Genomic DNA, 71,537 nt, shown 5'->3' with positions numbered 1-71,537 from the left:
GTCAGCGAACACTTGTCATGTACTTTGAGATCCTTTGATGGAAGGCACTATAGAAATGCACTAGCCCAGTCTCTGGTTTCCAACAAGGCCGCAGATGATGTTTCAGAGGATGGTGCAAGAAATGCTTTCATGGACAATTAGGGACAAAAGGTTCATTGGACAAGACTCCTTCTAGCCCCAGTCACTTAGGCCCTGATCTGCAACCTCCTCCGACCAGCAGATCCCTCGGTCCTCTCAGCTCACAGACGCCAGGCTTTCGTGACTGATGGATGTCCTGAAACAGGCGGTGCAACCCTGTAAGATTGCTGGCCTGTCTCCCCAGTCCTGGAAGGAATAACTCCACACCCAGAACCTGCTCAGGCCCTTCTTCAGGGCACAGTATCATTCTTTAGACGTAAGACTCACAGTGTAACACCAGATCACAGCTCATTCCCCTGACCAGCGCAGGCGGCTGGGCTCCAGAGACCTTTCCCCGCTGGACCCTGGGGTCTGCCACAGGAACCAGCTTCCTCCCTGTGGCTCTTCAGCAGAGCGCTAACTGCCCTTTACAGGAATCACCTGACCCCTTCCCAGCTGGGTTGGGTGATGTCTTCTGCCAGGCCCAAACACCTGATCGTAAAGGAGCTCTGTGTCTGAGCAGGCCTGTCTAGCGCCAGGTCCTGAAAGCGGCAAACTACGCTGTTACAATATGCCTTGCCCTTTTAATCCTACTTAGTGGGACTTTCAGTTTATTTTCCCCTGCATGACAGGGCTCAGATTCAGTGACAAACAAAAGTTTAGGTTCCCGGGAAAGAAGCTTCTTGCTTTCCTAGGTGGTTTCAATCACCTGTCTGAGGCCCCGCCCAGGTCTACTATATTAAATAGTGTCTCCGTTTTGATCTGATCTGACCCACCTGGGATCTCCTAGCCCTTAGGTACAAGGAGAGGCCCGTTCTTTCATACTGATTCGAGATGTCTTCTCAAACAGCTACTGATGAGCACATCCCTTTTCCTCACGGGAAAAGCCATCTTGGGACTTCAGAACGCTCACTGGCTCAGAGAGAGGCAGAGCCCATTGAAGTCGATGGAAGTACGACAAGTTACAGCGGTCGAGGACCTGCTCCGATGGACTTATGGGGGAAATCCAGGGCCCAGTTCATGCAGCCAAAACTACAGAGGAAACCTGTTGCAAGCAGCAGGTCCTAGGCAGCAGAAGGCTGTCTCACCCACAACGGTAAGGCGATGTGAACAGGCAGAGGAGACCCGAGCCGGAGAAGTGGAAGTGCTGGGGAGGGTCCTGGCAGAAGAGGGAAGGTCCATGAGGCAGGCTGGCTCATGCCCATCAATGGCTCTGAAAACGAGGAAGTGGTTTTGAACTAGATCCTGCAAGGCGGAGGAGTCAAGGGAGTTCTCTGGGAATGAGGAGCACCGTCATTCTTTGTGCACAAAGTGGTGGGCGGAAGCTGTCTGCACATGGTGCACAGCTGGGTCTTGGGAGAGCCCTGGGTGAGACAGCTGCAATGGGAAATGGCCGCGTGGGTGAGGATCGCTCCAGAACGGATATCTAGGCACCGGTGCCCTGGGGGGAGGTTGAGGAGCTGGCGACGGGCAGGTTGGCAGAGGTGAGCTATGCGGGAATGGAAGGCGGCTAGGGATCCAGGATGAAGCCAAGGTTACAGAGGGTGGATGCAAACGGGAGAGCCAAGCTGGTGGCAGTGCAAGAGATGGAGGCATCTCTGGCAAAGCTGTTCCTGTACAAGCACTTCCAGTTTAGAAACGTAGCTGAGAGAAGCAGCGGTGGAGCTGCAAATGTACTTGGTCAGGATAGGCAGGGAGAGTGGGCGTTGAATAAAGGTAATGAGCTCGACAGCTGAGTGTCATCAAGGGTGGTGAAGCACTGGAATGGGTTACCTAGCGAGGTGGTGGAATCTCCATCCTTAGAGGTTTTTTAGGCCTGGCTTGACAAAGCCCTGGCTGGGATGATTTAGCTGAGGTTAGTCCTGCTTTGAGCAGGGGGTTGGACTAGATGACCTCCTGAAGTCCCTTTCAACCCTCATTTTCTATGATGCTATGAATGGAAAATACAACTGCCTGGCAAGATTATTGGTGTCAATAGAAATATTTAATCCACCCATTCGAATGAGTACGCTGGGGGCTGCTGGGTGCCACAATCTGGCAATCTTTCCACCAGGATTGCTTGTGAGTCCCACTGTGAAACTCACCAGATCCCGTGTGCCCTGTGGAATGGCCCGGTTTCTGACTGAGCAGCATCAGAGAGGGAAAAGGACCAGAACATGGAGGAAGAGCTTCCAGATTAAATGCATTAACCCTAGATGAGACATTCCAGCAGAAGCACAATGTCCTCTCTGTTTGCAACCCAGAGGGTGCCAGCAACAGGAACAAAACTGAAAAAGACGAGAGATGCATGGCAAGGAAAGGACATAGGCAGCCTGGTTGTGAAATGCTGGGAGAGAGGCTGGGCGATAAACTGCTCACAATGTGACAGAGCAGCTGACACCAGATGGAAAGCTTTAGAAAATCCGTTTATAAATAGCTCTTCTTTGTGCCACACACGTCTGTATTTTCTTTCCTTTTCCAGTCAGAGTGCTGGGATTGATCTAGAAATAGGAGCTTGGGCCCGAGTCTCCTCTCACACGTTGCCTGATTTGGGGTGTTTAGTAATTGAGTGGGGTTATAGGCTCGCCCGTGGATCTGATCAGAAGAGAATGAGGTTCTAGTCCTGGAATCGGGCTACACAGGATTCTACAAGGAACCCCCGGGGTGCACGACAGGAATGTTCACACTGATCGTCGAATATGTGTCGTTTTACAGACTTTTATGGAGATAGCAGAGAATGATAGACAAATGAATAATGATTAAAATTACAGTCTTCTCCTAAAGACACTTGTGAGATATATAGATAGATATATACTGTACACTTTGGATTAATATACTGACACCCTTCCTTGGTGACCTGGTAGAAAGATGTCCAGGCTCCTCAATTCTCAAGTGAGAGGTGGAGAGCTAGACAGTGCTAGAGAGAGAGCTACGAGCCATAAGGCTAAGATTAATACTACGAATAGTACTAAGTATCAACTAAGAACAAAGGATCCTAACACAGTAAAGAGATCTGTCCTACTGGTAAATGTTCTCTTAGACCTAGTCTTACTAGAAGAAAGCACGAGGCCAAACCACCAAAGAAGCATAGCCAGGGCACAAGCACCTTTTATACTCTGAACAATATGGGTCCTCCTTCTGAGTCCAACCAAATCGTTAGGGTACACTTATTCTATAGGCTGGCAGGTTCGTGTGTACTAATGATGTATCTAGCTCCTTTCCAGACAGTTCGCTCATCTCATCTTTGTTACTTCTGGCCATGTCTGTGGTTTTTGTGATGTACCTGTGAACTTTACTTGGGGCATAGACTGAGGCAGCCCTCCCTTGTTTTGATGCCTCCTGACTTCTCTAGGGTAAAGGTTGTGACCATATATGTACCTTATCCTTTAACTCATCATTACTTATCTGGGCCAAAGGTCCCGAACATATGTATGCTAAGGGCCTTAGCTTTTCATACAGGATGTGGTCTGTCGGTATCTTGCATTACCGCTATAATACTTTAACATGAATCTATGACCCTAGTCTAATAAAACAAATACTTAGCTTTATAAAGAAAAGTATGTATGTGCAAGCAAGCCGGCTAGTCCCACAAGCTACACACACTGGTGTAAAGCAGAAGTCACCCAACAAACTCAAGGCTACAAATGAAAAGAGAATTGGGCCCTCTGTTTCTTAGTGGTGTGTCTGATCCCTTCTGCTGAGCCCCTGGTTAATCATTGCGTAGTTCTTCCCTAGCAAACAACAGAGATGTCGCAAACAGAAGATTAGCACTTCAGATGGGACTAAGTGGCAGGGACAGGTGAAGTCTTAGAAACAGACACTTCTTTTCAGTGTCTCCTTAATGACAAGCATGTGCCAGCAACAGGAATGCAGCAGGGACTCATTTGAAAAGGGGACAGGTCGGTCACTATCCATGAGCTAAGAGGGGCGAGGTCAGTATTCAGTGCTAGAACTGGTTGGCCACTTTCGATCTGTGTTCTTTCCACTGCAAGTGCAGTTCGTGCAAAATTGAAATGATCTGTGGGGAACTTTCAGTTTCGCTCTCATTTATTGACCTTCCATCAGGAAAATCACAACCGAATATTTCATGACGGGGCAGGCCGCCACTAATCTGTGTTTGCCTGAGCTGCCACCATATCTCATGGGAGTAGTAGTTTGGGCGCTTCATGTCCCCCTTTTTCTCTATGGTAGTGGTGCTCAAACTGGGACTGGGGGGAGAGCAAACTTCAGCCTTTGTCCCTTTAAAAAACTAAACATACAAATAAAAGGACAGGCTGGCTTATTTTCAGCAATTTGGTACGTTACATTAATACAGTAGGCGTAATATGCCATTAAAATTAATGTTGCTGATCATTAATTTTAAAACTCATTTGATGATCAATAATTGATATTAATAGACATAAATTGGCAACGTACATAGTAATAGTTGAGCGCCCAGGACCTCTCGAGCAAGTCAGATGCTCTAACACTCAACCGAATGAATGAATCCTCTCATCTCTGTGTTTCCCCTCCACCTTCCGGCGTGAAAACCAGTTTCAGATTACAAGTACTAAGCGGGGGGGGGGGAGGTGTGACAAATTCTATGAATGGTAATGGGGGGCGCAGCTGCAAAAGTCTGCACACCGCTGTTCTATGGGCTGAGTTCCAGGGCTGGACGACATTTCCCACGATGCACTGCTGTCTCCCTTCTGGTTGAACTAAACATGGTGTGTCCTGTGATCATCCTCCTGCCACCCAGTTCAGTAACCTGTTCACTGGACCACGTGTGTCCCCCATGCCGAAGCTCTGGCCTGCCCATGACAGCGGTGTGTGGATATTAAACGCGCACTTATCCAGCGCAAACTGAAATTCACGCACCATCAGCCTCTGGATCTGGACCAGACTGGGTGGCCAGTCAAGGAACCTGATTTCCCCTCTCCCTCCTAAAGAGGTCCATTTGTCACTCGGAACAAACGGTTATGCTCCCATGTTATTTAATCAAGTCAAAATTCATAGGCAGCATCTGCAGGAAAGATCAAATGTTTCTGGACAGCTTAGTCCTATCTTAGCCGTGTGATTAGAGTTACATAAAGACTTTTCCTTCACACATGGCATTTCATAAGCAATGAACCAACATAGGTCAAATGAAGTACTTCATCAGCTTCTCTTGATTACAGGACATTAGTACAATTAATCTGGAGGTATTAGGGACCTGAGGGGTTTTGCCCTGCAGATATAATATATATTTATTATTTCATATCTGATTTCCCACAGCAGCCAGAAGATTTAATGATGTTATTTTTTTGGCAAATGGTTACAGATTTTGAAAGTCACTGCTAGGTTCCTGATTAGAGGAAGGTGCATGGCTAATACAGGGGAAACAAAAGCTTTGCTAACCTCTCGCTTTAATTAAAGATGAAATTGAGAACAACCTATTGCAAGAACAGAACAAAAATTCTGGGGCCTGAGCTGACCTTGCCCTGAAGTCCGTGCAAGCACTCCCGTGGATTTCAGTGGTCACCAGATCAAGCCCATCCTGCTGTTGCCAGCTGTAGATCTCCAAGCGCTTTATAAAGGTGTCATTCTCCCCTTTCCATAGATGAGGAAACAGGCACAGAGAGATGAAGTGACTAGCCCATGAGAAGACCAGGACTAGAAGCTGGGCTGCCTGACTCCCAGCTGAATGGCCATGCCCCTGGACCATGCTTCCTCCAGCTCTGATAAGATGCTTGCCCCACCCCGCTTTGGTCTCTCCTATGTTGTATAACTTAGTTTTGCTTCCTGCTCCAGCTGCCTGCCCAATGCCACCAGGAGGAAACAGAAGCTACCGTGAGACTTACTTTCATATATGAGGATTCGCCCGTTTCTTCTGGCATGACCCAGTGGGCAGCACCCACATAGGCAGCCCCGTCAGCACTCGGGCACGGTGGTGACAAGGTCCCAGCCTCCAGGGAGTTCGGTGGGTAACAGCGCACCCATGGGTGGGGCTCATGGGCCGAGGGGAGTGAAGTGGGCATCTTAAAGCGGGAGCTTCTACTGTCCGAGCGAAGAGACCCAGCTCTAGTGGCCAAGGCGGTAGCTGGCTCATGGACCACGAGAGGGGAACACAGCATCACACTGAGCGGGTGGGCAAGCAGGAGGCAGTACGGTCTGGCCGAATTGTTCAGCCTGACCCAGAGCTGAACTGGGCCACCCGGCCTGACCCCGTCCCTACCCCTGGACCTCCCAGCCGTGGCATCAGCACGGCAGCAGCTGCATGTACTTGCCCCGACCCTGCCGGCCACCAGCCCCTGCTGCACCGTGCACGCTGCGGGACGAGAGGCGCTGCGTCCCCGCCGCATGCTCGCTCAGCAGCACAAGCCAGGCAGCGGCGGCCAGCGGGAGCAGGGCCCGTAGCTCCAGTGCGTGCAGCCACCGTGCCGACCCCCCCAGGTGCAGCGGATCATCAGCGGAGCAGCCTCCCAGCTCCACAGTGACAGGGGCCTGGCGCCTTTATTGCTCGAGGTGAACGGCCCAGGGGGCTCTTGGCACATCCCTGCGGGGCTATGACATGGTCCCATCGGGCGAAGCCTGCGGGCACCCAGCAGGGAAACGGCTGGAGGGAGACAGAGGAAACAGGGGGTAGGGAACCTGGGCTCATCCGCTGTGCTGGCCATGCACCTACAGGCAGGGCGCCCTGCGCCGGCCCAGCTGTGCACCCGAGGAGACAGCAGCAGGTTACGCTGCTGTCTATGCCTTGTGTAGGCAGCAGCAGGTGGCATCAGCGCTCATCCAGCTCATGCCATTTGGAGTGCGGGGCAGGGCTGCCAACATCTCATATTATAAGCAGGGCCCTACCAAATTCACGGTCCCTTCTGGTCAATTGTACGGTCATAGAATCATAGAATATTAGAGTTGGAAGGGACCTCAGGAGGTCATCTAGTCCAACCCCCTGCTCAAAGCAGGACTAACCTCAGCTATATCATGCCAGCCAGGGCTTTGTCAAGCCTCAGCTTAAAAACCTCTAAGGATGGAGATTCTACCACCTCCCTAGGTAACCCATTCCAGTGCTTCACCACCCTCCTAGTAAAAAACTTTTTCCTAATGTTCAACCTAGACCTCCCCCACTGCAACTTGAGACCATTGCTCCTTGTTCTGTCATCTGCCACCACCGAGAACAGCCTAGCCCCATCCTCCCTGGAACCCCCTTTCAGGTAGTTGAAGGCTGCTATCAAATCCCCCCTCATTCTTCTCTTCTACAGGCTAAACAAGCCCAGTTCCCTTAGCCTCTCCTCATAAGTCCTGTGCTCCAGCCCCCTAATCATTTTGGTTGCCCTCCGCTGGACTCTCTCCAACTTGTTCACATCCTTTTTGTAGTGGGGGGCCCAAAACTGGACACAATATTCTAAATGCGGCCTCACCAATGCCGAATAGAGGGGAATGATCACTTCCCGCGACCTGCTGGCAATGCCCCTCCTAATGCAGCCCAATATGCCATTAGCCTTCTTGACAACCAGGGCACACTGCTGACTCATATCCAGCTTTTTATCCACAGGTCCTTTTCTGCAGAACTGCTGCCTAGCTCGTCGGTCCCCAGTCTATAGCTGTGCATGGGATTCTTCCTTCCTAAGTGGAGGATTCTGCACTTTTCTTTGTTGAACCTCATCAGATTTCTTTTGGCCCAATCCTCCAGTTTGTTTAGGTCCTTCTGTATCCTATCCCTACCTTCCAGGGTATCTACCACTCCCCCCAGCTTAGTGTCATCCGCAAACTTGCTGTCCGCAAACTTGCGGTCGTAAGAGCTTTAAATTATTTAATACATTTAAATGAATTAAAACTGAAAAAACCTGAAATAAGTTTTCGGCTACTTCAAGCTGGCGTTTTCATGGTGCTGTAACCGTGTTGACTCTTCCCCCAACAAATTATGTTCATCCGTGTGTCTGCTAATTCTGTTCTTTTCTATAGTTTCAACCAATTGGCCTGGTAGTGAAGTTAGGTTTACCAGCCTGCAATTGCCAGGATCGCCTCTGGAGGCTTTTTAAAAATTGGCATCACATTAGCTGTCCTCCAGACAGCTAGTCCAGAAGCTGATTTAAATGCTAGGTTACAAACCACAGTTAGTAGTTCTGCCATTTCACATTACGTTCCTTCAGCATTCTTGGGTGGAGACCATCTGGTCCTGGTGACTTATTACTGTTTAATTTATCCATTTGTTCCAAAACTTCCTCTAGTGCCACCTCAGGCTGGGGCAGTTCCTCAGATTTGTCACCTAAAGAGAATGGCTCCGGTTTGGGAATCTCCCGCTGCGAGCTGTGAAGACTGATGCAAAGAATTCCTTTAGTTTCTCCAAAATAGCCTTGTCTTCCTGGGGCGCTCCTTTAGCATCTCGGTCATCCAGGGGCCCCCTGCTTGTTTCGCAGGCTTCCTGCTTCTGATGTGCTTTAAAAACATGTGCTTTTTGAGTCTTTGGCTAGCTGGGAGGAGAAGGGACTCGTCCCCAGAGGTGCCTGTCAGGACTTGGGGCGTGTGAGGTCTGGCCCGTATTTCTGAAACACAGGGTTGGAAACCCTACGAGTGGGGGAGAGGTCGGGGGGCAGAGAGAAGGGGCTACAGACACCCCCCAGCCCCAAACTCAGAGCTACTTTGCTCTTTACTCTCCAGCTACTCATTAACCTGTTGCCCACCTCTTGCCATCTGGCCCCAGATGATCACAGTCCTCGCCCCCCAGAACACCCCTCCCTTCCCAGCCCCGCTGGGAATCACCCCCCACCGCCCCCTGCACACACATGCCTGGGCTCCTTCTGCTTCCAGCCAACATTGGCAGAGGTTAAGCTAAAAACCCAGCTTTTAAAAGTCCCTGCTTTCCCGCCCCATCTCCCCTCCCCATCTGGGTCTCTGCTTTCCCCTCCCCATCTCCACCCCATACACTCCCCTCTGGGTCCCTGCATCAGCACCACCCTATCCTCTGGGTCTATGTTTCCCCCCATCTCCCTGGCTCTCCCCCCAACTCCAGGTCCCTGCTTCCCCACCCATCACCACTCACACCCACTCCTCTCTGGGTCCCTGCCTCTCCCCTGCCACACCCTCCTTCGCAGGGCCGGGCCTAGACTAAATGGCGCCTCAGGGGAGGGGCACCTTCGATGCCCCCTTCCATTGGTTAACCTTTGAATACCTTATTGTCTATTGCATTGCTAGCCCATTTCACGACTTTGATGCAGGATTTGCATGCATGATTTATCCCTGTCATATAAGACAAGACATTTGCATGCCGGGAGCTGTAGATCTGTATTGATTCATCCCCTATATAAGCAAATAAAAAAAAAAATCATTTCCTCTAAGCTTGTAGAAACGTTTTAATTTTACGCCTCACTGCAATGTACGAAGATCAGGAAACGGACCTGCGCCCCAGCTTCAGGCTGCCCACCTCCTAGGAGGGTCGAGGAAAATGTAGGTCTCAGAAAGTCTGGAAGGTTCCACGAGATTCTACAAAGGGCCAGAACAATCTAGGAGGCTGGTGGAAAACAAATCCACAGACGGCAAACCAGACACATTGTACTTCAAATGTTCGATTTTCCCTTTTGTCGCTAGCAACAAAACAGCACCAGGTGCCCTGCAAGCCTGGCACCCCTAAATCTGGCCCTGCCCCTCTGGCTCCAAAGTACCTTCCTTCCCTCTGGATTGGAAGGAACTGGCAGATGGCTGGTGCCCCTCCAGTCCCCACCCTGGAGGGTTTGGGGAAGCAGCCTGCTAGCCAGCGCGGAAGAAGGAATGAAGCCTCCCTCTATCCCCTCCCTCCCCATTACTTTTCATCCTGTCACTCAAGGGTCCAACATGTTACAGGCCGTGGGGCTGGGGCAGAGCTGGGATGGGGGTGTTGTTATGCTGGAAGGTGTTAATGGCAGCCCTCAACCAGTTCTTTCATCTATAGACAGACACAGAGCTGGTTACAGCTGCAAAACAGATGTGAGGGGCTGTGTGTGTCCCCCATTTTCCATTTCTCCCTCCCCCCCAGATCAACGGGGCTGTGCCCACTGCAGCCTAGAACCCGCCTTGGGGATGAGGAATTGATCGGCTGCGGCGGTCCAAAGCGAGCGGATTATGTACAGCCCCGAACAGCGAAATGCCATCTTACTGAGTGCAAGTAACCACACGCGTTGGCTGGTGCTTCCGAGTGAATGTTCCAGGGGCATAAACCCCTCTCACACGCAGCCCTTCAGCCAGTCCTCATCGCTAACCCACGAAGGCTGCGCTCTTTTATTCAGAAAGCAAAGGTGAGACGCCCCTTCATAAAAGCCAACATCTGCTAAGAGTATTGGCCCGAAAGCCTTTTTCTGAGCTCGTGAGAGCAGCTCTCTGCATTCCAGCCGGGCAGTGTTTTGAAGAGTCACCGTCCTCGCTTGTGGCTAGAGAGGATGTTGAAAGGCCTTTCATACATGAGCTACAAAGAAAGGCTGTTTTCCATCTCCATAAAGCCACCTCTTCCCTGGAACCTATTCTCAGCGCTGACCCCCTTCCTACTTGGCTTTCTGCCCCCTACTCCTGTATAAAGGCAGAAAGTCCCCACCTCGTGCGCTTTCCGCTCCCTCCTGCAAAGTCATCTCTGCTGTGACACCTGCATTCATTCGCCAGTCGCTGCTGGATGTGCTGGGCCTTCTACCTATGAAGCTAATCGGGCCCTTTTCCCTGCCACCCTGCCCCAGCTCAATAGTTAGTTGGAAAACAGGTGCAAAATGGGATGAACGTGTTTCCTCCTCTTTTCCATCAAAGTTCAAGGTTTCATCCAACTTTTGAGCGGCTCTTCTTCATTCAGGGGCTGACAACGCTAGGAAGGCTGCGGTGCTATAGCGTAGAGACGTATTACAGCGACAGAAGGGCTCTTCCCTCAGTACAGTTAATCTACCACTCCAAGAGGTGGTAGCTAGATCTACGGAAGAATTCCTCTGTCGACCTAGCGATGTCTACACTGGGGCTTAGGTCAGGTTAACGACATCACCCACAACATGAAATTTTTCGCCCTAACTTTGGCTATGCTCCACTACTGCCTCTGTTGGCAAAATTTATATCGCTCGGGGGTGTGAATATTCCACCCCCAAGCGACAATAAGTTACACCTATATAAGAGCTCGTGTGCACAGCACTATGTCAGCGGGCGAGCGTCTCCTGCAGACATAGCTTCTGCCACTCACAGAGGTGGGTTTGTTATGCCGATGGGAGAGAGCTCTCCCTCATCCGCATAGCGCATCTTCAGCACACGCACTGCAGCAGCACAGCTGTATCGGTACAGCTCCAGCGCTGTACACAGAGACATGCTGTTTGTAGCAGAGCCCAGCAATCATAGAATCATAGAAAATGAGGGTTGGAAGGGACACAGGTCGTCATCTAGTCCAACCCCCTGCTCAAAGCAGGACCAACCCCAACTAAATCATCCCAGCCAGGGCTTTGTCAAGCCACAGCTTAAAAACCTCCAAGGATGGAGATTCCACCACCTCCCTAGATAACCCATTGCAATGCTTCACCACCCTCCTACTCACCCTCTCATTCATTAAAGCATCACCACTCCCTGAGAAGTAATTAAGTATTTTCCTCGTTTCACGGCAGTGGAGATCAAGGCCGAGTCTAAGCACAGAAGCTACATCCATTTCACTAAAATGAGTTTAAAAACCCATTTACTCAGGCCTGGTGTACACGAGGAAATTAGATCACTGTAACTACATCACTCAGGGATGTGAGAAACCCACACACCTGAGCGATGCTAATCTAATCGCTGGTGTAGGTCAATGGGACGGGAGAATTCTCCCATCCATCTAGCTACCACCTCTTGGGGAAGTGGATTATCTCGAGCGATCAGAGAACCCCTCCTGTTGGCGTAGGTAGCATCTTCACTGAGGGGCTGCAATGTTTACTCCAATGTGATGTGGCCATGACAAAGGCTAATGCAGTCCTTGGATGCATCAGACGAGGTATTTCCAGTAGAGATAGGGAGGTGTTAGTACTGTTATACAAGGCGCTGGTGAGACCTCATCTGGAACACTGTGTGCAGTTCTGGTCCCCCATATTTGAGAAAGATGAATTCAAACTGGAATAGGTGCAGTGAAGGGCTACTAGGATGATCCAAGGAACGGAAAACTTGCCTTATGAGAGGAGACTCGAAGAGCTTGGCTTGTTTAGCCTAACCAAAAGAAGGTTAAGGAGAGAGATGATTGCTCTCTATAAATACATCAGAGGGATAAATACCAGGGAGCGAGAGGAATTATTTAAGTTCAGCGCCAATGTGGACACAAGAACTAATGGATATAAACTGGCCATCAGGAATTTTAGACTTGAAATTAGACACAAGTTTCTAATCATCAGAGAAGTGAAGTTCTGGAACAGCCTTCCAAGGGGAGCAGTGGGGCAAATAACCTCGCTGGCTTCAAAACTGAGCTTGATGAATGTATGGAGGGGATGGTATGATGGGACAGCCTAGTTTGGCAATTGACTGATCTCTGACTACTGGTGGTAGATATGCCAATGGCCTGTGAAGGGATGTTAGCTGGGGTGGGTTCTGAGTTACTACAGAGAATTCTTTCTTGGGTGTCTGGCTGGTGAGTCTTGCCCACATGCTCAGGGTTTAACTGATCACCATATTTGGGGTCAGGAAGGAATTTTCCCCCAGGGCAGATTGGCAAAGGCTCTGGGGGGTTTTCACCTTCCTCTGTAGCATGAGGCACAGCTCACTTGCTGGTGGATTCTCTGTATCTTAGAGTCTTTAAACCATGATGTGAGGACTTTAATCACTCAGTCAGAGGTCAGAGGTCTATCACAGGAGTGGGTGGGTGAGGTTCTGTGTCCTGCATTGTGCAGGAGGTCACACTAGATGATCATATTGGTTCCTTCTGAATGTAGAGTCTATGAGTCTATAGCAGTTGAAAGTTGGTTTATATGGGCTTAGCCAGGGCAGGTAAATCTGCATATTGGGGGTCTGGGCTCTTTAGACACTCTGTAAGTGTCACACTGGGAGGCACCAAGTGCTTCATACAGAGGATACATTTACACTGCAATAAGAGACCCACAGCTGGCCCAGCTCCGCTGACTCTGGCCATGTCTGCCCAACAGAATGAAGTGGACGTAAGTTATGTTGCCATACATCCACTGCGGTAATTACATCACTTGCGCGCGTCTACACTTTGCTCTTTGTGTCGGCGGCGGGCAGCCTCGGCAGGAGTGCTTGTATTGTGCTGGCAGTGTGGGGCCTTGTGGGACGGCTCCTTCAAGCCAGTACCAGTCAATGTCAGCAATGCAGCGTCCACACTGACACCACGTCAACCGTACTACATCGACAGACACTACGCCACTGGTGGAGGTGGAGTTACTAAACCAGCATAGTGGGGCAGTGACAGTGTAGACCCTTCCCTGGTTAGGTTGACGTAAGCTGCCTTGCGTCCATCGAACTCTGTGGTGTGGTTCAGGCCTCACGCTCACTGGGTTATAAAGCTGCAGTGTAGACATTCCGGCTCAGGCTGGAGCCCGGGCTCTGATACCCCGCAAGGGCAGAACATCTACCCTGCAATTTTATAGCCTCGCAGCTGAGTCAAATGGCCCATGCCAGTTGCGCATCTTTTACTGCCGTGTAGACAAACTCTTAGGAAAATCTGGCCCTTCTTTAGGTGCCTAACGGGGAGCTGAGCTCTTCTGAAAGAAGACTTTCAGTGGGACTTGGCCACTTACAAATCTGGTCTGGAGTTGGAAACCCTTGTCTCACTGCCCCAGACTGCCTCTGTTTTCAGAACATGCACATTGGGAACAGACTAAGAACCATCCAGCTCATTTAGTAGACTGTCTCCAGCAGTGACCAATGCCGGATGCTGCAGGAGAAGTGATACACTCCCCAGAGGCACATTTAGCTTTGTAGTGCTGGACCACGGCTGCAACTCCGATCATTTTACAGTTACAATGCCTTTGAGCCGTGCAGTTGATCATGTCTCCTAAACCTCTCTGACATTCTCTACATAGATCCTAAAAATGGGGATTACATCCAGTTTCAAATAACTCACTCCCTTAGAGGCAGACGCCATGGGGCTACGCATGGCCTGGATATCTCGTTAGAAAGCAGCTACTGGGTTTGCCATCCGACTTGATTTCTCTTTTCGTAGCTTTAGCCAAATTAAAATGGAACGAATGAACAATATTTCCCCACGCACTTGAAGGGGAGAAGTCAGCAGATTAAAGCAGACAACAGCGCGTTACATGATCAGCTAGGACATGAACATGGAAATGAGTGTGGCAGAAGGATGAATTAGAAGCATATTCTGTAGCCTTTGCCTATAAATATTTAAGCATCGTTATCTCCTTTGAAAGGTGAATTGTAGGTCACAGCAAAGATGAGTCCAAAGGGATTAAGCTGAATTTCCAAAGTACATCTGTCCATTTTACCCTAGTTCTTCATATATCCCTTATGAATCACCACCTGTTTTTCAGCATCGAGCGTTGCTCATTTCTGCAGGAAAGCAATCCTTGCACGAGGCAGACCATGTCATCGCTACATTTTTCCTATTCACTCTGGTACTCTTTGAAGGTAGGGGGCATTTTACACCTACCTGCCACGTTCGTTTCACTCGGCCCATCCTGATCCAGCGCACTGAAGCCATCACAAACACCCTCACTGATTTCTGTAGCAGATGGTTTGGACCGTTCGCGTGCAATCTTTGAGGCCAGATCTCGCAAGGCAATGGCCACTTCCCTGGGGGGGAGGGAGGGGTACAGAACACCATGGATTCCCCCTAAAATCAGCAGGAGTGGGGAGAACTCATCTCAGTGCAGGATCCGGCCCTTTGTGAAAAAAATCATCATCGGCCCCTTTTTTCTTGCTCTCTCTCTCTCTCTCTCTCTGACTGCTAGACGTTGCCTGTCACCTACCACAGTGATTGATGGTCTGAGCCCCGTGGGGCCCACATGCCACTGCTTGGGGAACGGGAGCCCATTCTAGACACATATCTCTGCATCCAGACATAGGGCTTGCATTGGGCATCTGACAGTCACCGGGCCAAAGCCCTGCCCCTGAACCACGGGCTTATTCCAGATTTACACCGCGGCACCACTAAGAGCAGAATTGGCCCTGACGGGTTTCCCCTTCAGCCCTACACATTGTCAGCCTCACCCTTCCTCCCGCCCCAGTTCTCAGCGAGAGTCTCAGCTGTTGTTGAAACTGTGTTAGTCAGAGAAGCCCTGTTATTCAATCCCCGCCAGCCAGCCTGCGATTCAGCTCTGTGGGCTATCCGGGAACCCCGGGGACTGGGCTACATGGTGGTGGGGTGGGAAGAAGGGAAACAACCCTCCAGTAGGGCAGCGCCATGGTTTGACATCACACTCAGGACCCTGCCTCTTTAGAAATGATCATATACGTAACAGGTCTACCCCAGCCCTGCGTTCTTGTCGGTGACCAGGACAAAGGCAGTCAGGCCTTGTGGTCAGAGCTGACAGCAGGAGCCAGGAACCGGACGTCAGGGCCAGAGTCAGGAATCAAAACCAGTCATCACAGCCAGCATCAGCAGCCAGGGGTGAGGTGTAGAAACAGGAAGCTGGAAAAAGACAGGAGGGCAGAAACCAGGAGCAGGACGGGAACGAGGCAGGGCTCAGGAGTCAGAGAAGAAGCCAGTGTCGCTGTTAACCAAGGGACTGCCCTGGTTACTCAGGTAACGTCCTGTGCCAGCTTCTGGCTCAAAGAGGGAGTCTGATCCCACTGGAAAAGCTGGATGTCTCTGCCAGTTGGGAGTTTTGTGGGCCGTGCCGACGGAGGGCTCGGTCCCACGCCAGCTCGCAGCCCCTGCTGGTACTAGCCAGCTGTTGGGTGGTGGCTGCAGTCTGAAGCCTGCCTTCAGGCCGGACAGAGTTCATGACCCCGACCAGTGCCCCAGGGCAGCTGACCCAGACCCCGGGGTAAGGGCCATCCATTTGGGATTACTCTGGAAACGCTCCGGCGGCTTAGATGAAATTCACAGAGGAAAGTCATTAATGAATGAAATGGCATTCAGAACACTGCTGTTCTGCAACTAATAGGTAGGGGGCGCTACGGGCAGGCAGCCAGCCACCTAGAGTAAAGGGAAGGCATTAAAATGATGATTTATGTATCAAAGGATTTCTGCCCTCCCATAATGCTACCTCAGTTGGGCTTGCTATTTTCTTGCTCACAGCTCCCTCTTGTGGTAAAGCGCTGAAGTACAGCGTGAACTCCCCCCTAGTTCAAAATTAAAGGCTTGGAGCCAGATCAATTGGTATCTTATGGCTGCTCCAGTGACTCAAAACAGCTGTGAACCCAGCTCGGTTGGCACTTTAAGCCTGGTTCGTGGCTGCTTTGCATTCCTGGAGCTGCACAAAGCAGCTGGAGCATTCTAATGAAGATGACCCGTAGAGTCAGACAGAATACACCTTAGGTCATGATCAGGCTTTTTGCCCCCTTTAACTCTCTTAATAAATCTTTGAGGCCCCGACTTTGTGTGAGTGGCTTTGATTTTACAGGCATAGATGTAAATCAAGGAAAGAATATGCATGATTAGCTATTTTTCCCTTGGTGACTGAGGTGTCCAGAATAATGAAATCTATAGAGATGATCATTATTCATTGCAGAGATTCTTAGGCTTCTGAGATGTCTTGCAGGACACAGGAAGGGTCTATGCAACCTTTACATTTGCACAGAGCAGCTATTCCCTTATCTTCAATCATGTACTTTCCAGCTATTGTCCTGCAGCAGCCTAGCGTCTCATGTCTGGCAATAACGCTTTCAGTTGCTTGGCTATGCAAAGTGTCAGGAATGCCCTGGACAGGACAGCTTTGTCAGGGTCCCACCCAAACTAGCATACTGGTGTAGTTGAATCCAGTTTTTGAAGAAACACCCTATAAATCAATGCAAAAAAAAATTGGGCTTATTTAAAGCTCATGTCACTTGCCCTTCCAAAAAATTTTTGGAGACATCAAGAAACAACCGGTAGCCTAATTAGTTCTGCAGCAAGGGATTCCCAAAAGTGGTTCCAAATTTGTAGCAATGCCTACCTCCAAGTAACTTACAAACATGTTTACTTGTAATATATTATTCCACCACTAGATGGTGCTGTATAGCATATAGCATTGCAGACTGTGTGGTTGCTGGCAAACAAGAAAAACCAAGCTGGAACTTGAGCTGTGTGGAAGGATGTTTGTGTCTGTAGCCAGGAGGGGTGGTCCCCCTTAGAGAACAACCCAGAGGGGGAGCTAGACCCACCCTAGATGGTAGAGCCCCAAAGGAAAACCCCTGACTGGAAGCAGGTGGGTGGGTCCAGGCCTTTACAAGCCCCAGGTACACCACCTGACTGGAAGTAGGGGGCGGAGCCAGGCCTTTAAAACCCCAGTCTGCAAGCCCAGTCAGGGGAAGATGGCTGAGGGAGAAGGATGCCTCTTCCCTGAGGCTCCTAGCTAAGACCAGGCCAGAGTCCCCTGTGCTGCCTGGGAGCCAGTAGAGGGCCCACTGGAGTCCCCCACTGCCTGGGAGCTGGTGGAGGGCCTGGAAGAGTTGCCCTCTGTGGAGGAACCCATGGAGTTGCCAGAGCTGCCACCTGTTGATGAGGAGGGCCTTGTAGGACTACCACACCCCGGTGACCCGAGGGAGGTAGGTACCAGGGGTTTCAGGGAGGAAGAAGCCCAGGGACAGCCATAAGACCGTGGCTGAGTTGGGGGCAACCCGGGTGGCGTGTTGCGGCAGGAGCCCTGCCAACCCCATGGCAAACACCTTTTGCCACTGCTAGGGCCCTGGGCTGAGATGGGCCTGTGTCCTCCTCCTCCCCTCCCCCCTTCCCTAGCAGCCTTGAGAGTACCTCACCCTCCATACCGCTCCAGAGAGCGAGATTGCTTATTGGCCAGCCCTGCCTAAGGGCCAGGTGAAAGAGTGCTTGCCCGGGAAAACGGCTTGAGACTGATCCCGGCAGGAAATAGCCGGGAGGGGTGGTCCCTCTCTGCAAAGGACCCAGAGGGAGAACCCTGGATGCTGCCCCTCTCACAGGGGCCTGTCCACAGTGTTTATCTATAGTGGTCGCTGTTTTCTTTGAGAAATGCTTCCTGTTTAAGACTGTGATTGCTTCACTGTGCTGGTATTATGGACTCTGGGTTAACGTTTGGATATTGACTTAACTGGTAGCAGGATTCCTCAGTCTGGAGAAGCTAATCAGCTCTGGACATGCCTTTTCTTCCCTTCACCTATTCAGAGTACAGGATGGATGAGATACATCGGCTCTAAACAGGACAACCAGCAGTCTCTTGGACGCCACAGCTCACCCAGGGTTGTGCAGCTATTTCTGCACCTCTAGAGACAAGACAAAGTGACTAGAAATGTCAAGGGGAAAAAACCGGCATCCCTGGGCTAGAAGCAGGTAGCTCGCATGGCAGTGGGGGTCGGAAGCAGGAAAACATAAGAACCTTCAAACTCCTTTTACATTAAAATAAAACAAACTTTGAAAAGCCCCTGTTCTTTGTAACCGTCAATCTGGGCTGTAGTAGCAAGGTTGTTATTATTGTTATGGTATTGAAAAGAAAGCTGAGAAGTGACAGTGACTGAGTGGAGCCTCTCCTCTTCCTGGCTTTAGAGAGCTTCGAATGAGCTGAAGTGGCAGATGAGGAGGGAACAATAAAAAAATTGTAATTGCGGAATTTTTTTTTTTTTGTCAGCCAAGCCGCAAGGATGAAAAGAATCCGCCTCCTGATGGAAGCGTAAAGCACCTGGAGAAGGCAAACGGGGCAGAGAAGGCAGAACGGCACAAAGAGCAGGAACTAAATTCTGAACTTGCGCCAGCGGCCTGAAAGGAAAGGTTTGGGTCAAGAGCTTCCAGAAGTGACTAGTGATTTTTGGGTGCCCGACTTGAGGTGCCTTAAAGGGACCTGGTTTTCAGAGAGCGGGTGCTCAGCACTTTCTAACACTCACATCCCTTTAAGGGTCCCCAGTTGGCCCTCCAAAAAATCGGAAGCACCCAAATTACTAGTGTGTGTAGCTGGGAGGGGTGGTGCCCCTCTGAGAAGGACCCAGAGGGGGAGCCAGACCCACCCTGGCTGGTAGAGCCCCAAAGGAAAACCCCTGACCGGAAGCAGGTGGGCGGGTCCAGGCCTTTAGAAGCCCGAGGGACACCACCTGACCGGAAGCAGGGGGCGGAGCCAGGCCTTTAAAACCCAGGCCTGCAGGCCCACTCAGAAGAGGACGGCTGAGGGAGAAGGACGCCTCTCCCCCTGATCTCCCAGCTAAGGCCAGGCCAGAGACCCACACTGACAGGGAGTGGCCGGTCTTACCCCTAGCCTGGGAACCGGTGGGGGGCCCACCTGAGCAGTACAGAGCCTGGGACCGGAGAACCTACCGGCCCTGCCCGCAGCCTGGGGGCCGGAGGACCTGGAAGAGCTGCCCTCCGAGGATGAACCCATGGAGCTGCCAGAGCTGCCGCCCGTGGATGCAGAGGACCTCGTAGGATTACCACGCCCCAGCAACCCGAAGGAGGCAGGTACTGGGGGTTTCGGGGAGGAAGAAGCCCAGGGGCAGCCGTAAGACCGTGGCTGAGTCGGGGGCAACCCGGGTGGTGTGTTGCGGCAGGAGCCCTGCCGACCCCGTGGCAAACACCTTTTGCCACTGCTAGGGTCCTGGGCTGGGACGCGGTGGAGACGGGTGGGCCTGCGTCCCCCTCCCCCCCTTCCCTAACAGCCCTGAGAGAGAGAGCCTCCCCCTCCATACCGCTCCAGAGAGCGGGACTGCTCCTTTGCCAGCCCGGCCTGAGAGCCCAGCGCGAGACTGTTCATTGGCCGGCCCGGCCTGAGGGCCTGGCGAAAGATTGCTTGCCTGGGAAAAGGGCTTGAGACTGCTCCCGGCAGGAGATAGCAGGGGGGGTGGTCCCCCTCTGAGAAGGACCCAGAGGGAGAAGCCCGGACGCTGCCCCCTTCTTCCAGGGGCTCGTCCACAGCGTGTTTTTTAAAAACCTTGCCCTTGGTTACTCCTTCTACTGTGTTTGTGCAGCACCTAGCACCATGGAGTCCTGGCCCATGACTGTGGCTGCTAAGCACTTCCACAATACACATAATAAATACTTAGATCCATAGCACTTGTCCTCCATAGAGCTCAAAGCGCTTTGTAAAGGAAGGCAAAGATTATCACCAGATGGGGAAAGTGAGGCACAGAACGTGGAGTGACTCAGCCAAAGTCACCCAGCAAATCACCACTGATTATTTATAGTACAGGAGCTGCTAAAGGTGCTAGGCAGACAGTAAAACACACAGTCCCTGCCCTTGAGCTCATGGGCTACAGACTGTGAAAAGTCACATTCTCGTGACTGAGTAAGGAATCTCAGCGGATCAATCTATACAAGCAAGGAGCACCAGTTTAACTATCCAGGTAGCTATCCAGTCCCCATCAGCCTAGGATCTGAGCACCTCACCGCCTGTAATGGCTTTTTCCCTCCCAGCAACCCCATTTGATGGGTGGGGAATTGAGGCCCAGCTCCTCAAAGGCTCCTGCTGCTTGCAGTGGAAGTTAGGAGCCAGAATACCTGTGCAGATGTAGGCCAGAAGGACTGAGAGTTTTCCTTACCTCTCAGCTGACTTGGGTTAAAAGAGCAGTGAAGACATGACAATTTAGCTTCTAAACTGGGTTAACAGCTCCAGTGAAAGTCTGAGGGGGGAGCTGGGCTTTGTGAGGTGCTGAGTCATCCCTGAGTTAGGGCCTGACTAAGCCACATGCGGTGCTGAGTCGTTCCTGTGCCAGGCTCCGGCCAAGCCAGGGGCTGGGCTGGTGATGCTCAGGCAGGTATATGAGTCTCACAGGCCACCCAGCAGCTCAGCCCCCTTGAGATCATTTCATGGCTAGGAACTGGCCCCTGCCTCGTAGCGGTGATAGACGCCACAGGCCTTAGCTTGCCTTGTTCTGACTCTGCTCTTGATTCCTGGTTTAGCTCTGATCTCTGGCCCCTGTTCCCAGCCTGGTGGCTGCTGTAGTCACCACGAGGCTTGACTGCCCACATCTCAGTTTCGGACAGGATTGCTGCTTTGTTTTTCTGTTCAGTGAAGACACCCACATGGCCCGATCCACAAAGGCATTTGGGTGTTTCAGACCTGTGGTGGATCTGGCCCTACGTGACTTGCCCAAGGAAGTCTGAGGGAGAGCAGAAAATTGAAGCCAGCTTTTTGCAGCCCCCGGTTGACTCCCTCACCACTGGATCATCCTTCCTGCAAGCGTGATTTTAAATGGATTTAGCTAACCCAGTGTAAAAACAAGTGGACGCACTTCTTTGGGTTTAAGCTGAAATATCCCCCCAACCATAGCCTGGGTTTATGTAGATTCTTAGCCCAGGGAACAAGGTTTGTCCCTTGTCCCCAAGATAAATGGACCAGGGACCAGAGTAATGAGATGCCATCTGCGCTCACAGTTTTCAGAGGGTGGGCTTAAATGGACGTGGAGGTGGACGTGGCTCTTGAGAAGGGATTAGGAGGAGGAGAGGGTAGTGGCTGGGCGCACTGATTTGGAGAGATGGCTCTGTGGGCACAGGGCAGCATGGAGGATGGTTCAAAGTTTCTTGCAGGGGAAGTGGCAGGAAGCTGAATCTAGACAAGCTCTGGTGCCCATTTTTAGTGGTAAGGGTAATTAACTATTGGAACAATTTACCATGGTTGGTGGGGGATTCTCCATCGCAGGCAATTTTTAAATCAAGACTCAATTCTTTTCTAGAAGCTATGCTCTAGTTCAAACAGGAATTAATTCAGAGACGTCCTCTGGCCTGTGGTATAGAGGAGGTCAGACTAGATGTTCACAATGGTCTTTTCTTCTGGCCTTAGACTCTATGAATGACTCTACGAACAAGTGGAGAGATGAGCAAAAGAGGCTGCGTCCGTGGCAAAGCAAAAACTAATGCACGATACAAGCCTCCCCTTATCAAGGGGGTTGAATAGCCTCTTCTTGTTTAGTCCAATGCCGTCTCCCCAAAGGCCTGCTCCAAACCCCATCCCAAAGTTAAAGGAAAGATGCCCGTTGCCATCGATGGATTTTGGCTCAGACTTTCCAATGCTAAACAAGTATGTTATAATACAACTGTTCTGAAGAGCTGATTGATTTCAGCTGCACCACGTGAGAAGAGAGGAAGAGATCATTTTGTACTTTGGCGCTTTTGCTAATTTGCCACTAAAGGCTTTGGCAAACGCGCAGACCCAGGTGCTGTGACTAAACAGGCGATCAGCAGACCGTTGTGTGACAGACAGGGCAATTTCCTGCAATAACCTGGGTAAACCTTATTGAATACGACGAATACCTTTTGGGGGTCCATTGTGTCCAAAGGCAACTTTTCATGTGTGATTGCAGGATTGTGCAATCCCATGTAACTATCCTAGGAGACAGATTGACGTAAACCTTGGAGAAATGTTAGGCACGTCAAAGAACTGTTTGGGATGATGTGTGCAAAATGGGTTTCCCAGGAGGCACTTTTGAAGGTAGGGTCTAGGGAGAGAAACCTAATGTCTACTGATCACCCAGTCCTGGAAACTCCAGCTCAAAGACCCCTGAGCTGTATAAAGGAGGGATGACGTTTTTCATGCATGCGTGAGTTCTGAGCTGAGGTTGTTATTAACTTGTGACCACGGACGAGACCCCTTTGTGGGATATGAAGGAGTGATCGCCTATTGGTGTCAGGATGATCTGTGGTATTTATTAGCATGCGGGCAGCTTTTATTATTGGTTTTAGTAGGTTTTCTCAGAACAAGGCTCTTGCTGTGTAGTAACTGTGTCGCTGCACTGTTATTAGACAGACTTTTCCCTGAGAATAATGCAGTGAAGGCTGGGAACTGTGACTGGAAAGAGAGACACATGTCTCCACCCTAGAGAAGTGACAGCCAGGAGACCCGGGACTCTGAGCGTGGGTGCCTTTGCTGGAGCCCTGGGGGGAAGATACAGGTGCCGTTACCCTGAGCTGTGACCTGCAGCATCTTCTTGGGCAATCATCCCCGTAAGACTCCAGTGCCAAAGAGACAGTGTCTCGAAGCTGGCTAAAACAGCCCAGCCATTACATTAAGCACCCCTCTAATAACTGAGCAGATGGTGCTGTTTACCTGCCTTGTTTGGACCAAAGACAAGACAACGTGTACAAGCAATTACAATTCAGTTTTAGGCTAGGAGGGATGCTATTAAAGCTGAGTTAACTGAAGTCAGGGCATTCACCTGTGACTCCCTGTCCAAACCCATCTGACCGCCTCTTGTCATCCCTCACATGGCTTCATGCAAATTATCCCCCACCCAAAAGAAATAACTAGGGGCTGGTTTTGTTCAACATCTTCATTAATGATCTGGAGGATGGGGTAGATTGCACCCTCAGCAAGTTTGCGGATGACACTAAGCTGGGGGGAGTGGTAGATACCCTGGAAGGTAGGGATAGGATACAGAGTGACCTAAACAAACTGGAGGATTGGGCCAAAAGAAATCTGATGAGGTTCAACAAAGAAAAGTGCAGAGTCCTCCACTTAGGAAGGAAGAATCCCATGCACAGCTACAGACTGGGGACTGACTAGCTAGGCAGCAGTTCTGCAGAAAAGGACCTGGGGATAACAGTGGATAAAAAGCTGGATATGAATCAGCAGTGTGCCCTGGTTGTCAAGAAGGCTAATAGCATATTGGGCTGCATTAGGAGGAGCATTGCCAGCAGATCGAGGGGAAGTGATTATTCCCCTCTATTCGGCATTGGTGAGGCCGCATTTGGAGTATTGTGTTCAGTTTTGGGCCCCCCACTACAAAAAGGATGTGGACAAGTTGGAGAGAGTACAGCGGAGGGCAACAAAAATGATTAGGGGGCTGGAGCACAGGACTTAGCCTCTCCTCATAAGGAAACTGGGCTTGTTTAGTCTGCAAAAGAGAAGAATGAGGGGGATTTGATAGCGGCCTTCAACTACCTAAAAGGGGGTTCCAGGAAGGATGGGGCTAGGCTGTTCTCGGTGGTGGCAGATGACAGAACAAGGAGCAATGGTCTCCAGTTGCAGTTGGGGAGGTCTAGGTTGGACATTAGGAAAAAGTTTTTCACTAGGAGGGTGGTGAAGCACTGGAATGGGTTACCTAGGGAGGTGGTGGAATCTCCATCTTTAGAGGTTTTTAAGCTGAGGCTTGACAAAGCCCTGGCTGGGATGATATAGCTGAGGTTAGTCCTGCTTTGAGCAGGGGGTTGGACAAAATGACCTCCTGAGGTCCCTTCCAACTCTAATATTCTATGTTTATGTGAGTGGATCTCCAAGGCAAACTTCTATTTGTGAAGGGTCACAGTTTGTGACTCATGCCAGGCTCACCGAAACCTTTGGCAAGCCAGTGCTTTTCCGCCCTCCCCCCCCCCCCCCCCCCATCCTTCCCCATTTACTTGTGCATAAGTTTAAAGAAAATTATTGAGAAGCCTGTGCTATTCATTGTTTAGCCACCAAGCTGCAGAGTCCAGCAACAGTTACTGCGGGGGAATCGCCTTCTGTTCTCTCACTGAAACAGCATCTCCAGGCACCCTCCTTTGCATTTCTTTTTAAAGTGCTCCTCATTGAACAGTGGTGCCTAGTCAGGCAAGGGACTAGGCTCTGTCACACCGCTCAGAGCAGGTGTACACAACATCGTGTTCAAAACATCAGTGGCAGCATGAGTCTTGTCTACACTAGTCCTAAACTACACTGGGGATTAGTTCCAATTTCAGCCAGCAGAGGCTAGTTGTCAGGATAAATTGCAATCTGTACCTAGGCAGCTCAGTGTCAAGCAGGGGTAAACGTCACCAGGGCACATAGCAGCTTTGACTCTTCACGCAAGTGAGTTGTACTGGTGCAGCTATATCAGTAGTTGCTCACTGGTGGCTGTGATTCAGACAAATCCCCAATGCAGGTGAGGCAAGCACCGACAGGACTCTTCTCAAAAAGCCCATGTTGTTGTCAGATTTCTCTGCTTTCTTCCCGGGTGATGTTTAGGAGGGTGCAGCCGTGGCAAAAGATTTTATCAAGTGGAACAGCTCAATGCCTCAGCCAGCCAGCCAGCGAGGAATCTGTGCCAATCATTCCCAGGTTTCATTCCAGGTTCAGCATTGCAGAACGTGGCCCAGAGCCATGGACAAGAGGGGAGGATCAAGGACTGCAGTGATCCCTAAGGATCAGGAAAAACAAGCTGGGCAGGAAAGCCTGGGGGGGACACCTGTGTTTAGGAATGGCCAGATTCATCCTGGGTGTAACTCCACTGAAGCAGATATGTTATCCCGTAGCTCTTTGGGACAGGGACTGCCTCTCAGCAGGAGTCTGTACAGCACCATGCACAATGGGGCCCTGATCTTGCTTGGGATCTCTGGGTGCTACCATAATACGTATTATAAACAATACCAGTCCAGCTAGCCCCAACCATCTGCAAATCAAGAGCCAGGACCCCCAAAATCATGAGACTGGCTTAAAAATCATGAGATATATAATCATAATTTTGGGCTCTTTTTTTATTTACCTTTGGGTTTTTGGGCATTTCATGTTCACATTTTCAAGCTTTTCTCTAAATGAATGAGGGCTAGAAACTTTTTTTTTAATTTTATTTTATTGAAAACTGAGAGTCTCTTGGCATCAGCGAGGAGCTGGGGCTTTAATAAAAGCACCAAATCTTGCAAGATTTAGCAGTACTGTACAATCTCTATTACTAGGGGACAAGATACCTAGCAGCTCATTGCTGACTGTATTCCCAAAGAACCTGCAGCATTTTCCAGGTGAGTTATAAAGCAACAGCTCCTTCAGGTGGTGCGAACAAGCCACGGATGCTGCAGAGCCAATCAGCCACATGGGTTCTGAATGATCTCAGATTTAAAACAATGCTGTTTTGCATGCTCAGCAGAAGACCTGCAAAAATGGGATGCCCAGCAGGCAAGAGCCTTAGAGCATGTAGTGCAGTAACTCAAGGCAAGGACTTACCCAGCACAGGCACATCTTGTAGTGCATGTCATTGTAGTGGATTGTTTTCCCACTACAAGAAAACCGCTGTCATACTGCACTGGAGCTGGGAAAAGCATCAGGGTTAGTAGCCATCTACAATGTAAATTACAGTACAGCTGGATTGAATTGATCCAGTAAGATGTGGCATGCTAATTTTTAAAGCATTTTGTGTGAAGGTAGCAGACCTTGCCTCCTGTTTTGAATGCATGGGGACCCGATCCTTGCTCAGCTTCCTCCATTGGCTTAATTGACTGTGGTCTCCCCAATAGCCCCCTTCCGCTAGCAATCCCATTGTCTTCAATAGAACGGCTCTGATTGTCATCAGCTGACCATAGTTTGCCACCTGGAATGTGGACAGGATTTTATGGTTCTTATAAAGCCACTAAGATGCCGTAAAGATAATTAACAGCTGTCAGGTCCCTCACTTGAGGGTCAGAATCAGCATTCGACGGGGGGGGGAGAATCAGATGTGATTCTTTTGGGTGGTTGGAGTGTTTTTGCAGGTTTCTGATTAGCCCATTTCCCACAGCTCCAAATTCCTGGCACTAACAGCCCCTATAATCTGCCCAAGTCATCCACTCCCCACCTAACACAGCTGGATGAGTGCTTACTGCAGTCTATTTCTGAAGTCTTTACAAAGTCCACATCAGGAAGCACGGTTCCTACTGACAGAGAGAGCAGCAAGAAGTCCACAGGTGGGAGGAATCAAGGTATGGAGCTCGGGAAAACAGCTCGGGAGTCTGTGGGGTTCTCAAGTGCTGCAGAAGTCCAGCTCCCTACCTTCAGCTGCCCTCATATGTAGAGCCCCCTGCGGATACAAAATTGGTTAGCACTTCTGTTCCACAAATATGGTCCATGGGTATAAAGTGGATATCTGCAGCTTTGTAGGGTTCTAGATATAAAATTTGGAGCCACCTCCACCCACAATCCGCAAACATGGTCTGCAGAAATCCACATCCACGGATGCCGATATCTGTGCATATGAAATGGAGACCTGCAGATTTGCAGCGCTCTACTCATGTGGAAACACATACCTAACTACTCCTCCTGGGATGCCCATCTCCCATGCTTTGTAAGATATGTTAGTTTCAGATCAAAGACATTCTGTGGGCCTAAAGAAAATTCCACCTGCCTGCTGGGGACAACTTGGATTTGGAAAGATCCTGCAGTGGTTTTGTTGATAGGATTCTCCCAAACACTTGAGGCAAACTGAGGGGGGTGGGGGGAAGTGTCACTTCTGGGCATAGGTTTTATGGGAAGCCCAACATGGTTTAAATCCCAGAAACCAAGTCATGCCTCGGTCCCAGGGGGAGAAAACGACCCCAATAAGCAGGGGTCCTACCCTAAACTAACTTACTAAACACACTATTTTCTTAACAGTTTACAGATCACAGAAAAAAGTCCACTGGGGAGCGTACTTGCAGACACAAGGGCAATCAGACGTTCCAGTGATTCTCACGGGCAGTAAGAAGGAACTGAGAGGGGGCAGCGTCGGCAGGACCATATATACGGCGCCATGAGGGCACCACTCCAGGGGCCAACCCAACGGACACCACAGTGGTGCACACACACCTACATCGGAATTGACATGAGCAAGCACTCAAAGAGAAACCTGTTGTAGATGGAGTGTGGGTGTTTTACAGCTGTGGTTTTCAGTCTTTTCCATAGTCGGTCCTCTCTGATTTAGCAGCATGAGACAGGCAGAGTGGTTGCAACCACATGAAGCCTGTTTGTGACACACAGGCTAAGCAACTATAGCTTACAAGAACCTACTTGTCTACGGGTTTTGGAGCAATGTTAAAGGTTATCTGGGCGACCTCAAAGGGTTTCAGAGCAGAGCTGCTGCACTTCAGTTAAAATGGCATTATGCACTTCTATGCTCACTGCTCTGAGTTTCCATACATCATCTCTTTTAAGCAGAGCCACTCGGGACTTTTTCCACTAATTGTTTTGTCAGATGCTGATTTGTCAAACCCGAGACTGTTCAGAGAACAGGGGCAGTTTTGACAAATTTCTCAAATTCAAAAAAAAAAAAAAAAAAAAAAAAGGCAAAAAATTTCAATTGTCAAAGTGTTTTTGACATTTTTTAAAATGAAAAATTCTGGGCCACTGACTTTTTTCAAAATCTAAGCTAATTAGATTGAAACAAAATACCAGTGAAAGACAAAACTGGCATGTTTTGATTGACCCAAGAAAAAGGTTCAGTTTCAGTTTGTGAACATTTTTTAGATTCATTTTTTGACCCAATTTGAGAATTTCACTCTCAAAAGTATTTGCAGGATGGGAAAACAGTTTCTGGCCCAGTTAAGATGTTTACTGACTGCCAAGACTGCACTCCGCTTGTTCTCCACCAGCCAAATGGGTTTAGTTCCATCTTGTGCATCATCTGGAAGTGTAATGGTTCTGCAGGCCAGAGCAGGGCCTCTGACATCTTTGTAGCCTCAACATCAATGAGGCTGGACAGGTGAAACTAATTGGCACTTAGTAAACCCTGCCCTTAGAACCCAACCCTGTGCCACTGAAGTCAATGGGAGCATTGGTGTTCATGATACTTGTATTTCTTTCTCCAGAAGTGGTGAAGGCCAAAATGAACAAGGCCACATTCAGCCCACAACTGTGTGTATCTGAGGTACTTACATCCCCCATAATATCTGACCATTTGACACTCTTTAATTTATTTATCCTCACAACCATCCTGTGAGGTAGGGAATTGTATTATCCCCATTTTACAGAGGGGAAGTGAGATGCAGAGTAACTTGTCCAAAATCACATTGGAATCTCTGGTAGAGCAGAGGCTTGAACCCATGTCTCCAAACGACTGGACCCTCCTCCTTTTATGCACCCATAAGTTCCATGTGGCCCCACAAGAACTAACCACACAAGGGTCGATAAAGTCAAAGGTCTCTGTACAACGGCGCTGGGGCCTTCCTCGGAGCCTGGGCCCGAGGAAGGGACGCAACCCCCCCATAGCTGGACGGATCATAGAACTGCAGACCTCAGGCCCTGGGAGCCGAGGGGTAGGGCCAAGCCAGGAAGGGGCTGTACAAAAGGCCGGCCTAGCAGCTCAGTGAGGGGAGACCTGGCTCCTGGAGGACATGCCTTTCCCAAGGCTGCAGTTGGAGCCTGATCCAGACCCAGGCCCCACGGCCAGGCAGTGTGAGCCCTCCACTGACCGGAGCCTCAAGGGCTGCCAGGTCCTAGTGACTGGGAAGAGCTACCAGAGTCTGCTGACTGGGAGGGACCCCACCCCCGAGGCCAGCCACCACCTAGAGGAGCTGCCCGTCACCTGGGACCCACCAAAGCTGCCTGAGCCATGCGTGCTGGAGTCGTTCCCGGACCTGCCGCCAGCCAACAGCGAGGGACTAGTTGGACCCCCTCTAGCCGTCTACCCTGGAGAATCGGAGGAAGACACCTGGCTCCGGGTACCCAGGTTCAGGGTGGGAGGAGGTAGCCCAGGGGCAGCTGACTACAGTTTGGCAGAGTTTGCACTGCACCAGTGTCAGCGTTTGCAACTGGAGCACTGCTGACCTAGTGGCAGAACCTCTTTGCCACTGGTAGGGCCCTGGGCAGGGACGCAGTGGAGTCAGGTGGGCCTGCATCCCCCTCCCCCCTTTCCTAGCCACCCCTGGGAGTGTTTGTCTCCTCTGGGCCCGTGGCTGCAGAGGATACTAAATGTTGGCTTAAACAGCCCGAGGCCGGATACTACCGGACTCCGTCCTGCCCTGCCCCGCCTGGGGGCTACAGACTCTTGCAAACCCACTAATTTTTCCCCTGTAGCACAGCGCTGGGGTCTTCCTCGGAGCCTGGGCCTGAGGAAGGGCCGTGACTCCCCGCTGCTGGCCGGAACCGCCAGCCTACAGTCTCCTAGTATAAGGCTGCATGAACACAGAACACAAGCAAATGCAATGGCGTTTTTATTCATAACATCTTTAACTTTAATTGCCATTATTTCAGTTTAAAGTTAAAATCAGGCATCAATTGAGGAAAAAAAACAAATAGTCCCTGGGTGCACCAACAATGCAGCTTTGAATAATACACATGATAGTTTATTTCATATTAACATGAACAGTAAAAAGTGGACATTGTATAGGGCTTATTTCAGGTAATTGTCTTCCTCTATTGTCTCCTTTTTGCCAGTCTCTTGTCCCTCAAAGAATGGATACTTTGCCTCCACATCTGCCCAAGTTAGGAAACCATTTGCCAGGTCACGAATTACGGTAGGAAGTTCAGAGACCTAGGAGGAGAGTGCACAAAAAGATGCAAGACATGAGGCGACAACAACCAAGTTGATTTTTCATCCTATGTGTACATAGATAATATTTAGGTACTGCCACAGGTACTGCCACATGATCAATGGTTACTGTGGGACAAGAACAGATCTGTCCAACATTTTCAGGTAATATTTCTGCAGCCCTATAGTCTTCCTCAAGTGCTGGGACATCAATTCCCTGTGTGTCCAAACAGGCCATTATAATTCTAGATCAGATTTCACCTTTGCAAATATCGATCAGCTACTCATAGCTGGGGGATTCACTAGTGAAATGCAGCCGTCACTTGGGTGGAGCACAGTGGCACATGCCAATGTCACACAACACTTTGGGACAGGCAGAGAAGAATGAACCTGCAAGCAGGGCATTTTGATAGGCCCTGCACAATGCAACACAAGTGCACACAGGGGCTGCCTCAAGAGCGGCTGAGTTTTCTCTCTGCATGATCATGGGGGCGGGGTTAAAGAGCCACAGAAACCAGGTATGAACTGATTGAAAATTGAATGGGGCACATCAGATGTTCTAGTCCCACTGGGGCCAGGGCCCACTTAAATCAATGGCAGCCATTCCAGTGTCTTCCATGGACTTTGGATCAGACCCATGATGAGTACTGTGCGGCCTGTAAGAGGGGCCCTTCAAGAGATGGCTATTCACAAGCCATTCTGCAGCGCTCTCACCAACCAGCAGCCTCCACTACACGAGCACTAGTGTCCCCCACATCATCGCTGGCTCCCTTTTGGCTCCCTTTCCTCTAGAGAATCCCTTGGATGTCATAGAGATCAACGCCGGGGTGCTCGTCGATGCTGAGCAAAGGTGGATGAGGCCGCGTCACTAGCGTGGTGTGTCTGTGCCATATCATGGGGTGGATATGTCAGCACAGGGTGTGGCTGGGTAGCTGAGCCTACCCACCGCAGGAAAGAGGGAGGAGACTCTCTCAGTCACTGAACAGCTTACACTAAGGGTTATTAAGAGCAAACAGTGTTAAATGGCTCTAACGCACTCTCCTGGGCAGCATCCAAAGCACTTTGAACAGGGTGGTGGGTAAGACTGAGACCCCCAGGCCTGGTTTACACGTACAGCAGTGGTTCCCAATCTGTGGCCCGGGTGCCAAAAGTGGCCCACCACTCCCCTCCCACTGGCTGCCGAAGGGAGCTGCTTCCTAAGGACCCAGGCGGAGCACGTTGCTGCGGGTCTACAAAACCGGTGCAGGCTCCTTACTGCTGCCAAGGGGACGGGAGATCAGCGCTCCCCTCCCCCCGGCTGTAGCAGGGAGCACAGCAAAGCGCTGCACCTCCATAGGTGCTGGGGTCCCGGCTGGAGCCAGAGAGAGGGGAGCACTGCCCCATCCCCCCTGGCTGCAGAAGGGAGCCACTGCCTAGGGACCAAGGGGGAGTGCACAGGGCTACAGGACACGTGCAGTTTCCTTGCTGCAGCCAGGGAAACGGAGGCTCCTTCCATCTGGCTGCAGTGGGGCGGAGGGCTGCTGGCAGAGACTGGTGGCCCTTCTGGGCTGTAAAAATGATATCTGTGGCCCTCGAGCCAAAAAGGTTGGGAACCACTGACCTACACTCTAGATCCACCTAGAAAGATGTAGGTAAGCCAAGCTAAGCTTTGGTATAGACACTGCTATGTTGGTGTAAGAATTCTTCTGTCAACCTAGCTATCGCCTTTAAAGGGGCTGGAATAATTAGTGATGGAAAAACCCCTTCTGCTGCTGTGGCAAGTGTCTAACACCATGGTGCTACAGTGCCACAGCTGTGCCGCTGTAGCATAGATGTACGCAGAGACACCAAGACTGAGCGTCTCAGACACACAGGAAAATCTGGGCTTGCTAGGAGAATGTACATTGGTCCTGTTCTGCTCCTATACGTTAAGAAACCCTATCTGACTGAGAGCTTGTCTCCAGAGGGAAATTTACCAGCAGAACTGCACTGGGGTACTTCTACTGTTCTAGTCATACCGGTAACTACAGCGGTTTGGTTCTGCTGGTAAATCTCCCCATGTAGACAAATCCTTCATGTGTAGTGAAGTTTAAGATTAGGTTAGACTAGCTGTGTGTGTCAGCTGTTTGTTGTTTGAAAATTTTTTTCTCTAATGCTTTGTTCCAATTGCTGAATAAAAATACTGAGTTTCAAATAGGTTGTTGGTCAGTATCCCTAAATACAGGTGCCTGAAACCCAGTCGGACCTGTAGGTTGATAAGTGGCTGGTGTACACAGGGCAGCACAGCTGGGTCCTGGCTTGAGTAAAAGGACTGCAGAAGAGAAGAATGAGGGGTGATTTGATAGCGGCCTTTAACTACCTGAAGGGGGGTTCCAGGGAGGATGGAGCTAGTCTGTTTTCAGTGGAAGTAGATGACAGAACAAGGAGCAATGGTCTCAAGTTGCAGTGGGGGAGGTCTAGGTTGGATATTAGGAAAAACTTTTTCACTAGGAGGGTGGTAAAGCACTGGAATGGGTTACCTAGGGAGGTGGTGGAATCTCCATCTTTAGAGGTTTTTAAGGTGCAGCTTGACAAAGTCCTGGCTGGGATAATTTAGTTGGGATTGGTCCTGCTCTGAGCTGGGGGTTGGACTAGATGACCTCCCGAGGTCCCTTCCAACCCTAATATTCTATGACTGAGATTCCTCCCTGATAGAAATATGGACAAGAAGCCCAAGATCTCCGAGGTCTGCACTCACAGACCTGAAAGGGGTCAGAGGTGCAGCTAACCCAGTAGCCCTGCCAGTCAGGTCTGCTGGCACCTGACAAAGTCTAGCTGAGCAAGTGAAAACTGGGCTTTAAAAGCATCTCAGGAGGCCACAAGGGTTAGCTGACCAGAAGAAGGTCCAAGAAGGTGATTTGTATGTCACAGCTCACTGAACAGCCTGCAAAATGGCCTGCGGAGACACCATGCTGTTCGAGGGCGAGCACTGCAAATTCGCACTCAAGAGAGAGGCCCACTTCCCCTGATCACCGTGAGAGGTCACTGCAGGATTGTCTGGAGAGCAGCTCAGCTTGACGTAGAGAAGTCAGAATCTACCCACACAAAGGCACATGCTCTCAGTGACTTCCTGCAGGTGCCTAAGTGGCTCAAGGCTCCTTAAGGGATAACATCTCTACCTGGCTCCCATCTCCGTTCATTTCACTGGCAGGCTTGTGGGTCTCCTGTGTGGGTAATACTCCCTCACCGGTTTGCCTCACCTTAGGAGCACACGGATTGTACATGAAAAGTCTTGCATGGCTCACAGCAAGGCCAGCGCTCCCACGGGTTCACAGGCAGCAGGCCCAGCCCCGGCTCTGGTGAATACATTTAACTCCTTCCCTCTCCCGCGTGCAGGTGTTTTACCTCGGCTCGTATCTGACGCATCGAGTCACGGTCCCTGAGCGTGGCTGTGTGAGGCGTCCTGTTAACCGTGTCGAAGTCTATCGTGATGCCGAAAGCCACGCCGATCTCGTCGGTCCTGGCGTAGCGCCGGCCAATGGACCCGGAGGAATCGTCCACTTTGTGGGAGATGCCATTCCTGGTGAGCGCCTCCGCTGGAAGAAGCGGGAGAGTCCCAGGGTTAGCAACAGCCTGGCCGGGCTGGAGGATCGGAAGGACACAGAACCACAAGGTGGAAAACAGGGGGAGGGGAGAGAGTGCCCTTGGACAGTCATTGCTGTCCCAGCAAGGTGGACCCACAACCACTGTGTGCGCCTCCCCAAGCCTGTTGATTGCTGCTCTGCCCAACTCTTACCTGGAAGTGGTTTCACACACGGTGGGTGCAATGTCACTACCTGGCCACAGTTAGTCCCACATTGGTCAGTGGGGCTGCCCACGAAGCAAGGGTGGGAGATTCTGGCACTTATGTTTTAAGCTCTTCAGGGTAGGGACCCATCCTTATAGGCTAGCTGCCTATAAAGTGCCTATCACAACTCAGGTAGGACATTAGTAATACCCGGGGGGAAAGCAGCATGCATTCGGGTGGTAGGAGTAAGAAGTGACTTTGTTTTGACAGAAAGTTTTGGGGTCGAGTCCCGCACAAGGGTTCAGATTCATACCCACACTCCAAGCAGATGTTACAGTGCAAAGGTGCAAAGACAGCACTGTAACTTGCATTGCTAAGTCTCTGCTGAAAGGCAGCACAATCAAGGGTCTCTTCAGCTTGACATTACAGGTCTTACAGCAAAACACTAAGTGAAGAACCAGTTAACAGTAGTGTCTGGGCCCAGACGTGTTATCGCAAAGAACTGAAAACAGAAGCTTCAAGCAAACTCTGGTTCAAACATGCTAGGCTGCGTGTGAGGCACTGTCTGACTCTGTAACTGTCCCACTGACTTACACGGCGATTGCTACTGTTCTCTCCTATATGGCTTTGCAAAGTGTTTTGACATACCTAGAGGAGAGGAACTATCTTGAAGCTAAAGCCCAGGACTGGGCACCAGGAGGTCTGGATTTATTCAGAGGCTACATGGCAAGTGAGTCTGGGTTCCTGTCCTGCTCTAACCAATGAACACTGCCCACCACAGCCATTATAGGGGCAGGGCGGATCATTTCTTTTTTGACATGCAAGTAAATAATATTTTTTTCCATTAAGACTCCTGGGAAAGAGAAAGGGAGTAGATTTTGTGCCTAGGCGGATACGTTTCTATGACAAATTTACAAGACTGACTCATATCAATCAATGCAGAGGTCTTAAATGACAGAAGCTACTGAAAGCTGTGGACTTTCCAATACCTCAAGTGCGCACAACTGCCTTTGGCATAAACAAGCAACATGAAAAGACCCCATTCTTGGTTTTCCCCCATCTTCCTGAAAAAGAAAAGTCATCTTTCCAATCTATGGTCATGTGGGTTTCCACGACGCTGTATTTACTCACATAGTTCCTTGACAAAAGGCATGAATTCTTGATTCTGGCTCAGAGGAAGGACAGAGCATTTGAATGGCGCAACAACAGCAGGGAAGCTGAAGAACTGCACAAACAAACACATGAGTTTAATTATTAAGCAGCCACAATTTGGGCCAGCTTCTTAGCTGGGGTAAGTCGGCACAGCTCCATTGAAATCAGTAGAGCTAGGCTAATTTCCTCCAGGCAAGAAGTACATCATTAAAGGTTCAGAGGTAAAGGCAATCTTCACCTGAAAATGAAGGTGTGGGGGGTGGGACTAAAATATTTAGTCCTAATGCATCTCCCTCGATGGTGGTGCTTAGGATCTAGTACATCCGTCTACAGTTCACATAGAGACGTGATTAAGATAGGGAGTACAGCTGTAAATAGTTCCACCTAGATGTACTTCATTATTAAATAGTTAACAAAAACCATTCCAAAGGGAGAGGAATTTAATGTAAGGTTCTTACCCCAGTCTTTATGTTCTTCTCTTACCCCCTTTCCTCCCCTCCCTTCCTACGGTACACAGCGTAGGTTCCCAAGTGTTTGCACATAAGGATCGCATCTTAACAGAGAGATTAGATCACAGACCATCTCTCCCCCAACTTGTAATCACATCACAGAGGCAAGCACAGTGGGAAAAGAGTGTATTGTTAGTAGCTTCTTTAAAAGCAATTTAGCAGTGGGAAACTAGGAAAGGGAGCCAGCATCAGGTGCTAAACAGCTCTCCATGGGCCACCAGTGAACGCTGTTTGGATTGCAGTTTGGGCATGAATTACAACACTATGGTCTGTCATGTGACGTACTCTCTTTCCCTCTGAGCTCAGCTGCAGAGAGGTCTCACAGGCCAGGATTGTGAGAATGCCTGCATGGCACTGAGATAGACAAATCACTTAAAAGCACTTCACTCTCCTAGGAGAAGGCCTGCCACGTTTCAGCCCACAAAGAAGAGTCCTCCCCCACAAAGAAGTACAGTAAGAGCTTAGAGTGCAAATGGTCCCAGATAATTACAAGTGCCTAGGCACAGCTTGCACCTGGCCCTGGTAGGGAGAAGAATTAGTTGACCGAACACAGTTTTCCCATATCTATTATGTATTCCACTGTATAATTTAAACCCCAAAACTGTATCTAGTGGTGGGACTTTATGGAATCAAGCGCTCACAGCTGCATTTCAACCAAGCCAAAGGCCTGTGAAAGCTCACCGTTCGTTGTTCGTCTCCCTCCCGGACATGGAATGTGTGTTCAAACACTGTATACATGATCCTTCCAATACCGAATGAGGGCTCAATCACATTCGGGACGATTTCTTCCACTAGAGCACAAGAACACATTGCATTCAGAAAGGCAGTTTATGAAAGCACAGTTAATTGACTGAAGCTGCATTTCTCCACACACGTCTGGATTTATTGCTGTTGAATGTATAAAGAGATTGGTTTAAATAGCTCTGCTTCCAATGGGAATATTTGGAGATCAAGATTTGCACTATATATGTGTCCCGTACTACTTATCTAGGGATCTGAGCAAGGGAGAGAAACCCTTGAATTCTAACCTGAGCTGCATCAAAGTCTTTGTGATGGGGTGTAATGGCCCCACACTGGAGACAAAGGGATTAAGCCCATACTCCGGACAGTAGAAGCCATGTCCACCTCCCTGCCCCTACTGGGCATGCTCTGACTGCTGCTGCAGTATAAGAGGGAGTAGCCCAGCTTACTCCAACTGACCTGCGGATGCCTAGTGGAGGCTCCAGCCAAGGAGCCAGAAGGTCCTGCGGATGCTCCACAGAAGCCAGGCCTGCAGGCTGCTACACCTGCCACTGGAATTGGGGACCTAGGAGATGCCTAGACAGAGGCTTCAGAAATCAGGATAGGAAATGGCCCAGGGAGAAGGCTACTGAACAGCCTTTGAAGAGACGGTGCGTTTTGGCTGGATCCCTGTTGTGTCAATGACAACCTCGAGTCACTGACAGGACCCTAGACCCGATAGAGAAGGGAGGGTCCAGGTCCTATCCCCCTGGCTGCCACCTCCTCCCATCCCTCTGCCCCCTCTCTCCCCCCAGTTATGTTCCCCTTTCACTGGCCACCAGGCCACCCAGCCCCAAATTTAAGGGCCACTGCTGGCTCTGGCCATGAGGCTTCCACCCCCACTCCCTTTCGGGCAGGTGGGTCTACATGCCCTATGACAGACTCCCTTTGTTCTCAATTTATCTGCCTCAATGTATCCTCATACGTGAAATGCCAGCAGAGGCAGCATGTGGATTAATTTGGAAAGCCCTTTGAGGATGAAATTTCCTGTGTGAACAATACTACACACTCTGCAGAATGCATTTAAACAAAGTACAACACTCATTGAAGTACTATTAAAAAGGAATCCCCGCACCACCCGCTTCCTGGTTTATGCCATCTTCCTGGCTGGTGGCTGCTCTGGCTAGAGATGGCACAGCATTTTAGAAAAAACCTTGGCAGCCCAGTTGAGATGCTACAATTTGTCAGAAGCATAAGTTGGTGCTAGAAACCAATGACAATGTTATTTTGTTTATATGCTGAAAAGTCATTTCTGATGTACTGATTTCATGTTCCCATCGTCACGTTAGAAAAACAACAGATCTCTGAAACAGGCCAGCACCGCTCTGCTAGCACCTTCGTCACACCTTCTCCCAGAAGCACTATTTTTACAGTACATCTTATGCCATTTTTTATTTGTTCCCCAGAACCATATCCCTATGGCACATGAATGCAGAACATTAGATCCCTTCACTCTGGCTATGCCTCCCCTCCTAGCTATGATAAGCTGAACTGTGCATCTGTACGAATACAAATTAAGTGACCAGCAACCAAAACTCAAGCTGACTGCTCTGAGAGAATAAAATGCATATTGACTAAGAGTGTAGTTACTTTCTTCGAGTTCCGATGCCTCAGCTACTACTGACTGACAGGCGCTTGGAAACCTTGGTAATGCGTGCAGACTGTGTATGCCTCTGAGGCCAGGTAAGAGATAAGGGTGCTCTGTGCCTCCCAGGAAGCAATTGACACCTTGCAGGACTGGCTCTTAAGTGATTTAAAAAAAAAAAAAAAAGCTGAGGAAGGATGATGGTTCAATGGTTGAGGTGCTCTCATCTGGGTCTCTGAGAAATGTGGGTTCAATTTCCAACTCGACCACAGACTTCCCATGTGACCGTGGGCAAGTCACTTACAGAGCTAGCTGGGAAAACAAATTTCACTTCCATAAAACTTTTCAAAATTTTGGAAAAAACTAAAAATTCAAATTTTTGCAGAACTGAAATCCTGCAGTATTTCATTTCAGAAACATGGTGTTTCCAAAGGATAGTTGCCCCCTAGGGTCCCCAACCACCTGCCCTGCAGGCTGCAATGAAGCCAGGGACACCAGAGCATCTGACTAAAACTGACATGGCTGTCAGTTTCACTACTGTCCATCACTGAATGGCAGCAATGAACTTGACCAAACTCTTGTCGTCGGCTTGGTAGGGAGTCAGGAGCCTGGAAGCCCTGGGAGTACAGACTCTGCCACACCCCACTTTCTGGTGGGCTGCCGAGGAGCTGTGGTGCTCTGAGCGCGACAACTCCTGGAGCAGATTGAGGAGGCAGCTAGCCCAAGGGTCCCTCAGGGTGAGCAGTCCTGGAGCTGAGCTGTGGAAGCCCAGGCTCCCTACCAGCCAACAGGTGGGCGAATGGGCACGAAACCCAGCTTGGGTTATGTCGTAAGTCTGTCAAAATTGACAGTTTAGCTAAACATTTTGATTCTGATGAATCAGCAAACAAAAAAATGTTTTTGGGGAATTTTTCCAACCAGCTCTAGTCACTTAGACTGTCTGGGCCTCCATCAGTAAAATGGGAAAAGAACTGTCCCACCACACAGGGATGTTGGGAGGCTCAGTACACTGAAGACTGTGGGTGCCTCAATTATTGTGGTAAGCGGGGTGATGTGAGTACCATAGATTAACAGCAGACAGACTGTTGCCTATTGCAGAAAGTGATTCTTTTATAAGATGGAATACTATAAGTAACTGTCCAACCAACTTTGATACTGTGTGGAAATAGTCCCAAAAGGAAATAATTCATTGGAAAATAGAGGGAACATTTCTTAAAAAAAACCTTTAGCCCCAAAAGCTTGGTACCTAAACTTAGGCACCATAATAAAAATAGCTCAACTTCCTGAAGTGCTTCCATTGAAGCCAATGAAAACAGCAGCTTATCAGCACCTCTGGGAATCGAGCCAGTTATTTAAGAGCCTATGTACTTATTTAGGTGCTTAATTTTAGGCACCCTAAATCGCAACATTTTGGCCACAACTTTCAGGTTTGCTCAACTCTCCTGCATTCCAAATGTATTGTGATCAGCTTCCCATCTCCAGTGACTAAGATAAAAAAAATAAAGTTACCATGTAGTGTTTTCTGGAATCTCTTCACACTGACCATGTCCTTTGTTAATTGAAAAGTTTTCCCTTCAGTTTCAACAGTGAATTCCCTGTAAAGAAAATACCAGTGCTTAAGTATTAGTCAGCAAAACCAGTTACATCACTTTCCCTTAGGTGGTTTCGCTGTTTTAAAGAAAAACTGATTTGGGGGCTATATGGAAAAGTCAGTGCAAATTCCAGGGATCAAAAAAAGAAACGTGTAGCCTGTCTCATTTTTAAGATTTGTATCTAGCATTTTTATTGTTGTTGTAAAATAAAAATGTTCATAACACTGGTGAACATGAAAGCAATGTGGTTATTAGCCAGAAGCAAATTCAATTAAAATATGGAAAGGTTCTAGGGTGGAATACATAAAAATAAAAATTAACCACAGCACAACCAGACATTCACTCACTACAAACTTTTCATGTACTGTAAGATACATACTTTTCATGCCAATTTAGTTCTGAGGGAGGATACCTGACATTTTCATAGGAATTGGAAACAAATCAAAGATATTGATCTGTTAAAGCTTTCTAAACGAGTGGATGGGCCAAAATCCATTTTTTTGCAGATTCCTACAGCTATTGGTGTTGATGTCTCTTAAGGTGGACAAAAAAGTTAACCCACAGAAGCCTAAGCGCTAAATCAGTAACAGAGTCAGAGCTTAAGGCCAGAAGGGAGCACTAGATGAACTAATCTGACCTCCTGTATAGCACAGGCCACCAGCACCTGCACATTAAACTCAGCAATCTAAATCAGGTCAAATTACTACAGCCCACGGGAGACTAGACATGTCACAGGCAGAGAATAAGAGGGGCCGAGGTGCCCCAGTAACTGAAGCCCCTGCCACGGCAGGGAAATGAGTAAAAGAGATACAGCCAGATAATCCGGGCAAGTGACTTGCACCCGGTCGCTGCAGAGGAAGGCAAAAAAAACCAACCTTCAGGTCACTGCCAATCTGAGCTGTGATGTGAAAATTCCTTCCCGACCCCATGCAGGGTGATCAATTAGACCCTTGGCATGTGAGTAAGACCCAGCCAGCCAAGCACCTCCCACACCAGAAATATGCCAAAATACACTGGGGGAGGGGGAGCATATCCCTTTCTGTCTCCCAGCAGGCCTCCGTCAGGCGGAATTCCCACTGATGTCAACCTGGCCCTAAATATCCCGTTCACAAAAAGCAAAGATTTATTTGCTTAAACTTCCAGTTGGTAAACCGCTGCTTTCGTACAAACTCTGTCTCATTTTGTACCGCAGCCACCAACAGAAGAGAGTCATGTAAAGGTAACTATCCAGAAAACAGGTCTAACCACGCCAGCTGTTGAGCGCACAGCTGGTACCAGCGCACCCCTGCTGGTGAATCAGCAGGGGTGTCTCAGATACACACTCCTGGAAGCCATCAGTTTAGTATAATAGGAGAACAGGTGCGTTTATGAAAGGCTACATGCCAAATGTCTGCATTGAGACCCATTTTTCAGAGGAGATTACGTTAATGGAGGCACATTCTGAATGTGGATATATCAGGGAGTCGAGTTGGAACTATAGCCACCATTTGTGGTTAAAGCTATGTATACTGAAAAATGCTGCTATTGCTTTGCTCAGATTGGAGGGTTAAGGAATTGGATTAACTTTCTTCTGGTCTGGACTTCTGTAGGACCAATGCACCTAGTGATAATTTCTTGGTCTCATAGGCTTTGTTCTGTATTATAAGCACTGTTTTTCCTGCACTTCAGTTACTTTGACACTCATAAAACACTTACAAAAACAAAATGGGATCTAATACTGAAAAAAGCACCTAGGTACAAGGGTAAGCAAGCACCGCACAGTGTATCAGTTACTCTGTTGGACGTGTTCTATATATACTATTTCAAACAACATAGAAGCAACAGCTTTGCTTTTTTTTTTTTTTTTTAAGCTAACACTGCCTGGACATGTAATGATGCTTTTTTTGAATAGTCAGGCAGAAAATCCCAACTCACTCCAGCTGGAAAACCTACTTAAAACATGCCCCTCCACATTCACAGTGCTCTATCACAATGGTTCTCAGCCAGGGGTAAATGTACCCCTGGGGGTACGCAGAGGTCTTCCAGGGGGTACATCAACTCATCTAGATATTTGCCTAATTTTACAACAGGCTTCATAAAAAGCACTAGCAAAGTCAGTACACACTAAAATGTCATAGGGACAATGACTTGTTTATACTGCTCTATGTACTTACTATACACGGACATGTAAGTACAATATTTATATTCCAACTGATTTATTTATATGGTGAAAATGAGAAAGTAAGCAGTTTTCAGAGAGCATGCGGTGACACTTCTGTAATTTTATGTCTAATTTTGTAAGCATGTAGTTTTTAAGTGAAGCGAAACTTGGGGTAGGCAAGACAAATCAGCCTCCTGAAAGGGATATAGTAGTCTGGAAAGGTTGAGAGCCACTACATGAGTGTGAAAAAATCGGGACGGGGTGGGGAGTAATAAGTGCCTATATAAAGAGAAATCCTCCAGTGGCAGGATTGTCCCTATAAAATTGGGACATCTGGTCACCCTAAGAGTCCCTGATCTAGCACAGCAATAACCCAAACGGCAGCTGAAGTCAGACTGACCGCTGCCGCCTATGCCGCGCCCACCAGCGTTTTACCCAATGATGGTCAGACAAGCCACTGACTGCCAGATGCTGGGACTGGATGACAAGGGATGGATCACTTGATGATTGCCCTGTTTTGTTCTTTCCCTTTCAAGCATCTGGCATTGGCCTCTGTCGGAAGACAGGATGCTGGGCTAGACAGACCATCGGTCTGACCCAGTATGGCTGTTCTTATTCTAATGAGCCTACTGGTGAACCAAGCCATGCAGGGCATGAATCATTCCCACGTGAACGCGTCTTTTGTTTTAAAGTAGACTTCACTGCCTTTATCAGCGCTGGCCAGCTCATGAGCCCCAACCCACGAACTGTTGAACAGCCTCCACTCTCAATGAAGTCAGTGGGAGCCAAGGGTTGTCACCACCTTAGAGATGCCATTCTGCACCTTGCAGGACTGGCTCCTACATGACACAAAGGGCACCTTGCCAGGAGCCAGCAGGCTGCACCTAGTTTGCATATAAACACACATACCTTTTAAAACCAGAGCATAAACGCGCATAACCATCATATTTGCATGTAACTATTTGTCCATCAGTCAAGAATTGCCTCTTGGCTGAGCCACCAGCAGTAAAAGCTGCAGATAATCCATTTTATCACAGCCTTCAGTTACTGGGAAGGCTGGCGCAGGATGCACTCAGATTACTCAAGTGGCTTTTAGGGTAACCCTGGCATAAGGAAAACCTTATTCAGCCCCATCCCCAGGGCCTTCTCACCCTTTCTCGTGCAGCAGCTTCTCCATCTCGCTGATGTAACATTCGTCACAAATGGAAAGGTATTCCAGCACCAGCTTCGCATCTTTCTTGTAGGCCTTGCCAATGGCTCCCTTATTTGCCTCAAATTGAACCACATTGGCTGTTTTGTACAGAGCAGTTAAGGAAACAGAGCTCAGAGGACACTGCGACCTGACACTTTCACCAGTTCATACGGGGTCACAAATGTAACTACTGCAGCTCCGACAGAACTTGAGGCCAGGCTGTGCCATCCTATCCTAGTCACTGCTAATACCAATCTGAGTAATTTACCTCAGAGCAGGAAGTAAACTGCTCCTGTAAGTACTGTAGATCAGCATACACATGCAGCTAATATGATCGCTATTAGAGCAAGAATAAGATGATTTTTTTTTTTTTTTTTTTTTTTTTTTAAACACACTGGGCTGGTTTCTGATCTCAGTTACACCCCAGTAACCTGGAGTGATGCTAACTGTTTCAGTGTAGTTACTCCAGATTTACACAGGTGTACCCAAGAACAGAATCTAATCCAAGATCTTCAAGAAGAGACCCACCAGGCCTCCCCGCCACCTGACCCAGAACCAGTTGTGGCTCACCACCTCAGTGGAAATGCGCCCGACAGGGACAAGCAGGCCCTCCTGCCCCCCCCTGGCGGGGACAAAAGGGGGGCAGAAAATCAGTGGTCCTGAACCAGCCAAAAACCCACCAGGCTGAATCCTCTGAGCAGACCATACCCGTTTATCTTTTCATAGGTTCACACCCTTCTTGAACTTGCCAAAGTTCTTTTGCAAGTAACTGGTGTAATGTTTAAATTGTGCCTGAGAATATACAAATCGAAAACAAGGAGCCAGGAAACAAACTTTGGCCTGCATTTTCCCATCGCCTTTTCTTTACTCACCTGAGTAAAAGTTTCTCACATGCTGAAGTGTTCATAGGGTCAGCCCCAAAGATATTCTTTACATGGCTGTGATCATCAACATCTCCTGATTTAACCTAGACAGTCACTTAAAGGTCTAACTTTGAGCAGTCCTACACAGGGCTTAGGACATTTCGGTTTCAGGTGCTACCTAGCTTTACGGAGAACTGTTTTATTCACAAAGGATATGGGTTCTTTCAGAGGCTTCTCAGCTATAAGAGGAACTTTGGTAGCTCTGGCGTGGCAGGAGAGGTCATAGCAGGAGCGATCAGCACAACCAACAATCTCAATCCAACCCTAGAAAAGCAAAAGTGGAAGCTTTAAATGTCTGTCTTTTTGTTCGCTTAACCATCAAATATGTTTGTTTTCCCCTAAGCCCGTCACGCTCCCAGGAGTGTTTTTTCTACTCGATTAGCTCTGTTATGATAAGCAGCACTAGTTCCACCAGCTTCTCCCTCATTTGAATGGCCCTCTTTTACTTCGAGAACTGAACAGTTATGGAATATACAAGGCGCAGATACATGCAGGGCCAGGTTCTCCAATGATGCTGGCAGAACTACAGACTTACACGAGCTGAGGATACGGCTAACAGTGTACCTTCTTTACAGTCACATAAATGTGCATGAGATGGACCGAGTAACCGTGTATCTTCGGAGCTTTTATCACTTCATGAGCTTGGGGCAGATTAGTCAACTTTCCTCTTTACAAGCGTCAAAGATGCATGCTTAAGAGCTGCTCAGTAACACAATTAACTTGTGACTTCAGCATTTCTTTGCATGTATTTATTTGCGTGGAAAAGAAGAGTCTGGAAACAAATTAATGGGCATGAAGCACTGCCCACGCATTCCAAGTCTTTTTAGTAAAACCAATGAGCTGTTTGTTTTACAATAGGGCCATAAATGAGACAAGGTGTATTGGTCTTCTCTGTTCATGCTGTTGTGCTAGTGAGAGTATGTGTGTGTGTGCGCGTGTCCACGTGTAGTCAAAACCTGCTTGCATAAAATTCCAATTTGCAACTAAAGGACTCAAAGGCACGTCTACACTGCAATCAGCGGTGTGAATGCAGCATGTGTAGATGTACCCGAGCAAGCTTGAAAGATAGCACAGATGCTATGGCAGCACAGGCTAGCCATTCGAGTACATACCAGAATCCTGGGCAAAATGGTACAGCTTCATTGCTGTTGTTATTTGAGCAAGTTAGATCAAAGCTTACTTGGGTATGTCTAGATGTGCTGCATGCACTGCTGTTATATCCATGTTGGTCCCAGAATGTTAGCGAGACAAGGTGGGTGAGGTAATATCTTTCATCGGACCAATTTCTATTGAAGAAAGAGAGAGAAGCTTTCGAGCTTACACTGAGCTCTTCCTCAGTGTAGACGCACCCAAAGAGGATGTGTGCACAGGAAACATCCACATGCTGTAACACATTCCATGCAGCAAAGCGCTACAGAATTACACAGGGCGGAAACCAATAGGGTACGACAGAAAAAGTATTAGACGTAACAGACAATGATAACCGTTCTACAGAATTCTGAAACCATCCTGTAGAATTTCTGACAGGATTCTTTAAGAAAATAATTCTTCAAGTTGGTTTAAATATTCCGTCGGAACAGAGAAATCCTTCTCTGTTCAGTTCTACAAGACTTCTCTATAAAGGGACAATTCGGTTTCAGGCAAGCTCCAGTGATTTTTGAGCTTCAAAAGTTTGGTACATCTTTACATATAGTAACATCATCCATTAGTGGGCTGTGATGAAACATTATTGATGGCCAACCCCATAGCTACTTCAATAAGGAATTAATGTTCAGCCAGAACACATGTATTTTTACCCACAGAGCCAAACCTGGAGATCCGTACTCAGACTTAAAATAAAGCAATCTCCTATTAACTGAATCATCTATCCAACTCTAGGAGAGCAGAGAATTGGATTCCATGACCAAAGAGGTGCCATCTAGTACGGTGTTCCTAAAGTCCCCATCCTGTAATGAGCACTGCATGGGCCTTCCCCTTGGCCTTCAGAAACCACCCAGTTTGGCCCTCTTGACTTCAACAGAGCCTCACATAGGGATCTTCCCGTGAGAAGTTCACTGGGACGGCAAGGCCTACCATTGTAGTGGCTGGCAGAATCCCACCAGCCTTTTCCTCCCGTCTTATGATTTGATACCATGAAGTTCTCAAGGTAGTTTCAGCACTCTGAGAACCGGTGGACCCCATCCCACTTGAAAAGACTGGTCAAGTGCAAAGAGAGGGCTTTACTCTAAAGGGAGAAACTACTCATCCACTCTGCCCAGTTCCAGCAAAAAGATTTGATCTGCTTCTCTTACATGTGAGGCTTCTTCTCTTTCCAGTAGCCGTAACTGATCAAAAGCCCCCTAAGAAGCTGTGTGGAAGGGATAGAGCAGAAAGGAAGCTGCCTTGAGCAAACAGCTAAAGCAGTTCTGTCTCCTCCACCGATTTTATTGGGGTAACAAGTTGGAAACCATAGGGGTCGGATTCTCCTCTCACTTCGGGTATAATTCAGCCACACACCACTTAGGTCCTCTGACTAGGATTTACATCACGTGTTCCTTCTGCATGGCAGTGCACGTCCCCCGTACAGCGTTTGTAAATCAGGAGTGACTCCACTGTAGTTAATGGAGTTGTGCAGGTCTGAAGCTGAATAGAGAGGAGAATTAGCCTCAAACCTACCTGCTTAATTTCTTCACTTAAATAAAGAAAGTTGGGTGGAAATCTTACTAGCAGTGTGCCAGGCTAGGAAAGTATCAGTGCATGGGGAAAATGTGACTCACAACTCAAGACCCTGCTAGTAGGCTTAATCCTGCCACTTACATAGGATGTTTTGGACTCTGCATCCCAGCAATCACAGGCATAATGAGCCATCTCGTTCTCCATGTGCTGTCGGAAGCGCAGCTTATCCGGGGATACGCCAACCTTTATAAGGTAGAGGTAGATTCTGCCAATGAAGTAACCTAGTACAGAGTTATTGATCACACCCTAGAGAGAGAGAGAGAGAAACACATACCCTGTTAATTTCCACATCATTTTGTCACCTCAGAAAGACTGGAGACAGCAGATACTACTTCACTTTAGAGAGACAACTTCTTGCTGCCTCGTGACAAGCTGAGATACAATATGTTTCCTGAAACCCATTGGATCATGAACATAGTACAGCAAAACCTCTGTATCACGCAGTAAAATCTCCCTATAAAAATGCTGTGAGCGCATCACTTGTGACCGAAACTAGTGAACTTGCCATGTAGCAGAATACCATACTACGTCTCTGCATTGTACCCAGAGACACAAATATTTGACAATGGGCTTTTCAGTCTGGCAGAGAGAGAGATAACAGGAGCCAATGGCTGCATGTTGAAGCTAGACAAATTCAGACTGGAAATAAAGGTGTAAATTTTTAACAACGTGAGTAATTAACCACTGGAACAATTTACCAAGGGTCGTAGTGGAGTCTCCATCACAGGCAATTTTTAAATCAAAATTGGATGTTTTGCTAAAAGAGAGGCACTCTAGGAATTATTGTGGGGAAGTTCTATGGCTTTGTTACGCAGGAGGTCAAAACTAAGATGATCACAATGATTCTTTCTGGTCCTGGAATCTACGAAAAGGCCACTTTCAAATACCGGAGGTACAAAGTATAGCTCTGTAGATTATGGAGGGAAGGTTTAACAATTAAGACAGAGAAACTGGAAGTCAGGACACCTAGGTTCTGCTCCCAGTATTGTCTTTGTTTTGCTGTGGGACCTTGGGCGAGTCATTCGGCCCCTCTGTGCTTGGCTTTCCACCTCTAAAATGGGGTTTTCTAAAAAGCTACCTCCGGGGTGTTTGGGAATGCCTGTATGACCATCAGAAATTCTTGCCTACAAGGCTCAATGCATGGATAGCATAATGAGGAGAGTTCAAAGATAAACAACAAACAGGATTAGAGGCCTCAATCCCTGGAAAAATCATGGAGCACGTCCTTAAGGAATCCATTTTAAGGCACTTGGAAAAGAGGAAAGTGATCAGGAACTGTCAACACGGATTCACCAAGGGCAAGTAATGCCAACCTGATTGCCTTCTATGAAGAGGTGACTGGCTCTGTGGATGTGGGGAAAGCAGTGGACATGATATACCTTGACTTTAGCAAAGTTTTTGATTCAGTCTCCCACAGTATTCTTATCAGCAAGTTAAAGAAGTATAGGTTGGATGAATGGACTATAAAATGGATAGAGAGCTGGCTAGATCATCAGGCTCAACCAATAGTGATCAATGGCTCGATGTCTAGCTGGCATCCGGTAACAAGCGGAGTGCCCCAGGGGTCGGTCTTGGGGCCGGTTTTGTTCAACATCTTCATTAACAATCTGGAGGATGGGGTAGATTGCACCCTCACAAAGTTTGCGGACGACACTAAGCTGGGGGGAGTGATAGACACCCTGGAAGGTAGGGATAGGATACAGAGTGACCTAGACAAATTGGAGGATTGGGCCAAAAGAAATCTGATGAGGTTCAACAAGAACAAGTGCAGAGTCCTCCACTTAGGACGGAAGAATCCCATGCACAGCTATAGACTGGGGACCGACGAGCTAGGCAGCAGTTCTGCAGAAAAGGACCTGGGGGTAACAGTGGATAGGAAGCTGGATATGAGTCAGCAGTGTGCCCTGGTTGTCAAGAAGATTAATAGCATACTGGGCTGCATTAGTAGAAGCATTGCCAGCAGATCAAGGGAAGTGATTATTCAGCATTGGTGAGGCCGCATTTGGAGTAATGTGTCCAGTTTTGGGCCCCCCACTACAAAAAGGATGTGGACAAGCTGGAGAGAGTCCAGCGGAGGGCAACAAAAACTATTAGGGGGCTGGAGCACAAGACTTATGAAGACAGGCTGAGGGAACTAGGCTTGTTTAGTCTGCAAAAGAGAAGAATGAGGGGGGATTTGATAGCAGCCTTTAACTATGTGAAAGAGGGTTCCAGGGAGGATGGAGCTAGGCTGTTCTCAATGGTAGTAGATGACAGAACAAGGAGCAATGGTCTCAAGTTGCAGTGGGGGAGGGTAGGTTGGATATTAGGAAAATGTTTTTCCACTAGGAGGGTGGTGAAGCACTGGAATGGGTTACCTAGGGAGGTGGTGGAATCTCCATCCTTAGAGGTGTTTAAGCTGAGGCTTGACAAAGCGCTGGCTAGGATGATTTAGCTGAGGTTAGTCCTGCTTTGCACAGGGGGTTGGACTAGGTGACCTCCTGAGGTCCCTTCCAACTCTAACATTCTATGATATGGAGGAGCTGACTGAGGAGGAAAGATTCTGGGCCTGATAAAAACTAACTGCATCCAAAGGGCCCAGATCAGGCCTTAAAAGAACAAAATATGTAGAGGCTGACTAAGATGACAAGGAGGGAAAGAGTACACACATTTTTTTACTCCCTCCCATCACTTCTGGCTCCACCCCCACCAAAAGAGATCCTTTTGGCTGCTGGGAATTTGAACAATTTTACTGATGAATCATCTTTAATTATCGTACTGGGAGTTTGCATTACATTGTTTTGTTTTTTTATTAATTTGCAAGACAAACCCATTCCCATGTGCTACCAGCCATCGCATACTATCAGTACAAAATAGTCACCAACATGATGTTATGAACATCTAGTATTAACAAGGAACTGTAATAAAAGGTCTCTGACATGTATAGAGGTAACTGTATACTTTAACACAGCAGTGCAGGTTATTATTTACACGATGGTAGTCATGGACCAGGACCCCATTTTGCTAATCTCTGCACAAACAGAACAAAAAATGGTCCCCAACCTAAAGAGTTTTTGATCTACACAGGTTACTATATATCATTCAGTGTCTATTTTTAATTGACCAATATTTTTTTTTTTTTTTTTTTTTTTTTTTTTAAACTCACTCGGATGAAGAATCAGGGTTTTCAAACCCAACATATACCAGGTGATACAAGAGGGGGGTCAGGATTCTCCAGCTGCCCCCAGCCTTTTAGCAGGTGTTGTATCCCTACGTGCTCCCTCTCCCAAAAACTAAATTTGAAGCCTATTCTATGTGACCGTGCTATCTGACTGTATTAATAATGGGGACCAGATTTTGATCTCAGTTATACAGGTGCACAGGTGGAGTAACTCTGCTGGACTCCATGAAGATACTCCTGATTTGCAAGTTTGAAATTAATTTACCCTTACAAGCATGCTATAAAATTAAGTTGTGAATGGTTGCATGAGTAACATTACCTGCTCAACAGCATCTCCCAGACGCATCAGATGGGCGGACTGCCCACTGACTTGGGCTTTGGATGAGTACAGGAGGATGCAGAGATCTGCCACATTCTGGAACTTGGGGTGATGCTTCTCACTGGGATCCACAAAGTGCTCGATTTCTGCCATAGTGAATTCTCTAAGCAGAACACACACAGCCACATTCCAGTATTAATGCGTATTCTGCATATAAACCACCATCATCCTTCCCAGGAAGAACCTTTCCCACCAGTCTTTTTAATGTGCTCTAGCCTGTTAAAAACTCAAATCAGGAATTTAAACACCAACTAATGTTTAACAGACTGAGGTTAGAAATCAAGCCACTTTTCAGATGTTGAAATCCCCCCCACCATTAATGTCTATTAAAAGGTACAACAAATTCCCTAGAAGTCCTTTAAGCCTTGGTTATCACATCACTGACTCAGAGGAAGAGTGCTACCCACTGAAATACTCAAATCCTCTCCTAAAATCACCTGGTTGTTCCCTGGTGGTCTCCCACTCAAGTTGTAACCTGGCCTCGCCCTGATAACATTGTGAAATCTTTTTAGAAAGCTTTATGGGGAAAAAAAATCATGACATCTTTAAAATGCAATACTAGAAGCACCAGCACTATTCTGTTGAAGAGCATGGGAAAGATTTAAAACTGGAGGGTTTTCCACTTTTCAACCCAGGCAGTCTACTAACAAATGCAGATTGCTTATTTTGTTTACTTACTTTGCTTTACTGCAAACTAGCAAAGAGATGGGGAAAGTATTCCGCATGGCATTGTAAACATAGAAATTAAGAAATGGTCCAAAATCCCCCATTCAACAAGCCAAATTGTACATGCATGCCATTGAGATGGATGTGCCAGGGAATGACTTGACACAGTACAACCTTTTCAGAAGTGGGTGACTAAAGTTGGGCACCTAAAATCATATTTCCATGCCTAAACAGCCTGCCCTCTAGTGGTAATGGGAGATGAGGGTGCTAACTAGCTCCAGCAGACACTGCAGGTGGCTCAGCCCCTCTGAAAACCAAGCCTTCTACTTAAGTGTTTATAATGAAGGCTCTTGTCATGCTGGATATTTTTGCAATCTGTTTGTCTGTAGTAAAACAGAGTAAACATATTAAACTTCAGGCATTCATGGTAGATAATGCTGCTCATATTTCCCCAAAAGTGGATCTCACCATCTTTTCTCAGAGTTCGTGTTTAACTCCAAGAGCCTCAGACAACAGAAGGACTAAGACAGCAACACGCAGCAAACCCGCACATTCAACAATGGTGGGTTTTTTTGGTTTTTTTACATTTATACAATAGGTCTTTCTTAACTTCAGTACCTCAAATTGCTTTACAGTGAGTTATTTTGTTTCCAAGAACCTTAAAAAAAGAATTTTGTATAATCACTAAATATTTTAAGTTTATTTTGCAAGCACCAGGATGTTATTCTATTGCAAAAAATCAAAGCACAATTTCCTATAAAAGTGTCACAAACCTAAAATTTATATTGTATTGTAAAAGGGCTTCAGTGACAAGAACTGACAGTTTACAGATGTAATAAAGAAAGAGCAGGATGCCTGAAAAAACCTCAGTGCCAGTAATGCCACTGCACCCTTTTAGTTCTATAAAATGTCATTTACGTTAATAAGTTATCAATTTTACAACATGCACTGTTTATATCTGTAGAGTAACTCCACTGACATCAATCAGAAGCTAAAGTAGTATCAATCAGACAGCAGAGCTGTAATGCTAAACACATAAGGGGACAAGATATCTACATAGAAATACACAACTTCAATATTAAGGCCATCATTAAAAAAGTGAAATGGGTCTGTTTTTGGTTTTCCTACTAAGTTTTATGAGCTCTGCCAGGTAGGCAGGGTTTTTTTGTTTTTGTTTTTAAAACTAGCCACTTTTACTTCACCCCAAAACAATCAGCTTAGGGGTAAATTCTTCAAAACTTTAGCTGTACAATCTCCCACCCACTGAAGTCTGTGGAAATTCCATGAACATTTTAGGAGGTTCTCCTACTGCATTCTAGGGCACAGAAAGTGAATATTGTACCCATTTTGGATCCCCTTTATTGTAAGCAGAAGGCTTTGACAATCTAAGAGTCACCCTAAAACAATCTCTTGCTTGACTAATGTCCTGTAGCACCTTATCTAAGAGATATAGTCCCTGTTTGTTCTTTGTCATGTGATCTAAGGTTGAGACAAAAAGCAAGGTCTAACTATGTTTTGGTGCCAAGTTTTCATTCCTAATACAAATTCTTATCAAGGTTTCTGAAGCAAGAGTCTCATAACCAAGATATTCTTTGCTAGTGAATTCTGATGACTTTTTAAGAAGTTTATTATGCAGTTACTAGGAGCCCTTTACAAGGCATGAAACATTTTCTCTAAGAGCAGGGTGGAGAGGAAATCAGGGAAAGACACACTCAGGCCAGAGGGAGCTTTGATTTCCCCAGATCCTGCTGATCACTTGCCAGATGTTCTGTTGGGGGAGGAGGTTCGAAGTACCTGACTCTGATGAGGCCAGAACGAGGCGAGATCTCATTTCTGAAGGAATTTCCAATCTGGGCAGCAGCGAAAGGCAGTTTGCCTTGATTAAATTCCAAAAGGCGTTTGAAGTTGAGGAAAATTCCCTGTGCAGTTTCTGGCCTCAGATAGCTTAAAGAAAAACAAGAAATAGGTGGGTGAAAAATGAAGAAGCCTTGTTTTATCTCAGATCTCTAATACCAGGCACAAAACATCAAGACAACACGTTCAGAAGTTCTCAGCAGCAGCATCTATGCAGAGTCCAACAGGAAACCACAGATTATAAACAAGCATCAAGACTTGTTTTCTTTAGAGCAGCAAAGGCTGCCTCAGGAGCTGCATCTCAGGTTCATGGAGAGCAGGGATTGGTCCCTACTCACCCTTCTGATTGCAGTTCTCTTATTATAAATTCAGGGGCCATGCTTATCCTCTCTGTACCCCTCCAATATTGGCACATATAGAGGTGAAGCAAGTCCAGCAACGCTGCCCTAATGAACCCCAGCAACTATAGAACTCTCCCAGGGTAGATCACACACACAGATTAGCCATGGCCTCATCTTATTCTCAGCTCATTTAAGGCTTCTGATGCTAATGCTTATGTAGCCCACTGGTGAGTGGGTGTCACGTGTCCCCCTGTGCGTCAACCCACAGAGGATGAGTCTGTTACAGTCTCAGCTGGACAGCCTGGATCTTTAGCTCAAGCCGTAGCAGCCAATGCTTTTAGCTCTGGAGGGAACCCTGTTCAATCTTTGGTGCATCAGCCGAGATGGCGGCCATGAATCAAACATGAGGGCTACGACCTCTGCGGTGTCATTAACATTACAAAGGACTAGCTTCATGCTCCCTCCTGCACAGCCACAGAGCTCCCTGACCCCTGTGGAACCAATGGTGTTCTGCTTCCTGGGGAGTAGGAATCCAAGCCTTACACAGGGGGCAGTGCCCCCTGCTGTGATTCACAGGGCCTTGCTGCCCTTTGTCAGACAGGGTTTGGCCTGCAGTTACATACATCCACCAGCCACGACTGCCGCTCAAGTACAGCAGAGTGCAAGAACTGCAGGGACTACTACAGCCATGATGGTCCCTTCTGATCACAGAGTCTATTTTGCAACAGCAGCTGGGTCAGGAGCAAACTCCAGAGGGAAGGCTGCATGCACGAGATGAAATTTGGTTTGTTTTCAGTTTTGTATCGATCTCATTTCCAATCCTGGGCAATGGAAAATTATGGTCACTCTTAGCCACACGCAAAAGGAATACGGGCAGCATGAGGCTGCTACCTACCCCGGCATGTTACCTCCAGGCCCAATGGAGGTCTTGAACATCAGATTGAAAGACACAGGAGGGGACAGGTCGTTTCCTGTAACAGGAGACTTCACGTTGTAATTCACAAAGAGATCGGCGAGCTCTTGTTGACTGTAGTTGTCCAACTAGCAACAGAACACAAGGATGGTTATTTTAAAATTACAGGACAAGGTAATGCAGAGATGGTTCATGCTCTTCCCATCTATTATTAAACATGAGGTCATGAACACACGGGAGGAGATTGTTGTTGGACTGGAACCCAATATTTAATTTGAGGAGGGGACTAAGGTTTGTAGCAGGGATGGAAGAATGTGTTTTGGAAAACTATGGGCCCACTTTAACGCTGTGGGTCTATGGCTCAGCCACATCACAGAGCCTTTTAAGGCCTGCAATATTTTTAGAAGTACAAGCTGGGCTTGGGAAGTTTGGTGTGAAGTGGCAGCAGAGTCACTAGGAGGGCAACGACACCCACAGAGAACCTCCTTCTGAACAGTTCCAATCAAACCAGCCAGGGCAGGAGGGAGGCAAAAAAGAGGAATCACTGGGAGGGAAAAGAAGAAAGTCAGCTAGAATTTCTGCAGTGTTTTGCGTCTTCCTTCCAAAGCCCTGTAATTATCTGGTGCATCAGGCATAACACGCGCCAAGTGTCACACCTTGGAACGTGCTGCATTCTAGCGCTGCAGAGAAGCTCCACAGCAGAGAAGCTGACTGCAGTTGTAAAGAGGTTCTACAAGGAGACAGCCTACTAGCTCGAACAGAAACTTGTTAACTGGAAGTTTTCAAGAGTAAGACGCTGCCACCGTTACAGGACCCTGCCTCCTCCCCCTCACCTATAAATCGGAGCGAAAGGAGACCCCCAGACAGTTGTGAGAGAGACTGACTGACTTAAAAGAATTGCTGGACTACTACATTTTAACCTGTAGTGTTGAATATTAGATATGTCCTCTGTCAGGGTAATAGCCCACAGTGGCACTGATAACTGAGAAATTGCCTTTGTGATCAAAAAGGCCTTGTCCATCTCTAACTTCTATGATCTCAGGCATAACAGAGAGCTCCCAAACTAGGAGCAGAATCTCCCTAACATTGTAAGAGCAATGCCAGCTTTATATCAAGTTTCCAGCTACAGCAGAGGTCGGCACAAAGGGACAAACATAACAGGGTCAGAGTTTAGTGCAGTACTGTGGAAGAGTTATTGACCAGGACTCAGTGATGCAATACGCTGATATACACAGTACTATATCTGGAGAGAGCCATTTGTGCTGTATGCAGCTGTGAAAGCACTTAGCCTAAAAGCCATGGGAACGAACATTAAAAACAAACAACTAAATGAAGACAAATCTCTACACACTGCAGCCCAGGAATGTTAGCCTGCAGCACTAACAATTCTAATGGTAAACAAGAGTTATCACACACTGGGAATCTTATACAGGGAAACAATTCCCAAGTGTTCAGAAGCAGAGGCATCACTAAAGGTTTTGATCCAGTACAAAAATCATTTAAAAAGCTACCACCAAACCTTTCAGATATACTTCCTATCCCTTGCATCGGTCCCAAATGGATGAGACTTGCATAGGAATGGAGAGCAGGGGCTCAACAGAGGTGTAATCCTCCTCACCAAGCTGGGAACGGAGATGCTCTCTGGAGAAGATCTACAAACATAAGGCTGCAGTAGCATGCATGAGACCAGAGTCTCCCTCTGAAGAGCAATAAGGGATGGATCTGCTTAACCAAAAAAACTCCCGTACACAGAGGCACAATGAGCCTTATGGGATATTAAAGTGCACATAGCACGCAGACCTCTGAGCATAGTCCACAAATCCTGTCCTCAGCCCACAGAGTGAAGTTATAATGGCTTTGACACAGACAGGGCCCTCTGACCTGTCTTCCAATAAAACATTTCCTTTAATGAAAGCAGCACTTTATTAAGTACATTTAGGAGGCTGATGTGCTTAGAGGATGTGCTTGATTTAGACATTTACATGTAAGGCTATTGCCTTCATGTCTGCTTGAAAAACAGTGTCCAGTGGAAAGTTCATGACAGACATGGGAAGCAGAACACGTTCCATCTCTTAGGAGATGGACCATGATGAGACTCTTGGATGTTTGTACTGCACCTCACCGGTGCCACATGTGACTATTAAGTTTTCATCATCCTCTGTTCAAGCACTGACCTGCGTTAAAACATTCTCCATTTCTGTCTTTTTCTCAGCTGTACACTTCTTGTCAGACATCAGCTTCTGTAAATGAGCTGTAAGAATTGCAAGTATGGAATCAGTTCATATTTGAGCAGTCTGATTGCACCACTCCAACCCTAAAACTAAAGGAATCGAGAGGGCTGTAAAGCGTGCGAGTACACACACACTGCCACCGGACAAAACGCAATGGGCGTTCTCAGCTTGTGTAAATCACAGTAGCTCCACCAAAGTCAGTCGAGTTATGCTGATTTACACCAGATGAGGATTTGGCCCAATGTTTCCAGTTTGTCATTTCTGATAGTCTCTTTCAGCAAGAAACTAGAGAACATGATTGGGTATGTTGTATATATTTAGCGAACAGAACCTTTTTCACCCTTTCCTCCCTGCCCCGTATTTTAAACCCACACTGGAAGTTTGAGAGTGAAATCTGTTCCCATTTCAGAAGGATTTTTCCTTCTATTATGTGTTCATGCACACATGGTCAAATCCACAGTGAATGGCTTGTATAGCCTTTTCTTTTTCTTTTTAAATACAGTGTAGCGACCCTCCACAGGGCAAGTCATCAGTGGGGAGTGAACCCAGGGCTTCTAGATCCAAAGTACAGATCTCTACTACTTGAGCAAAACGATTCAGTTCACTAGCAGATAGTAAAACAGGTGGATCAGCCATAGAGGGAACATACGCACCTTTGGTTAGCGTTCTACATAAAGGCAAAGGAAATATTAAATTGAATATTTTGAGATAATTTCTTAATGCTAGTATCTATTAGACCGCAGAACAATATTGCCAGGAGGATGATAGAAGCCCCCTTAACATGAGCCATTTAAAGCTAGACTGCATCTATCCTTCACTTGACAAGGCACTGGACAGGGCGCAGATCTGTTCCATCGCCAATACCTAGGATTCCATGGTTTATTTAATACAAACCAATGATGTAAAGAATCACACTGACTTCGCAACCTGAAAAAACTGCCCAGGGTATGTGTTTAAAACCCCCACATAAGCTAGATTCTGAGCATATCGAGTTCCACAGTACCCTTCAAAAGTCCCTTCCACAGAATAAGTGCAGTCCAACAGCTCTGTCCTGCAACCACCTCTCAAGTGAATTTAACCTGAGACTCACTCAAAAAGCAAGTTTCATCCAAGACGAGAACAGTAAGAAAAATAAGGCCAAAGGCCGTTAGGTGCTTTGTTTAGGTTTGTTAGATGGAAGGGTGGCCTGGTTATGCAGGAAGCCAGACTAGATGATCCAATGGTCCCTTCTGGCACTAATCTATGAATTATTAGAAAATAAAAAAGGGATCCTGGCTGCACAGTATTTCTACAGCGTGAAGGTCACTCCATTGCAGAGGTCGCATGCACCACTTCAGACGTAACATGATGTTTAAATGGGATGGAAAGATAGCAAGGGTCATCTGCACTGGAGCAAATGTCTCCCTTAGCGAACTATAGACATTAATATGTAAGAGACATATTAGGTCATCTCGTCTATCTCCCTAAAGCAGGATATTCCCCTACGGAACATAAAGCACTCACAAGAAATCTCTCAGAAAGTCCCGGCCTCAGAATGTACCTTTTAAGAGATGATCAGCCCGAAAACACTCCCCATTTTTCACGTCTTTCACCATGAAGTCAGCAAATTTGTCTACATGGCCAGAGGTCCTGGAATAGAAGACACTACTTTAGAACCTCAAATGTTGTGTCACTGGACAGCATCAGAGTAGCATGTGAGTCCCCAACAAAGACTGACATTAAAGAGATCTCCTCTAAACCAAGCAACCAAAGTGAAGGCTCATTCTTGCTTCAGTTTACAAACCTGTAGTTTCATTAGAAATAGTCTATGGCCATAAGGATCATTGAGAAAGGGTGGATACCCTCTGAATTGATTTTAGATTCATATGCTGGGCCAAACAAATAGCACTATGTTCTCTCTTCTGTTCGCTGCATTATTACTGGAGCAAGATAAGGATGCATTTGTGAGGGGAACTCGAAGGGTCAGGTGACTGGTAGTGACATATGGATATTCACTCTTATGCCATTGGTTTGTGTGTGACCCAAATTGTTACCTGGTGACAGTCTTTAGTATCCAGTGATGGCCCAGTGACCCATCTGAAGTGACTTGGTAGTCTCAGCCCAATTCCCAGAGGGTAAGCATCCACACCGCACCATAAAGCCATGAGCATACTGTGCACCCTGACTGGCGGTTTTAGCAGAGGTGCTAGGGACAGGAGAAGAATGGAGACTGAATTGCACTCTCACCCTTCAAGGTGTTGCCTCCAAGGCAGGGTTGAGGCACACTGCGGGAGCTTTGTAAGGCCTATTGCTTTGCTGCTTTCTGTGCTCTACCTCGGCTGTGGATAAACAAAGGACTTCAGTCTCCGGGGCTGGCACCATTCACTACCACTAGTCATACTGTTAATTGATACAGTGGTGGTTTCTGCCATGCTTCCACATGGAGAGGAAGCAAAGTCCAGTGGTTAAGTTGCTAATCTAGAACTTGGTAGATCTGGGTTCAAGTCTCTGCTCCACCAAATTTCCCGGGAGACCCTTCGGCAAACCATAGTCTCTGTGTTTCAGTCCCTCCAGCTGTAAAATGGGATTAAGAGCACTACTCTAAATCACAGGGGTACTAGGAGGATAATCCATTAGAGATTGTGGAACTCTCAGCTAGTATGGTAATGGGGCCCATATACAAATCTTAGGTAGATACCTATTTGAACAGCAGCTTCCACTAACTACCTGGCTTAGTACAGCCACCTAGATATTCTGCATCGTTATAGGGCAACAGGGTAGCAAACTGGGCGAGCTAGTCTCATACTCCTGTGGATATTTTTACAGAGGCTGGTGAAGAAACCTAGCACTACCAGAAACAAACACACGCTACAGAGAGAAGGGCCCATATTTACTTCAGAACTGGCTCTGGGGTGAGCATGGTGCAGTCTATCTCTAGCATCTGATCTTCCTGTATAAAGTGCTGCCTCCACGCGTGGATAATGTTGTTCTTCAAAGCACATCCGACAGGCCCGAAGTCATACAGGCCACTAACACCTGCAAGAGAAGTAAAACGTGGTTCACGCAATCTTACATGGCAGTTTTGTTTTGATAGAAAAACCCGGAAAACCCACCAACTACAAATGTTTCAGTGTCAGTCCAGGGTTATTTATTGAGCACCCTCTGAGTATGAGCTGCTTCGTATGAAACAGAATGCAATAGGCTCTGCCTTAGAAAGCTTACAATGGGCGGGATCGATCCTGACAAGTGCTGGAAGTGGAAGCACCTATAAGAATTGAGCCCTGAATGAGAAAGTTAATACAGTTCAGTCCTACAATGCACTGGGTGATCAGGTTTTGGCCAAAACACGTAGATTCAGATATATTTTCCGTAAAATATACAAACCACACTTCCTCCTCCAGTGGATTATTCCTGGGGAGTTTGTGGAAGAAATCTATTTGAAGAGGGGAGTGAATAGAGAGAAGGTGGACACTTTTATACTCCATGGAGAAGCTGTACTGTAACAGAATGCGTCATTCATACACCCACCAGTTTACACTCAAAGATGAAAGGAGAGTAGCAAGTATGTTACAGTGAAAGAAAAGAGTAGAAAGGCCCAGAGTGTTGGCCAGTAAATGCCACACACAAAATTTACTCCAGAATCGGAGATCAAACAGGAAGGACATACAGCCTGACAGACAGCTCTACTCTAATGCATACTCACACCTGTTTATCTGAAAAGTTTTGAAGCCACATTTAACCACTTGCTCAGTGCAACTCCTTTACAAGAGTTCACCACAGCAACGGGATCGAAAGCAGCAGCAGAATCTGGTGTTGGAGTGATATGTTAACATTAGCTTGTCCAGGAAAGTTCAGAGAAAGACGTACAGATATTAGGAAAAAAGGTGATCACCTGGCTTTTAAAAAAATCTCCAGCCGCTTTCTTTCCATTAGTTCCCTAGTCAGCTTACATTCTCTCTCTGATCCTCCTATTTGCATTTCAAAAGCACACGATGGAACTCATGCCCACACATAATTGAAAGAAAAAAGGTGACTTTTGAGAAGTTTAGAGACTCAAGTAGGAGACTGGGAAAAGCCAACTTTTCAAAAAACCACTGATGTTTCATAATATCATCATCATCATCATCATCAACGTAGCATCTCAGGTGAACATGGCACTTCACAAATGTGTAGAGAGACACTCTGCCCTAAAGGGATTAGAATTTAAATTGGTTTAAGCTTGTACCTCCATAAATAGCAAAAGCTTGATCATAGAAAAACCTCCGCTTCAGAGTGTCCTCCATTTTAGTTCTGTCCACAATGTCATCCTTGGGCTGTAAAGCCAGCTCCTGTAAAACAAGGAGGGAAAATTAAATAATGGTTCCAGTAACATGAATCCTCCCCATTATGAGACAAAATGGTCTATGTTGGAAAGTAGCCTTCACAGGCACCCAATCACAATGTCCACCTCCTGGATCGGGATGTTCAAATTGGAATGTACATGCCTAACTGCTAAGGTGAATGTCCAAAGGCAAGATTTAGCCACCAAGTTTGAAAAGCGAGCTCTGTGAGCTTAAACATTTGCACAAGTATTGGGAGGTTTTGGATACCAAGGGGTCTTTGATAACGAGAACTGTGAAGAGCATCCATGTTGTGATCTGTTGAGGAGACATTTCCTAGTCATCTGTACAACGAGCAATGACTACTTCTAAAGCATGCTTCCTCTAAGACACTTGGAGGTCTGTATAACATAATATAAAAACTATCGGTACCAGATGTCTACTTGTAGCATTTGACTGAAGCCTAGGGCTCATCAAATTTGTTTTGGAGCTAGGAGCCAGCCCAAAAATTAAGGAGCTTGACAACGTGGGCTCAGCGGCCGGGCACCCTGGCCGGAGCGCAGCGGCCGCTCTCCCCTCCTGGCCCTGTCCCTTCTCCCCACCCCTCTCCCACAACACGGGCCCAGTGGCAGCAGCCACGCTCCCCCCTCACAGCCCTGCCACATGGGCGCAGTGGTGCCCTGGCCGGAGCGTGGTGGCCACTCCCCCCGGAGAAATACTAGGCATCAGACTTAAATTTCTAGGCACCATGGCAACCGGGGTTTGTCGAGCCCTGTTTTATACCATCCTCCTCCCCATGTTATCTGAAGTCAAATATCAGACAGAGCAAATACAGCTGCATGTATTCCATATACGATTACTGTAGCATGATGCTTGTAATAAAAACCAACAGTTTAGACTCAGACAATATGCCTTAGATGTTACTTTCCCCATTAAGTTTTAATAACTATTGTCAACACATATTATGACAAAAGACATGCGAGAGAACACCTACTTTAGATTAAACAAGTGTATGGGAATTTCAGTCTACCCATCTAATAGATTCTTAAATCAAGCCCATCACTGTGGTATGTGAGCACTCACCCCATTCATTGACGACAGTAGCTTTTTTCCTATGAACACATTTTAGCAATTAATCTATTCTGACAAATGACCTACAAAATTTTTTGTTTCTAAAACAACTACATAAAGTGAACAAAGATACTCTGGAAAGGTTAAAGCCTTTACTCTGAATGTTCCTTGGCTTATACCACTAACCTAAAGAGTTATGGCCAACATTTTCAAGATTAGTGAGAGTTCTGTGGCACTTTAAAGACTAACAAATTTAATTTTAGCAGGCATAAGCTTTCGTGAGGCTCAGCTCACTTCTTCAGAGCTGAGCCTCACGAAAGCTTATGCCTACTAAAATTAAATTTGTTAGCCTTTAAAGTGCCACAGAACTCTCGCTGTTTTTGCTGTATACAGACTAACACAGCTACCCATCTGGAAATTTCCAAGATTGGGTGCTCCCACATTAAAGCACAAACAAAAGAGGCCTGATTTTCCAAGATGCTAAGGCATTTCTGCAGCTCCCATTTGTATGCAAATTTGCCTGATGAGATTCCTATCAGCTTTTTTTAAACAAAGATTGTTGACCGTGCAAAAACAATAGCTTTAAAGTACAGATTGAGAAAGTGAGGAAGGAGATAAACACATTCTCTAAGGACTATAAACCTGTCAAAACCGTGGGAGGAAAGAGTTTCTGACAAAGAGATGGGGAAGAGGGAAATGATACAAGCATGGGCTGACACTGAATGGCCATGAAAATGGTCACTGCTTCAGGAGGGACCCGAAACAATACGAGAATGTAGGCGATTCCATGCCCCATCACCAGAACCTGCTGGGCCACCGTTAGAGATGCAATGCTAAGCTGGCTATGCTGCAGTTACTACGAGTAAGGAGTGAAGTCTCTTTTAAGAAGTGGGGAGGGGAGCATGCAACAGCTGGAAGGGGGATGTCTACATCCTCGGCCCCGCATAAGGGTTCAGTCATCTACTGGCTTGAGAAGATGACAACAGGTTCCAAGGTAGTATCTGAGCACCTATACCCACTATACCCAGAGGAGATTTCAAACACAAGACGTGCCTTACGCTCTTAAAGGCCTGGAAGTCAACAGTGCCCACTTAGAGCCACACCTCCCTTTTACATCTAGCCCATGTGGAAGACACAGGGCTGGTGTGATGTTGTCTAGTTGCTCAAAACAGGAGGCATCCACACTGCTGCATTCCACTCAAGTTGCAACCAACGGACAGGCACCGCTGGAAGCCTTGCCAAACAGGAATGACAATAATCGAGACTTATGCTCACAAGGACACATGCTGAGGTTGCAAGGTCATCCTGGAATAAATATGAAAACAGCCCACACAAATTGTGTAACCTGACAAATAGGCCTCTGCAGCATCTCCTACACATCTTTCCCATGATTAAGGAGTGGCTGATAGGGGTGCCAAGATTCCTAACCTGACTCACTACCTCACTGAATGAAGTTCGCCAAGATTACCAGGATTACAAAATAAAACTGAGATTTCAAAAATTAGTCACTGTAACCGAGACCAGCAATGAGTAAATCGTGGGTTTTAAAGCGTGGTTCCACTCTGAACAATGAGCAAGTCTTACTCAGATTGCCTCCCTGTGCATCTACAGTCATAGCTGCTGACTTGAGAGCCAAATAACTTCTCACTCTGGCCGGCTTTGAAGAACTAATTGAAATATTTAGGTTTGATTCTCTAATTATTAGCTGAGTCAGTGAAGGAACTGGACTGATTGATGTGTCAGCAGCACAGGAGGAAATAAGGTCTAAGGAAAGGAAAGTTATCAAGTAGTCTCAATCACTATCTTTGCCATCTAATCCATCGAATTAACCATTTTATAATTAAAGGTAAGAGATTAAATAGTCCCCTGCTGATACAGCAACAAACTAAGTTAGAAAAGTAGATTGCAACATAATACCTTCTAGTCAAGATGGTCTAGGATAAACAAGGTGGGTGAGGTCATATATTTTATTGACAAACTGCTGTTGGTGAGAGAAACAAGCTTTCGAGCACCTCTTTTTTTAAATGTATGCATTTTAAAAAAAAACAATCTTTGACTGTAGGAATTCAAGAATGCTCATGCAAAACTCTCTAGACCACAGATCTAACTCTCAGACTCACCTTGGCTTCTAAGATCCTCTTCCGAGCTTTGAGTTCTGCTACAGCTCTGTCTACATCCACCTGGGGAGCCTTCTCTTCTTTCAGCTTTCTTACCAGTTCCCCCTGAGGAAGAGCACAGAATAATCTGAGATGTGGATTCCATTCTGATAGTCAAGCATGTGGGACATTCTGCTCCGAGGGCTGCCTAAAAAGAGAATTTCTGCACCACATAGAAACTGGCCAAGGTAGTGGAGGTGGTGGAACATATTGAAATCCGAAAGTGATCATCAGCTGAGATTGATAGCGTTAAAGAATCTCAGAAGTGACTGTTTCCCACCCACTTGCAATTTTTATCTCAGTATGTGAATACACGCCCTTTAAAAAAAAAAGTCCATCTGAATAGGCACAAACACTATTTTGGTTATTAGTGTCTCTTGGATGTTCATGGAAAAGAGATCCATACTTTTTTCAGGACAGCAGGTTAAAGCAGCGTAGGAAATTAATACAAATTTATGAGAGACTAAGACGCACTACGGCTTTGGAATCAGACTAATCACCATCATCTTGCAAGAGTTCTGGGAAGGTTTCCCTTCCCCGCACCCACAAACTGCAATAAGCAAACAATCGTGGAATTATTGACCCCAAGGCACTCTATAACATGGTTTTATAACACATTTCTGGGACGATGTCTACACTTCATAGCCCCCTATTGTAGACACAGCTGACACCAACCAGAAGGAGTATTTCTGCCAGTGTAGAAACACCACCTGCCTGAACAACCTTAGCTACACTCACAGCAGCAGTCTTCTGTTGGCATAGCTGCATCTATGCAGGAAGTTTTGTTGGCATAGCTATGTCGGTCGGGGTGGGTTTTTTCACACCTTTGACAAACGTAGCTGCGTCAGTATAAATTGTAAGCAAGACTAAGCTTCAGTGGCTGTAGACAGCTTGGTTGTGCTTCTAGCATGGGCTTTAAGTAAATTAACAGTCTTTCCCTCCACCCCACTAAAAAAGGAGTTATCTAGCCAAAAAACATGTATCTTGAGTTACTGAGGGAGGAATGTTGACAGGCAAGGGACAGAATAGGAGACAGCTCCAGGTGTGAAGTATATGCAGAAATCAATAACTTCCCTAGTTTAACACTCCCAGTTTAGCATCTTTCCTCTACCTTTTGTTCTTTCATTTAAAAAAACGTGAACCCGATTTTATTTTTTCTATACTGTCAGCTTTGTTTACAATCGGTTTCCCTGCACGATGCTCAGCCCTACTAAGATCACTGCACACAGGCAATGAGACAGGAAACACAGGCTGCAGCTATGATTGGAGAAAGAGGGTGCTGACTTTATAAAGCGAGAGAGTTGACAGTAAGTAAATTAAAAAGAAAAGAGGAAGCAAAAAATGTGACAGGCTGAGCTAATAAACTTAACATGTCAGCTACTAGTACACAATGGATAAAGAAAGCTGGCAACTGCACTTGACTGCTTCCTTCCTGTTAACCAGTTTCATCAAAATGTGAGAATTTCACTCCAAGGCTGATGGGTTGAATTGAACTGCAGTTCCAGGCTAACGTGGCAGAGGGAGGGATCTGAATGGAAAAAAAATAGTAAACCAACCCCCCACCCCCTTTTGTTGAGGTAGGGGGTCTGCAAGGAAAGAAAAAGTCAAGGCAAAGAGAATCTAAGAAACTACTGCAGAATCAAAAAGAGTTTGTCATACTGCTTTGCATTCAGCACCAAAAAAAGCAGCATGCAGTGGCTCTTTGTCCCGACTGACAAGGAAAAACAGACTCAGACACACAGGGCAGAAAAACAAAATGAAGCAAACAATTATGCTTGCTGACTGGACACAATTTAATTAAAGACATGAGCCCAGCCCAAAGGAGGAGCGCACAGCACCATTTGATGTGGCAGATTTTGCTGCAGTTTTGTCCCATACAACAGCGAAGCAGAGAGGGATCCACCCCTGGATCACAGCAGCTTATTGCATCAGGCACTGCTGCAGGAAGAGACATCCGCTTGGTGGCATTGGGACTCTGACACTCACTCTCTAGGTCAAGGCTCCCTCAGGTTTAATTAGACGGCTTCTACCTTCCATTTGGATTGGATGAGAGCATTTATCTTCCTTATTCTATTTCTATTGCACAGACACCTTAAACACCCTCCTTTGGTTATTTCCGTGGCACATCACACTGACTGGTTTCATCTGCATCATTCATCCCCAAAGCTCCCTCTGATACCCCACATTTCTGTCCCACCCCCAAGAGCATGGGGGAAGCGGGCCCTCGCATATTTCTGTTTTAAAAGGCAGATGGCAACTCCCAAATCACTGGCATGGGGGGGAAAAGATGAGTCAGCTGGGTCTAGCAATTATAATTGTACTTACTAGGAGATTCCCCACTAAGGCACTCAATTTGTTATACAGTGAGTCATAACAAAAACTCACTAAAGTAGTGGTGTAATTAAAAAAGCAGAAAACCACTTACATAACGGAAATATGTAAGGGGCAAACACACACACAGATCCACCAACATATAGGGAATACACGCACATGCGTGTAGCTAAACAGGAGACTACACAGATCGAGCTATGCTAAGACGACATACTAGGGAACCCAAGCACATATAGATCTAAATCTTGCTATGAAAAGGCAGGGGGAATCCAGAAGCCGTAAGAGGTATATGAGAAGGATGCACAGATATAGATCTAGCTGTGTAAGGAGAAGGGGAATACACAGATCCCTCTAGATGAGAAAGAAAACACAGCTATAGATCAACTATAACAGGGATAGAAGGGCCTGACATATGTTTCCAGTTTTATAACAGGAAATATACGCACTATATGGATATATACCCAGCTATAAAAGGGAGGCAAGAGAGAGACTAATATCCTTGTTTAAAAGGGAACCTGGCAGTCCCACCATTACACCGGGAACATACACATATACCACAAAGACCATACCCAGACCCAGCTCTCTACACTGAGGGGAGCCCTACAGAGACCCAGCTCTGGGGAACTGAAGAGGAGACAACACACAGACCCGCCTCTGAAGAGGGGGGAGGAAGCCTATACAGACCTATTCTATATGGGGGGAGAGACCAGGCAGCTCTATGGGGGAGAAGACACCATATATACTTAGCTCAATATGGGGAGGGGGGGATACACCCTACATGGACCCAGGTCCATAGGGTAAAAGGGGACCTATAGAGATCAACCCTGCAGAGTGAAAGACACACACAGACCCGCCCAGAGGGACCACGCTGCACAGGGCAGAGGGGATGCGATAGAGCCCAGCTCCATGGGGGGCCGCCCCGCCCCGGCCCCAGCTGCACAGGGCAGAGGGAACGCTATAGGGCGCCGCTCCATAGGGGGGCCGCGCCGCGCCGCCCCACCCCCCGGGACCCAGTGGCCTGGGGCAAGAGCCCTGCGGGGGAGCCCCCCGCCCGACCCACGGCGGCCCGGTACCTGCTGCCGCACCGCCTGGCGGAGCGGGGCGAGCAGCGCCTCGGCGGCGAGTCGGTCCATGCCGGCGCTAGCCGGGCCGGGCGCGGGGGTGCGCGGCGCTGCCGGCGGCCGGGCGGCGCAGAGCGGGGCGGCCGGCGGGCGCCGCGGCAGCGCGGGGAGCAGGCGGCGGCGCAGCAGCGAGAGCAGCGGCGGCGGCAGCAGGGCGCTAAGGGGCGGCATGGAGCAGCGCGCGGCGCGGCCCGCCCCGGCGCATGATGAAATCCCGCCTCCCCCACCCACCCCGCCCGCCAGGCGCAGGCGCGCAGCCCCCGGCCTGCCTGCCTGCCTGACTGACTGACCCTGCCGCCACCGCGCGGCACTTTCCGCACGGCCGCCGGGACCAGGCCCGGGCCGCGCGCCGCAGATTCGGCACCGGCAGCTGCCGCGCAGCGCCGCGGGCGGCCGCCAGGGGCAGCCGCGGGTCGAGCGAGCGAGGAGCGAACCGGCGCCTGGGAGAGCCCCGAGCCTGGGGTGTCTGTGCCCTCCCCCCCCGAGATCCGAGCCTGGGGTGTCTGTGCCCCCCCCTCGAGATCCGAGCCTGGCGTGTCTCTGCCCCCCCCCTCCGGGATCCGAGCCTGGGGTGTCTGTGCCCACCCCCCGAGATCCGAGCCTGGGGTGTCTGTGCCCCCCCCCCCCCGAGATCCGAACATGGGGTGTCTCTGCCCCCCCCCCGAGATCCGAGCCTGGGGAGTCTGTGCCCCCCCCCGAGATCCGAGCCTGGCGTGTCTCTGCCCCCCCCCCCCCCTGGGGTGTCTGTGCCCCCCGAGATCCGAGCCTGGCGTGTCTCTGCCCCCCCCCCCGGGATCCGAGCCTGGGGTGTCTGTGCCCACCCCCTGAGATCCGAGCCTGGGGTGTCTGTGCCCCCGCCCGAGATCCGAGCCTGGCGTGTCTCTGCCCCCCCCCCCCCCCGAGATCCGAGCCTGGGGTGTCTGTGCCCCCCCCCCCCCCCGAGATCCGAGCCTGCGGTGTCTGTGCCCCCCCCCGAGATCCGAACATGGGGTGTCTGTGCCCCCCCCCGAGATCCGAGCCTGGGGTGTCTGTGCCCCCCCCCCCCCAGATCCGAGCCTGCGGTGTCTGTGCCCCCCCGAGATCCGAACATGGGGTATCTCTGCCCCCCCCGAGATCCGAGCGTGGCGTCTCTCTGTGCCTCCCCCCGGCATCCGAGCCTGGGGTGTCTGTGCACCCCCGCGATCCGAACATGGGGTGTCTGTGCCCCCTCCGAGCCTGGGGTGACTGTGCCCCCCCGGGATCCGAGCCTGGGGAGTCTGTGCCCCCCCACTGAGATCTGAGCCTGGGGTGTCTGTGCCCCCCTGAGATCCGAGTCTGGGGTATCTGTGTCCCCTCCCCCCCCGGCATCCAGGCCTGGGGTGTCTGTACTGCCCCTCCCCGGGATCCGAGTCCAGAGCCTGGGCGTGTCTGTACCTTCCGCGGCCCGAGCCCCGTCATTTGGGGAATGTCTGTGCCCCTCCAGGGGCCGAGCCTTGAGCCTGGGAGTGTCTGTTCCCCGTGTAGGATTCGAGCCTGGGGTGTCTGTAACCCTCTTTTCCGGGGTCAGAGCCCCAAGCTGGGGGACACCTGTGCCTCCTTTCCAGGGTCTGAGCCCCACACGAGGTCTGAGCTGTGCAGCCCGGGGGATGTCTCTGCTCCCCCATGGGGATTGGGTCCTAGCCCCACAATCTAGGGGCTTCTGTGCCCCCCCGCCAAGGATCCAGGCCCCAAGCCTGGGCTGTCTTTGACCCCAACATACCACAGGTCTGAGCCCCACATTCAGGGGGGTGTCTGTGCCCCCTCACACACACTGCAGGCACACATACACTCCAGGGTCTGATCACCACAGTCGGGGGGTGTCTGTGCCCCCTCACATACGCACACCAGTGTCTCAGCCCCATGACCTCAGGCATGTCTGTCTCTCTCTCCCCTTCCCTCTGCCATAGACACACATTGCAGGGTCTGAGTCCCACATTCTGGGAGTGCCTGTGCCGGCCTCCCAACACAACATGCACACTACAGAGCCCTGAGCCGGCTATTCTGTGTGTGTCTGGGTGTCACCATATACACATTCCCTGAGCCCCACATATTAGGCATGTCTGATTTCCCCCCCCCTCCCTCCCCCCCACACACTAAGGGTTGAGCCCCACATTTAGGGAGTTTCTATGCCCTCCATGTACACTCAAGGGGGTCTGAGCCCCACATTCTGAAGGCGACGGCACTGCCAAACACACACACACACACAGACTTAAATTGCTGGATCAAGCCTCTAAGAAAGAAGCATGCCAGTGGACTGAGATTCAGAAGATGCATGCTACTGTAATAAATTACAATAATAAATCTAAGAATGTAATGTGCAGATATAGTGCATATATACATACATACATACATGTTTACCTGCCCTCAAGCGTGAGTGCAAGAATGAAGGCCTTGGTTGTACTGCATGTTTTAATGATATACCATTGATATTTTACAGAGAAGCGTTTTAAAATATTAAAGTCGCTGGTCTTAAAATTGAACATAGCACCTGCTTGCAGACAGCTCTAGGACCCTGTTGTTTCATAAGGCCATTCCTGCCTCTGACATCACCCTTCCCGTGCCTGATGGCTATTGGAGAAGATCACGGAAGCATTAAAGACTAAAGGGAACCGGTTATTTTTTTCAATCTGCTACAATATTTGAGCTCAAATAGCTTTGTTGCTTTTAGAATTTATGATGTTTTGCTTTTCCTTGATCCCTGGATCTTCCTCTCTTTCAGCCAGCTATTTGACCCCGATGTGGAAAGCATTCATATGGCAAATCACTGCATTATGGCTCTTACAAAATCATCTTTTAGGAATCATCTTAACACCTCATCACATATAAATTCATACTGACGGAGGGCTTCATCCTTGCTAATGTGAATAGCCCTGAATCAAAGTAGTCTACTGGTGTGAGTAACGACTACTTGGATTTATAAAAGGGTATGTACAGGGCTGAGCATTTAATGCGCACAATGTTCAAAAAGGGACTGTGATGCTCCCTTGCAAGCTACTTTGGGTGATTTTAGGCTGTTGCTAGGGTGTTTTAAAGAATGCCTTTTTATTACAAAAATGTCAGATACTTAAATTCTTTGTTAAGGAAAAAGCCAAGTATCAGTTTAAAACCAAACCAAACCTGGGGCTGGGCCAGGTTACAGGGACAGAATTAAGATGGATTTTGGAATAGTCTATTTAATGCTTTACCTCTGTCCATTTATTTAAGAGCCAGCATAAACTTTGCTGTGAGTGTATTGGAATATTTATCTGCTTTCCCTGAACTGTTGCAGCTGTGTGGGTCCCTGGATATTAGAGAGACAAGGTGGGTGAGGTAATAGCTTTTATTGAACCAACTTCTGTTAGTGATAGACACAAGTGTCTGAGCTACACAGAGCTCTTCAGGTCTGGGAAAGGTACTGAGTGTCACAGCTAAATACAAGATCAAACAGATAGTTGAGCATAAGTAGTTAGCAGAAATTCAAAGAGATCATTCAAGTGTAGTGGCCTGTTAACACCTGCATTTAAGTCATAGGACAAAAAGGGGAGCTAGTGGCTTACAGAACTCTGCATTTCTATATTCTTAAATGCTCATTTATTGTTGAGTTTTGGTTTTTAAACTAATGTTCCCCAGTATATGTCTTTAGAAGCAACCTGAATTTAACATAAAGGCCTTGTCTACACTGGCACTTATGCCGGCAACACTTTTGTCGCTCAAGGGTGTGAAAAAACACTCCCTGAGCAATAAAAGTTTTGCCAGAAAAAGGATAACCTCAGCTATATCATCCCAACCAGTTTCTATCCATTTTATAGTCCATCATCCACTTGTGTAGCCACCTTATGTTGACAGAAGAGAGCATCTCTCACTGACATAGAATCATAGAGTTGGAAGGGACCTCAGGAGGTCATCTAGTCCAACCCCCTGCTCAAAGCAGGACTAACCTCAGCTAAATAATCCCCGCGAGGGTTTTGTCAAGCCGCAGCTTAAAATCCTCTAAAGATGGACATAGCACTATCCACACAAGTGCTTATGCCAGCAAAATTTGTTTCACTCAGGGTTGTATTTTTTCACACCCCAGTGCAACAGAAGTTTTGCCTGTGTAAGTGCTAGCATAGACAAGGCCTAGCAAACCTTTTGTCGGTTTCCCTATTTGTTTTTATTAAATAATGGTTCGTGCAGAGCTTAGGAGCTCCACAGTTCCCCATCTGTTCTTCAACAGGGAACTAAAGAGTTCTGCTGGTTCCCCATTCCTCTACTGCTCTGTATACCTGAAAGCTTCCTAGCTTGCCCCAGACTCTACCACCCATGAAGTTCATGCACTCCTCAGCCTCATATCGGCTCTTCCTGGCAAAACAAGCACTACCTTCCAGGCCTCTGCAGGCCTCACTGGGAGAGATTGCAGGTCTCAAGCCCACATCCACAGGCAGTCCTCAAAACTTCAGCCACCACCTAGCCACTTACTGGTACCAGCAG

General features: G+C 48.0%; 1 protein-coding gene and 1 long non-coding RNA gene across 2 annotated transcripts; one reads left to right on the top strand and one right to left on the bottom strand.

Annotated features, from left to right (window-relative positions):
- Positions 1-26,484: 26,484 nt before the first annotated feature.
- LOC137141540 (uncharacterized) lies at positions 26,485-27,645 on the top strand. Its single transcript, XR_010916663.1, has 2 exons — positions 26,485-26,695; positions 27,366-27,645. It is a non-coding gene; the product is annotated as an uncharacterized lncRNA (long non-coding RNA).
- A 2,237-nt stretch (positions 27,646-29,882) lies between these two features.
- On the bottom strand, positions 29,883-67,192 carry GARS1 (glycyl-tRNA synthetase 1). The gene is made up of 17 exons (XM_067530442.1): positions 67,023-67,192; positions 63,583-63,684; positions 60,298-60,400; positions 58,967-59,108; positions 57,634-57,722; positions 56,037-56,113; positions 53,845-53,990; positions 52,549-52,698; positions 50,029-50,191; positions 46,631-46,795; positions 43,986-44,098; positions 42,871-43,011; positions 39,497-39,582; positions 36,304-36,413; positions 35,093-35,186; positions 33,580-33,770; positions 29,883-30,219 (listed from the first exon to the last, which is right to left on the bottom strand). The coding sequence occupies exons 1-17, from the start codon at positions 67,080-67,082 to the stop codon at positions 30,079-30,081; spliced, it is 2,073 nt and encodes a 690-aa protein (XP_067386543.1). The 5' UTR covers positions 67,083-67,192; the 3' UTR covers positions 29,883-30,078.
- Positions 67,193-71,537: the final 4,345 nt, after the last annotated feature.

The sequence above is a fragment of the Emydura macquarii genome, unplaced genomic scaffold (genome assembly GCF_026122565.2).
Source record: "Emydura macquarii macquarii isolate MOO-44397 ecotype Brisbane River unplaced genomic scaffold, CSIRO-AGI_Emac_v2 contig_3080, whole genome shotgun sequence".
Lineage (NCBI taxonomy): Eukaryota > Metazoa > Chordata > Testudines > Chelidae > Emydura > Emydura macquarii.
Note: the sequence above shows the minus strand (reverse complement) of the source record. Positions and strands in the feature narration are given on the sequence as shown.

What these genes read in the sequence shown, in the direction of transcription:
- GARS1 (XM_067530442.1), bottom strand. Translation starts at nt 67,082, where the DNA reads ATGGACCGACTCGCCGCCGAGGCGCTGCTCGCCCCGCTCCGCCAGGCG. An exon ending in GCCAGGCGGTGCGGCAGCAG is followed by an intron (nt 63,685 to 67,022) that starts GTACCGGGCCGC and finishes GCTCTTCCTCAG; the next exon opens with GGGGAACTGGTAAGAAAGCT. An exon ending in GCCTTTTGTCAAGGAACTAT is followed by an intron (nt 33,771 to 35,092) that starts GTGAGTAAATAC and finishes CGCTTCTTCCAG; the next exon opens with CGGAGGCGCTCACCAGGAAT.